The sequence below is a fragment of the Petaurus breviceps genome, unplaced genomic scaffold (genome assembly GCF_028583685.1).
Source record: "Petaurus breviceps papuanus isolate PSGF00001 unplaced genomic scaffold, PetGlider_PUasm1.0 90977, whole genome shotgun sequence".
Classification (NCBI taxonomy): Eukaryota; Metazoa; Chordata; class Mammalia; order Diprotodontia; family Petauridae; genus Petaurus; species Petaurus breviceps.
In genome coordinates this window covers 8,025,618-8,097,706 of record NW_027187391.1, presented here as the reverse complement: position 1 = coordinate 8,097,706, position 72,089 = coordinate 8,025,618, and the positions used below count along the sequence as shown (strand labels likewise).

The 72,089-nt window shown below is 37.9% G+C and overlaps 1 protein-coding gene across 1 annotated transcript; it reads right to left on the bottom strand.

The window, feature by feature from the left end:
- Positions 1-48,124: 48,124 nt before the first annotated feature.
- Positions 48,125-66,965, bottom strand: IL22RA2 (interleukin 22 receptor subunit alpha 2). The gene is made up of 6 exons (XM_069077279.1): positions 66,844-66,965; positions 63,892-64,027; positions 53,393-53,571; positions 50,485-50,654; positions 49,677-49,827; positions 48,125-49,036 (listed from the first exon to the last, which is right to left on the bottom strand). The coding sequence occupies exons 1-6, from the start codon at positions 66,902-66,904 to the stop codon at positions 48,996-48,998; spliced, it is 738 nt and encodes a 245-aa protein (XP_068933380.1). The 5' UTR covers positions 66,905-66,965; the 3' UTR covers positions 48,125-48,995.
- Between the last annotated feature and the right edge of the window lie 5,124 nt (positions 66,966-72,089).

Sequence of the window (72,089 nt, the reverse complement as noted above, 5' to 3'; positions counted from 1 at the left end):
CTAAAGGTCTTTCAGGATGCTGTGGAAATGTTCCCCTTCCCCCCTAGAATTAGTTCCTGTTTTTATTCCCATCTAGCTGAGGGGGAGTCAGTCCTTTTTCCTGCATCAATCTCCCACTTCCCTGAAAGTCATCTCCAGTCATCCTGATGAATATATGGCCACTGGACTCAGATGACTCTGGAGGAGAAAGTGAGGTTGTGACCTTGCACAGCCCTCCCTCACTCAAATCAAAGTCAACTGCAAGTCATATCATCATTTCCCTGATGCCATGGTTCTCTTCTAAAACAAAGGGCAAACATGTTTCCTACCAACATCAGCTCCCCCTGTTTAGCCCTGTGGTTTGGAGGGCCCCCTACCATATCCATTTTTGTCTTTCTGTTCTCTCAGTTCCTTCTGGAGCAGGTGGGCCATGCTATTTAAATTATCCCAAGGGATGCTTCATTATAATTTTCGAAAGAGAAGAGGGGAAGGGCAGAACCATTGGCTTCCTGGCATGGGCAGACCTGTTCCAGTGAAATCCATAGATACAAACAGGTACCAACAGGAAGAGAGCCTTTGTAATTGGATGCAGCATGTATCATGTTCACACCTATGGATAATGTAAATTAGGAAAGAAGTGCTTATTATCATATTGTGCACTCTGGTAAGTGTTAAAAACTTACAATAACATTTTCTCTGAAATTTTTTTCACTTGGAGTTGTCTTTATCATTTTGATCTTCCTTTTTGCAGAAGTGTAGATTGACTTAAATGTTTAGTACATTTTTGGTCTTATTCTATTTGATTCTCTACATATTTCCCACCCAAACATTTTAAAATTAATCATGAGTATACTGGTAAGTACTTATTGCTAGCCCCTATCCTCAGATTGTCCCCTATCATAAATAAAACTGCACAAACCTTTTATAATAGACAATTTTACCTGATTTTGCTTAATTTGATTTTTAAAAATAAGTTTAATTTGGGCAATGTCTTATTAAACAAACATATGGCACCAAAATTTTTGAGTTTCAAAGTCCATGAAATGAAGGATCTCCTAGGATGAAATATTAAGGTATTATCTAAGAGTATGAGGAGGTAGTTTGTTTTTTCCAAAATTTTGCTTTGAATTCAGAACTTAAATTCTTTTTTTATTATTAGACTTTTCACCTAATATTTATAGCTGGCATTTATATGGTACATTAAGGTTTAAAAAGTGTTTCATATTGATTATCTCATTCAAACCATGTGAAATAGGTACTATAGACATCCCCATTTTATAAAGAAGGAAAATGAGACTCAGAGGTTAAGTGATTTATCTAAGGTCACACAGTTAGTAAGCTTCTGAGGAAGGATTCAAGGTGAACTGACTTCAAGTTCAGGACTCAAAGTAGAGTTGGGACCCAAAATAGAACACTCTAATAATAATTGCTGACATTTATGTAGTACTTCAAGATTTATTGATCATTTCTTATATATTGTTTATATTTATATGTGTAAATTTATACACATTCATAAATAAATATTTAATCCTCAAAGCAATCCTTTCAGATTGCAGATATTGTTTTTTATTGTTTATTGATTTTACAGATCAGGAAAAGAAGGCACATTAAGTACCTGATATATTTTTGAATGATTGACTTTAAACAAATATGTATTTTTTTCCTAATGCAAATAAAAACAGGACCATATTAAAGAGTTTACTTATTTTTCTTCCCTAGTGAAATTATAATTTTTTTTTTCATTTTCAAAATTTCAAAGTATCTGTGAATTCTTCAAGGGGAGTACTCTCTATAGTAAGTAGCATTTATATAGTGTTTTAAGTTTTGCAAAATGCTTTACCAATATTATCTTATTTTATCCTCACGACAACCCTGGGAGATAGGTGCTATTATCATCCCCATTTTACAGTAGAGGAAACTAAGGCAAACAGAGGTTTAAGTGATTTGCCCAAGGTCACCTAGGAAGTAGATGTCTAACTAGATTTGAACTCAGGTCTTTCTGACTCTAGGCTCAGCACTCTATGCACTGTACAAACTAACTGGTTTAGACACATTCCTTTTCATCCTGTGCAACTTTTATCCATGTTGACTCTTACATTATCCAGACTGAATCCATCCAGTGTTATGGGGGCATTCCTCTAGTTCTTTTAATGTTGTGTGAGACCCAAGGAAGCACATAGTTTGTCTATCTATCATGCTTCCCTCCTGCTACTTGACTAAATTCCCTTCTTTTCCAGTCACATATCTCTTTTATGACATCTTTTATTTAATTCAGTTCAACAAGCATTTATTAAAATCCTACTGTATGCTAGGCACATTTCTAAGCACTAAGAATACTGGCACTCTGTCCTCCACAAGCTTGCATTCTACCTGGAGGAAACAAGTATATGGATGAGTACAGACAAAATATGTACAAAATAGAAAGTAATTGGGGCAAGTTGAGAGCATTAATTAACGGCTGAGGGAATTGGGAACGTCCTCTTGTAGAAGGTGATACTTGAACAGAGCCTTGAAGGGAGGTAGGGGGTTGTAAGAAATGAAGGTGATACTTGTATGTGTGTATTACCTTTGCTGATTATACTTTGAACCTTCTTATATTTATTATGGAGCATTCCATTGCCCATTGGGGAATCCAGAATTTTGATTTTTTGGAGACTCTGGTATGCCATGATTTCTAGTCATCATAGGAAGAATATTGATGTTAAAAAAAAGATGGGTTTCTGTTTAAAGGAGAAGCTTGGGGTGGTTGAATGGGACAACCAAAACAACCAACTTTTCCTGATCTGTAAAATCCCCATAGTGCACAGAGTATTAGACCTAGATTCAGAGAGACCTGAGTTAAAACTTGGCCTCAGACATCATAATGTTAATGGCATGTAAGATCTTCCCTGATCATTAATGGGTCTCACAAGGATCCCATTAAGGGAAGCCTGCTTAAGGGAGGCTCACTCCTAGGAAGGCTTTCACACCTGTTGTTCATTTCTAATTAGGCCTGAATCAAGAGTAATGCCCTCTGGCTCTAAAAAGGGTATATATACTCTGATTTTGCTTTGAGGTTCACTCATTGAAGAGTGTGATTTGACCAGATGAGACTCTGGGTAGCCATTAAGGAGCCCCAGGGCTTTGAAAAACCCAGATGTTGGTGCTTCTCTCTCTGGTAACTATGTATGTATTGCTTTGGTCAGATAGTTGAATCTGTCTGTTGATCTGTACTAATTTCTCAGACAGTTAGAAGCGCTGTCTATTGGTCTTTATTTCTCTGCTTGTATTTTCTCTATTTTCTTTATTTGGATTTTCTCTGAAGTTCAGGGTGCTGATTTTTCCCCTGAACTAATGAACATAATTTTAAAATATTGTTGACCCCATGAATAGCTATCTTTCCTAGTATAGCAGATCTAAGAACTTATTCTAGCAGCCATTCTGGGTATGCCAATGTGGCTGCTGCTACAGACATTTACTAGCTGTGTGACCCTGGGCAAGTCACTTAACTGCTGTTTGCCTCAGTTTCCTCATTTGTAAAATGGAGATAATAATATCTACTTCCCAGGGTTGCTGTGAGGATCAAATGAGATAATAATTATAAGTGCTAAGCACAGTGCCTAACATGTAACAAACACCATATAAATGTCAGCTGATTATTATTATTATTATTATTATTATTATTTTCAATGTCATCCAGTCCTCTTTTCTCTTCCCCTTCATTTCTAACTCTAGTTTATTATGTAGCTGAAATGTTTGTCTAAGATAAATGTATAGATGGACTTGTTCAGGGGGGCTGTCCATGTAACTATACAATACAACTGAATAATAGACCTTTGTCTGTTGGGTTTTTCCTGTGTGGATTGTTAAGCTTGACATATTTGATGTAAATATTTAAACATTTCTTTTTTTCAGTTGCACAGTATTCATAGGTCAATTTCCAATTATCTGTTTGTCCTCCACATGTTCATCCACATTCATGGGTTTGGCATTATAAACACACATACAGTGTCTTTGTCAATCAGTACAGATCCCATTTCCATATACTATACAAATAGGTGAGCATCTTTGTAGTTCAATCAGTATAGATCCCATTTCCATGTGCTATTCAAAAAGGCATTTAATAAACCTTTGTGAATAATATTAAAGTATTGAATAATAATATATGAATAGGTTTTTGAGGATGTTTTTAATTCCTTTTCCTGGAAAGTTCTTTTTAATTTTAATAAAGTTAGAAGTTCACGAACCTTAATCTCCTGTTTCAACGATATGACAGCAAATTAAGCAAAGCCCTTTTAAGAAAGGCCCATTACTTTTTCAGATTTCTTCTGATCCTTCGTTGGCTGCTATCTGGGACACAGTTCAACACACAAAAGTGAAAGTGGGTAGATTATGGGCCAGGACTGCAAGAATGGGCCTATACTGGCTGTTAAACTATTCTTACATATTTAACTAAATGACAAGACCAAGTATAAGACAAGGTACAATGGAAAGGCAGTATGGCTATTCTATAGAGAACAGAAATTCAATCTGGAATCCAGGAGAAAGTAGATTCAAATCCCACCTCTGACACATATTGGCTGTCTTATCTTGGGCAAGTTACTGGACCCCTCAGTTTGCAGAGATGATACTGATCTTGCATCAGGAGAGGAAGTTCCTTCCTGAGAACTCCCTAGACCAATAAAATCACAGATTTAGTCCCATTTCTTTACCAAGAAAGCAATGACAGTATAATCATATACCCCATGCACCAATGAAGAAAATAGCTTCATTGACTTTTGATGTGTAATAATAAATTAAGAATAATCCTCCTTATAACAATGTCTGACAAATAGGAAGCACTTTAAGAAATGCTTGTTGATGATGCTGTGAAGTGAGCAGAACCGAGTACATTGTTCACAGAAACAGCCACAGTGTGTGATGACTGATTTTGATAGACTTAGCCTTCTCAGCAATACAAGGACCTAAAACAATTCCAAAAAACTCGTGATGGAAAATGCCATCCACATCCAGAGAAAGAACTGTGGAATCTGAATGCAGAGCAAAGCAGATTGTTTTCTTTTTCATTTTATTTTGTTTTGTGTTTTCTTTCTAATGGTTTCTCCACTTCATTATAATTCTTTTATGCAATATGACTAATGTGAAAATGTGTTTAATAGGAATGTATGTGTAGATCCCATACCAGATTGCATGCCATCTTGAGAAGAGAGGGGGCAGGGAGGGGAAGAAAATTTAAAATTTATGGAAGTGAATGTTGAAAACTAAAAATAAGTAAATTGGAAAAAAAAGAAAAAAATGCCTGTTGATTGATCAAAGGCTCTTGCTCCTTTACAGTAATACTTCATAGGTCCTAGAATAATGCCTGGGCTATACATAGGCAAGAAGCAGCTTGCATGGTAAATAGAAGATTAGGTATGGGGTCAGGAAGACCTCATGTCAGACCTCGCCTCTGACATGTACTAGTTATAATGTCATAGACTAATTATTTAATCTCTTAATGCCTCTAGGACTTTAAGTTGCCAGATAAATTTCCAAACCAGGTGTTTCCTTTATCAATAAAATCACAGAGCCAGATCAAGATAAAGCAATAAATGCACAAAGAGACATTGTTACAATTTACATAGGAGATAGTGATAAGGAGGTAGACATAAGGCTGGATAACACTTGAGAAATTCCACAGTGCTTTAAACAATCTTAAATTGTCATTTTAATAATCCCTCTCTTTAATACCAGTATTCTTCCGGGGATCCCATGAGACTGTGAATCAATGAGTGACATGATCTTACTTAAATCATAAATAACTAAAAGGATAATAGATAAATGAGATGGGTGTAAATAATTTGTAGATTGCTATGAAAGATTATTTACATGCAAAAAATAATTACTTAAAAATGTGTTTGAGGCAATATATGATGAGAAAAAGAGGTAGACCTATCACCTAGAGAGAGTGAGAAACAAAAGATGGTTGGTACAATGGTATTCCCAAGACACCAAAAGAATGGGAGGAACTACATCCTATTAAGTGGAATGTCTTTTTAAGAGATTTATGGAGGAAAACAAGATGTGACTTGGAGAAGTTTCAGCTTGTGTTGAGGAATGTATAGGTGCCACGCATCAGTTCACACAAACACTAAAGCTTCATTGACTTTACTGTGTAATAATAGAAAAATTATGAAGTAATACATCATTCAGTGTAACTTATAAAAGATACATGTTTACATTTTGTACAAGGTATCTCTGATAATACTTGCCATCCATGGTAAGTGTACAATGACTTTTGACCAACATGGTGCAATGGAAAGAACCTTAGATTTGGAGGAAGACCTAGATTCCAATACCACTTTTCATGCTTAATACCTGTTACTTAGTGACCTTGGGGAAGTTGCTTAATCTCTCCAGGTTTCATTCTGGACCTTCAGTGGAGGAGGTTGGATTATATGGTCTCTTTGATCCTATGATGCTAAATTTTGGTGAGCTTCAGTCTGGAAGCATCAAGATCCAATTGTTTACTTTTTTTTAAGGTAGAAAACTGTACATGCAGAAAAAGATCATAGTAGTCCTTGGATTTTCCAGGTAAGAAAGAAGTGATAGCCTAATTACCATGTACAATTGATTCACTTTAGTCAATAATAGCATTTTGGCCTCCTTTCCAAGGTAATTTTAAAAATTAATTTATTAATTGATTTTAAAAAATTAATTAATTGATTTTTTTTTAAGCAATTGGGGTTAAGTAACTTGCTGGGTGCTAAGTGTCTGAGCCCGGATTCAATCCCCAGGTCATCCCTACACTGGAGCCAGTGCTCTTACTCGCTGTGCTACCTGGCTGCCCCAATTAATTGATCTTTAAAATTAATTAATTTTTAGTTTTCAACATTCATTTCCACAAGATTTTGAGTTCCAAATTTTGTCCCCATCTCTCCCCTCCCCTCACCCCAAGGCAGCATGCATTCTGATTACCCCTTCTGCCAGTCTTCCCTCTATCACCTCTCCCCTCTTATATCCTTCATCCTTACTTTCTTGTAGGGCAAGATAGATTTCTATACCCCATTCCAAGGCAACTTTCTTGCTGGCATTAGCGTAACATTACTAACTACTTTTCTAACCATCATTAGTGTATCATTAGTTACACTAAATCTATGTGTAGTGAATAACACAATAATATATTCTTATTTATAATGATAATAATAAAATAACATACAGATTAGTTTCCTCTTTTGTAAAATGAACTGGAGAAGGAAATGGCAAACCATTCCAATATTTTTGCCAAGAAAACCCTAAATGGGGTCATGTAGAGTCAGACATGACTAAAATGATTGGATGACAACAACAACAAAAGAGAATAACAACACTAATAAGGTTAAAGAGCCACTGAAGTAGTGAAATATGCATATGGATTTTAGATTATTTGGACATCTCTAGTCATCTCACTCTAGCAACCTCTACTGGTGAAAGTTGATTGGGAAAGGAAGTGAAACTCAGAGTGATCTTGTTTCTACATAGGTTTGTATGTTTTCTCTCCCATTCGAATATGAACTCCTTGAGGGTAAGGACTGTATTTTTGCTTTTCTTCATCCTTATAACAATGTCTGACAAATAGTAAACACTTAAAGAATGCTTGTTGATCAGGGGCGGAGTCAAGATAGCAGAGTAGAAACAGGACTTCCTCAGGGCTCCAGAGTCGACCTCCCCCAATTCATGTAAAAGGGGACTCTGAACAAATTTTGGAGCTAAAGAACCCACAAAATGACATAGAGAAGCTAACCTCCCACTGAGGACAGCCCGGCAGGCCAGCAGCAAGCAGTCAGCACAGCGCTCTGGGAGCCCAGCCCAGACCTGCGAGCAGGATGTTTTAACCCCAGAGCAGACCTGACCAACCACGGGCTGGAGGGACTTCAGATCAGCAGCAGCTGTGGCAGTTTCCAGAATTATCAATACATAGATGCTAAGGACAAAGTGAGAGGTCAGTGCAGCACAAGCCGCATGGCAGCTTCAGCTCTTGGCCTGCACAGTGTAGGGCGACCAAGCACCAGCCTAAGGGGTAATCGCTCTTGCTTTAACCTACTTGGATGTGGATTGCAGTCTGGGTTGGAGGTCCTGGGGTGTGTGTCCAGCTTGCCAGAGTGTGTGAAGGCTTCAGAGAGGGCACCCAACTAATGCCTTCTGCAGCAGAGAAAACCACAGCATTTGGGAAGAAGCTCCCCTGTCTGACAGGGTCTTAGTGTGGCAAAAAGCCCAGGGGTCAAGTGACTGAGGGGCGACATGACCAGGCAAAGGAAACAAAGCAGACAGAAGATTCCAACATTACACTCCTATTTTGGTGACAAAAAGGATCAAAGCATGGAACAGGAGGAAGACAGTGAAGTTAGAACTCCTGCACCAAAAGCTTCCAATAAAAATAGGAGCTGGTTACAGGCCATAGAGGACCTTAAGAAGCAGATAAGAGAAGTGGAGGAAAAATTGGGAAGAGAAATGAGAACGATGCAAGAAAATTATGAAATGAGAGTCAACAGCATGACTGAGGAAAATAACACCTTAAAAAATAGACTGACTCAAATGGCAAAGGAGGCTCAAAAAGGCAATGAGGAGAAGAATGCCTTAAAAAGCCGAATTTGCCAGATGGAAAAAGAATCTCAAAAGCTCACTGAGGAGAATCATTCCTTCAGAATTATATTGGAGCAAATGGAAGCTAATGACTTTATGAGAAATCAAGATGCTGTTAAACAGATCCAAACAAATGAAAGAATAGAAGGCAATGTGAAATATCTCAATGGAAAAGCCACTAACCTGGAAAATAAATCCAGGAGAGATCATTTAAAAATTATTGGACTACCTGAAAGCCATGATCAAAGTAAGAGCCTGGAAATCATCCTCCAGGAAGTTCTCAAAGAAAACTGCCCTGATGTTTTAGAACCAGAGGGCAAAATAGATGTTGAAAGAATCCACTGATCACCTCCTGAAAAAGATCCCCAAAAGAAAATTCCTAGGAATATTACAGCCAGGTTCCGGAATTCCCAGATTAAGGAGAGAATATTACAAGCAGCCAGGAAGAAACAATTTGAATATTGTGGAAACACAATCAAGATAACCCAGGATCTGGCAGCTTCTACACTGAGGGATCGAAGGGCTTGGAATATGATATTCCTGAGATCCAAGGAGCTGGGATTAAAACCAAGAATCACCTACCCAGCAAAACTGAGTATCATGTTTCAGGGGAAATTATGGTCATTCAGTGGAATATAGGACTTTCAAGCATTCTTGCTAAAAAAAAAAAACAGAGTTGAATAGAAAACTTGACATTCAGATACAAGAAGCAAGAGAAGCAGGAGAAGACAAACAGGGAAAAGAAATGAGAAGCCACTTATCAAAGTTGAACTATTAACATTCCTTCATGGAAAAATGATCATTGTAACTGATGAGACTTTTCTCAGTATGAAAATAGTTGAAGAGAATAGAAACATATATATATACATATATATGAGGGTATATGGGCATATGAATACATATGTGAATGTGTGCATATATGTTTACAGGTATACATAGATAGAGGACACAGGACCAATTTAATAGGAAAGGATGATACTTAAAAGGTGAAATTAAGAGGTGAGAGAGGAATATAATGAGAGGATATGGGGAGAGACAGAATGGGGTAAACTATCTCATATAGAAGAGGCAAGGGAAAATGGTTACAATGGAGGGGAAGAATAGGAAGGCAAAAGGGAATGGGTCAACTTTATTCTCATTGAATTTGCCTCAGGGAGGGAATCACACACACACTAAATATGGTATCTTACCCTACAGGAGAGTAGGGGGGAAGGGGATGAGAGGGGGGATGATGGAAGGGAGGGCAAGCTGGGGGGGAGGGAAGTTGGAAGCACCCACTTTTGAAAAGGGACAGGATCAAAGTAGATAATATAACAAGAGGGAGGTAGGATAGGAGGGAAGGAAATATAGTCAGTCTTTTACAATATATCTATTATGATAATGTTTTGCGTAGCTACACATGTACAACCTATACTGAATTGCTTATCTTCTCAGTAAGGTTGGGTGACAAGGGAGGAAGGGAATGAATCTGGAATTCAAAGTTTTAAAATCAAATGTTTAAAATATATATATATATACTATTATTAATAGTATTTTACATGTAATTGGGAAATAAGATATACAGGCACTGGGGCATAGAGATCCACCATGCCCTACTGGAAAAGTCAAAGGGGTAATGGGAGAACATATGGGAGAGAATAGATTGGAGGAGGGGATATCCTATGGGACCGCTATTTTGGGGTGGTGGGTAGGGGCAAAAAGGGGAGAAAATTTGTAACTAAAAATCTGGTGGAAATGAATTATGTAAACCAGAAGTTAATAAAGCATTTGAAAAAAAAAATCAACCAAAGGCCTTCCTCTTGCTCTTCTACAGTAATACTTCATGGGTCCCAGAATAATGCCTGAGCCATACCTCTGTTATCCCTAACTCTCACTATATGAACAGCCTACCTCTTCCAGTTATACAGTAAATCCAGAGCATGGGATCTTGAAGATGGAGTGGACCTCAAAGGTCACCCAGTCCAACCTCTTCATTTTGTAGTTGACAAAATCAACACCCACCCAAAAAAAAATGACTTGACAAATATTGGATTTGAATCCAGATCTTGACTCCAAATCCAGCATGCTTTCCATTGCACTATTAATCCTAGAATAATTTGTTGACTGATCAATAACTAGAAACATAGGGTGATCTTTTGTGGTTGAAAACCCACGGCAATTGCTCTTCTGTACCAGTAGTAAATATTGCCTTAATGACTAATTTAGAGAGTTAATGTAGAACTCAGAGAATGTTATAAATAGAAGGGATCTTAGATATTGTTTAATTCAACCCTTTCATTTTACAGATGAAAAAACTGAAGCCCAGGGAAGTGCTCAGCTGCATAGAGTGTGGCAGAGCCAAAAGAGAATGTTCATCTTATCTAATGTGCTTCCTACTGCACCACTCTGAAAGGAAACTGGTTCAGATCTCCCTTTGTTATTACAAGTCCTCTCCCAGCAATTCTGTTTTGAAATTCTTGAGACAGAGTGGAACCTGACACCCTGCTGAAAAGAGAGAGAGAAAAAAAAAAGAGGGATACGCCCCCTTCCTCTCATGCTTAGCTGTCAAAATGGGGTGAATTACTGGTTCCCAAACTTTAAAAGAAGCTGTCATAGAGTTTCACAAAAAGGTTACATTAGAGGAAATCTTATTGAATGAGGCCTAAACTATTCATTGGAAACCAAGTTCAGATGACATATTTTTTAATTCTGGCATATAAAAATAATTTAGTAAGCTAAAATTTTCAGTAAATATTTTAGTAGCACTTGCCTAATTTTTTTTCCTTCTGTATTATATACATTTTACCAAAAGGCAGTGAGTATATCCTTATTATAAGATAGACTATATATTTGCTTAAATAGATTATTATATTGTAAGCCTTCATTCTTTAAATAATTCTAAAGGTCTTTGTGGGGATACCTTCTCAGATTTCTCACAAAGGTTCCAGGAATCCATGCAGTTGAAATAATAATAGAAATGCTTTGGAGAATTAGGTTGAGTCAGAAAAATGATCAATTCCCTGGCACTCCCTGCATTTTAACCTTCCTAATCTTGAATAGAGTCTCCCCACTCTGAAACTGTCTGGCAACCATGCTATTCAGGCACACCCTGGTACAAACCTGCCCTTTTCCCTTAAGCTTGTTCTCCTTTCCATCAAGATCCTGCCTTCTTGGCCCCATATAGAGGTTGCCCTCCCACCCAAGCATTGTATCTTATTACTAGCACATATCAGCCTGACCTTGGGTGGAACATGAGGTTATCTTTGGTGCCATTGAATCAACCACCTCATTATACAGGCATGAAAACTGGGGGGGGGGGGGAAGAGAGCTACTTGAGGTCATACAGCTAGTCAGTCTTGTTATTATCATAGATTTGAATTAGATGGCTCAATCTGTTAAGGGTGTGTAGGATGGGTGAATGGGCATGTTATGTCTGTGACTGGAATTAGAGTAGTCATGCTTGCTGTGAAACACTGTGAGGTGGTGAAAGGGAATTGTAGGATGTAGGTAATGGTGTTATCAGGTGAGGGCTAGTCTGGTTCCTGATTATTGGTAGAGTTCAAATAATAGAGACAGTCATTATCAGGCATGCCTTATTGATGTGATATCAGGCCAGAAAGCAGGAGACAGCGGTCCTTGTTGGGGAATGGGCAGTCTTGGAATTCAGAAGGTAAAGCAGACTTTTACTAGTAAAGCAAGTAGAAAGCCCTCATCAGAGGTTAGCATCATGGATGAAGTTGACAGAATTCTAGACTTAAGAACCACAGGAGAAGACAGATCAACATTTGGGAAAAGACAGGATTTCCCACAGCTCTCTGAAATCACTGATTACTCCTAGACTATTAAAAAACAAACAAACAAATCTTGATCTCTTCTTGACCACTTGTAGGATACTAGACCTTAGGTGTTTGTGAAGGAGAGTGATTAATAGTGTAGAGTAATAATTGAGTGAGAGAGGGGAAAAATGGGAATGTGTGTGAGAAAAAGGATAGGGCAGAGAACTGTTAGTAAGTTCCTGGGGTCAATATAAGTGAATGTGAGGGAGGAATGGTATCTAGGAGGTGTTATTTCTATAGTCAGAGAGAAAGAATAGAGGGCTAGGGTGAGCTTGAGGCAACCATCCCTTTGCCCAGTGCCTAGACTGCTAGTCCTGGAGTCAGGATGATGAGTTCAAATCTAGCATCAGATTTTTAAAAGCTGACCTTGGGTAAGTCACTTAACCTCTGTTTGCCTCAGTTTCTTCTTCTGTAAAATGAAGATAATTATAGCACCTATCCCCAGGGTTTTTGTGAGGATCAAATAAGATAATATTTGTAAAGTGCTTAGCACAGAGCTGGGTACCTAGGAAGCACTACATAAATGTTAATTAGCATTATTATTATTGGATGGCTGGCTGATAGGGTTATTTGGGCAGGGTCATAGTATCTTTTATAGCAGTATCAATATTTTAGAATATGTGGTGACAAGTCCTGGTATACATAAGGTCAAACTCTTTTTCTTATTGTTTTGTACACATGACATTCCTGCCTAAAGTACCCTTGAGTGGTCCTTCAGATAATCCAGTAAATAGTTCAAGAGTGATACGGTTCTCATGAGTCCAGGTCAGGAGTGGTTTTGTGGAATGGTACTCTTGCACTGATAGTAGAGGGTCAGCAAGGGGGAAGGAGGGGATTTCTCTTTCTTCCACAACTTCATGAGATGTGGCATCTAGCATCAGAACTACCTGCCCAGTGGAGGACCCTATCCAGTAGTTTGAACATCTATCAGTCTGAAAAAGCTAGGGGACATTGGTTCTAATTCTTCTTTACAACATGACTGATGTGTAATACGTTTACTATGAATGTATATATGTGGAGCCTATATCAGACTGCACTTTGTCTTGGGGAAGGGGGAGGGGAAGGAAGGGAGGAAAATTTAGAACTCAAAATATTATGGAAATTAATGTTGACAATTAAAAAAATAAATTAATTTTTAAAAAGAAAGAAAGAAAAAGTTGGGGGAGTGGAGATACATACTCTCCAATCAGACATGGACACAGAGAAGCAGTAACATCAGGAATAAACACTTTCAAGGAGCAAGACCCCCTGATATCATATAAGAGAGTCAATTATCGATGAAAAACTGACCTGAGGAGAGGAATAGACCCAGGGAGTTCATCCACTTAGCAAAGATACAGCACCAGAAGGGAATATTATGAGCAATGCATGAGAAAAGAAAGGATACCAGAACCCTGTAGTACTAGAGGCATGAATTGTCTTGGCCACCTGTGTTCTCTGTGTGCGTGCCTCATTTCCATTGTAATCCTAGTTTGTGTCTACTTTTCCCACAGATGTTGTGTGTATTTGTAGCTGAGTGTGCCCTAGATTTGGAGGCTAGGGAGGCAGAAATATTTTATGCCCTGCTCTCTTAGTAAATATTTTTTGGTCTGAGTTAATTGTTTCTATTAGTTACTAATGAGAGACACACTGATGGGGGCTCATGAACTATAGTTTTAGGAGTAGCCACTCATAGAGTGCCCTAGAACTTTTAAGTTGTAGTCATTGAACTCCCTTAGTCCCAGGGCACAACTGCAAACCTGTGAATGTCAAATTGAAGAGGGAGCCAAAAAGGTTGCTACATACGACATGCTGTCTTCCCCAAAAGATTATATCTTCCTTGAGGGCTGGGGCAGTTTCATTCTTGTCTTTGTATTGTCATTGCTGAGCACAATCCCTATAAAGGCTTACTAGGCTTTTAATAAATGCTTTATTGCTTGACTGTTATTTTAATGGCACATAAGAAAAAAAATGAATACTAATTGATTTAGAGCTTATGCTTGTGAACATATATGAAATGCTTCCATAAGACAGAGACATTTTCCTCATTAAATTAGGGTGAATGAACCTCTTTTAACTAGAGGCAAGGATAGGTAGCTTAGTGGATAGAGCACTGAGTCTGCAATCAGGAAGATCTGAGTTTAAATGTGACCACACTAGCTGTATGACCGTGAACAAACCATTTAACCTCTGTTTGCCTTAATCTACTGGAGAAGAAAATGACAAATGACTCTAGTGTCTTCGCCAAGAAAACCTCATGGATAGCATTGATGTACTATGGTTCATGAGGTCACAAAAACCTCTTGCTGATCCTCTGATAAAAGAGTTGGACATGACTGAACTGGTGAAGAACCACAGCGTGGGAGGAAGGCACAGTAGAGGAGGGTACCTGGATAAATCTTCCCTTGAGGTAGAGCCTGAATGGTCTTAAATAACTTCAGATGATCTCTTACTTCTAGTCATGCTGTCCAAAGACAAAGCATTGTCATTCTCTACCCAAGGCCTTTGTCTATCAGGGTCACTGCTAGTACATCAGCTTCTGTTCAAATTTGTGGTTAACACAAATCAAGCCTTCTCTTGGCTCAATTTGGTCAACTTTGCTGGGGCCTTCCTCTGAGAGGCTGGTTCTCCTGGATCTAGGATCAGGGTAATAGAAGGTGAACAGAGGGTGAGGAAGAGGTAAGGACACCATCCATGGAAACTATTGCAATAGTCTAGGTGTTGATGGTGAGAATTGGGGATTAAGGGGCAGATGCAGGAAACTCTTCAGAGGGAGAATTCATAGGGCATGGTGACTGATTTAATGGGGGGGGGGGAGAAACAGGAGGTAAAGGCAAAAATGAAATCCATGACAACTTAGGTCCCAAATGACGCTAAAGCCCATGGGGAGCTCCTAATGGGAACTGAACTAAATGTATGTAGAACCAAGTATACTATAACCCCTTGAAGTAAGGCAACATAATAGTCCAGGGAAAAAAGGTACTGGATTCCGAGTTGGAGAACTTAAGTGTGAATCCTACATGTATTACTTCTTCGTAACTTTGACCAAATTATCTCATCTCTACAGGTCTCAATCTGTTAGTCAACAAATAGTTATTAAATTCTTACTGTGTAAGGATACAAAATAAGGCAAATATACCTCTCAGTTTACTTCCTTAGTCTCCTCATCTGTAAAATGAGGGTGTGGGCTCCATAAAATGACCTCTGATGTCCCTTTTAGCTGTAAATCTGTAATCTCCAAGGTCCCTTCCTGCTCTAAACCCTCTATTTTTCTTACCTGAGAGCTCTTCTATTCTGAAGCTGCACTTGCCTAATCTGGCCACAAGGGGTCAGCAGTATCATACAGGTGCCTGCCCAACACTAAACTGTACCCAATGCCTCAGAGGCCACACCTGAGAAAACTTCAAACCAGAAATTCCTTAAAATAAAACTAGAAATATGGAGACATATGGAATCCTGGCCAATGTCATGAGACTAGTCAGTGTGCTTCCTACCTAACTTCAGCCCTTCGGGGATCTGTGATTATGTCTATGTTGACCCTTTCTCTGCCAGTGTCCCTTTTTTGGTCAACAGTCCATTAGTTCCTGTAGCAAGCAAACAGAAACACCCCAAACCACCCCCCCCCCCCCAAAAAAAAATCCTTGGTGGTGGAGTCTTAAGTAAGGAGTTTCCACGGCAACACATATTGTCTGTCTCAATGCCCATACTTGAAGCCTTTCTGGTTTGGTAGGATCCACCCAAACTTAGACACTACTGGCAAATCCTTTGAGAACACTCCAGGTCACAAAGAGGCCTCAAGAGAAGACTTTGAAACATGGTTTTAGAGCTGGAAAGTGTAATAAAAATCATATTGTATTTTAAATCAGAGGACCTGGGTTCAAATCCTAGTTCTGCCTCTGTGCCACCTATGTGACAGTAGGCAAGTCACTTTCTGGGCCTCAGTATTCTCATTTGTAAAATGAGGGGACTGAATCAGAGGGCCTCTAAGGTGATCTCCAGCACTATAATTTAGCCTAACCTCATCAGTTTACATACAACTAAGTGTCATAGCAGATAGAATACTGGGCCTAGAGTCAGGAAAATTCATCATTCTGAGTTCAAATCTGGCATAGACACTTATGAGCTATGTGACCCTGGGCAAGCCACTTAACCCTGTTGACCTCAGTTTCCTTATCTGACAAATAAGCTGGAGAAGAAAATGGCAAACCACTCTAGTACCTTTGCCAAGAAAATCTCAAATGGGGTCATGAAGGGTTGGACTCTACTCAACAATAATATTTTACAGATGCTCATGGTCACAAAGCATAGCCAGAATTTGAACCCATATCTCTTCTGATCCTAGAGCTACCATTTTTTTTTCTACTATACCAAGCTCAGTAGAGGATTTCATTTCATTCTTTCATATAAATTAACATGTTTACTTGTAGAAAAGAAGTTTATAGCTTAGAGAACAGAATATGGCATATTTGAATATGCCTCCCTCCCTTCCTTGCTTCTTTCCTTCCTTCATTCTTCCCTTCCCTCCTCCCCTCCCTCCTTCCTTCCTTCCTTCTTTCCTCTTCCTTCCTTCCTTCCTTCCTTCCTTTCTTCCTTTCTCTCTCTCTCTCTCTCTCTCTCTCTCTCTCTCTCTCTCTCTCTCTTTCTCTCTCTGTCTTTCTTTCTTTCCCAACCATTTTGGAAAACAAGCCAAAATCCAGTAGTAACCAAACCTCTCCTAAAGATCTACATAAATCCTTAATAACTTTGATGTATGAATATTTATGGTGGTTTTTAAAAATTTGTTTTGTTTTTTTCCAATGAGTTCCCAGCAGATGGTAGATGGTTTGGGGTCCTGCTCTCAGCAGTCCGTACTGCATCCAACAGGTATAAACAAGCATTGCTCTCTGTCCTTGTTCTTCCAGGTATTTTCCCTGTGACTCCCAGCTGGGAATTCCCCAGGTGTGTCTCTGTCTCTCACTCAGCTGCCAAGCAAAGCCTAAACAAAGAGAAAACCCTGTCCATATCTATATTGTCACAAGTGAGGTCTTTACCACCAAAGGGTTTATGGTCAAGAGTTCTGCTGTTTGGCGGGAGAAGCAGTTCTCCTGTGTTTGGTACTCTCCAGATTCTGGGATGCTGTATTTGCCCAGGGACTTCCTCTTACTAAAATTATTACCCTTGGTTTTCTCCTCAAACTCTACACATGTAACTGTTGACCCAAGAGCAGGGCCTACCAGCGTTAGCCAGCTTTAGGAGAGTCCCATCAGACAAAGGGACAACACCACTGTATGAGACCACAAACCTAGGTGCCCTTTGTCCTCTTGACTCCCCAGCTGACTGACTTTCACCCAAGAGAATGCTTTCTTTTTGTTCAACAGCTGACAATTGCTTCCTAAGTAACTCTTTTAAACACAGAATTATTTAAAGCATCCAAGTCTCTTAAACATCTTGAATGAATAAAGTCAGTTAATTTACATTTATTAAGTGCCTACTATGTGCCAGACCCTGTATTAAGCTCTGGGGATACAAAAAGGGGCAGAAAGATAGTACTTGCCCTGGTGGACCTCATAATCTAATAGGGAAGACTAGTAAACAAATATTGAATAACAAATTATAGCCACAATAAATTAGAAATAATGAAGAGAGGGAAAGGCATTAGAATTTTTTTTTTTTTTTGCAGGGGGAAAGGCCAGGCAAATGGGGTTGAGTTGCCCAAGGTCACTCGGCTAGTAAGTGTTGAGTGTCTGAGATCACATTTGAACTCAGATCCTCCTGACTCCAGAGCCAGTGCTCTATTCACTTCACCACCTAGCCACCCCAAGGCATTAGAATTAAGAGGAGTCTGGGGAAGGCTTCTCATAGAAGAGGGAATTTTAGTTGGGCCTTAAAGGAAGCAAGTAGGCTGAGAGGAGGAGGGAGGCCATTCCAGGTGTGGGGGACAGCCAGAGAAAATGACCAGAGCCAAGAGATGGAGTGTCTGGTTCATGGATCAGCCAGGAGACCAGTGCCACTGGAAGGAAAAGCATGTAACAGGAAGTATGGAAAGGTAGGAGGGAGTTAGGTTATGAAGGGTTTTGAGGATTTTGTTGGTGAGCAGTTATGCTGATCTAAAATGTTGGCTGTGCTTTTAGCAGCTCTCGGACATGCCTGCCCTCAGGAGAGACACTAATCAGGGGTAGGATTCATTCTGTGAAGTTTGGATTCAGTCAAAGGATTGCACTTGAGGGCCTAGAGGGCCACATGTGGCCTCCAGGCCGAAGGCTTTTCCCCCACCCCTGCACTAAGTTATCTCCAAGAGAAGAAAGGAAGGAAGAAGGGGCAAGTTGTGATCTTAACCCATCTACTGAAGAGCCATCACTCAATCTACAAGCATTACTATGCACTCATTACATTCCAGGTATCGTCAGACAATCTGTGCCCTCAAGGAACTTACAATCTATTAGGGGAGGAGAAGAAGACACACACAAATGTATATATGTGTGTGTATGTATAACATATATCTACATAACATATCTCTCTATATAAAACATCTACATGGAATAGATACTAGGAGATTTGGGGAGGACGTTAGGAAAGGTTGCATGTTGAATATGAAGCTTATGCTGAACTTTGCAGAAAACTAGGATTTCCAAGATGTGGAAATAAGGAGGGAACGCAGTCCAGGTGCAGGGACAGTCAATGCAAAGACATATAGGGAAGGAACAGACTGCCATTTATGAGAAAGAATAAGTTGGCCAGTTTAAGGCAGCTAGGTGGTTCAGTGGATAGAAATCTAGAGTCAGTGTCAGACACTTACTAATTGTGTAACCTTGGGCAAGTCACTTAACCTTTGTCTGCCTTAGTTTTCTCATCTGTAAAATAGGAATAATAATAATGCCATCCTCCTAAAATGATTGTGATGATCAAATGAGTTAATATTTGTTAAGCACTCTGTGAACCTCAAAGTACTACTATATACATGCTAGCTATTATTATTTGAGCAAACCAAAATTTAAAATGAGCAATTAGCAATAACATCTATGTAATAATGCTGGAAAGGGAGGATGGGGTCAGGTTATGGGAGTCTTTGAAGGCCAAAGAGAAGAGGTTATTTTTGATCATAGAGGTAATAGATACCATATGGGCTATAACTATTAGCAAGTTGTGTTAAAATTGTGTCTTGGTCTGGTCCCCCTGATCATCCCCTCCCCTTCTAGTCAGTATAATGAGTTTATGACTAGTCAATATAAAGTGGCAATATGAGGAAGTGAAATTGCAAAGGGGAACCTAGAAGTCACAAACTGAACATTTCAAAGATCACAGGAGCACAATTTGCAAATGGTATCGTACGTTAACTAAAAATCATATCCTGGTAAGATGTTTTGAAACAAGGGAAGCCACCTAAGCTTTGAGGTTGGGGCTTTTCAGTCCTATGATACGTAAATCTCATATGAGTTCCACACATCTGCAGTTAAGACCAGTCAAACAACATCACATGCTACCAATAACTTTGAGATGATGTTGTTGTTTAGTTGTTTTAGTCCCCTTGTAACCCCATTTGGAGTTTTCTTGGCCAAGATATTGGAGTGGTTTGCCATTTCCTTCCCCAGTTCATTTTATAGATGAGGAAACTGAGGCAAACAGGGTTAAGTGACTTGCCCAAGGTCACACAGTAAGTGTCTGAGGCCAGATTTAAACTCCAGTCTTCCCAGCTCCAGGTTTAGCTCTGTATCCAATGCTTTCCCTAGCCGCCCTATTAAAATGATGAAGATATGTTAATGAGCTAACTCCAAGGTGGTACAGATAAGAGTTAATCTGTTCCCTACCAAAACTCTCCAAAAATTGCCTCCCCACCAGCCTGTCAACACTCTTCCCTCTCCACCAGATCCATGCTCCTGTGCTTCCAACTTCAATCCAGGTTACCTGAGAGATTCTCTGTGCCTCTCTCCATCCCCCTCCTCTTCACCATGTTACCACCTTCCTCAACTGTCCCATCCCCCATGCCCATACATTTTTTTTACCACCTCTGGATCCCTTCCATCTTTTCTCTGCTTATTCTCTGTACTTTCTGTGCTGTTTGCCCCTATACCCTCCATGCCTTATTAAAGTGTCATTACAGTTTCATTTCTCTCTGCTATGGTGATCTTTTCCAGTGAGTACCCAAAGAATGGGGCATGTCTGCCCCATCTCATCATTTCATAAATTAATTAGCAATTTTCAAGTGTTAGTGGAGAATATTGACTTTGCCAATGATGCCTGAGATCACTGACAATTTCATTTATAAAGGCAAAAGTCACCTTTTAATAAAAGACTTTTGTGGGCTTTAAAGCTTATTGCCTTACAAAAAAGAAAAAAAGATTCTCAGGGGGTGGCTGGGTGGTGCAGTGAATGGAGCACTGACCCTGGAGTCAGGGGAACCTGAGTTCAAATCTGGCCTCAGACATTTCACACTTACTAGCGCCGTGTGACCTCAGGCAAGTCATTTAACTCCAGTTTCCCTGCCCTCCCCCCTCCAAAAAGAAAAAAAAAAAGAGCCTCATCAATTTGTCAAAAACAAACCTGATGATGCTTGACATCCTATTCCCAGGTACTGTAATTTAATTTTGGGGAAAACTATTTTCTCAGGGGAGAGATTAGTCTACATATTTCTGTGTGTTACCCTTAAAAGATTCATTCTGTGACAAGAGCATGGGCCCTGCAGTAGCAAATCCTGGGTTCAAATCCTACCTCTACGAGTTGCTATCTGTGTGGGCTATTCACTTAATGTCCATGGGTCTCAGTTTCCTGACTGGTAAAATGAGAGTGTTTGACTGAATGGCTTCTGAGGCCTGCTTTAGATCTGTGATAGTACTGTGTTGAAATTGGCATGAGCATGGCAGGCCATGTTTTGCTTAGCTCAAGGGTCCTTAGATTTCTTTCAGTCAGATCCCTGGCTCTTGTTATACTATAATTTTAGAAGACAGCTTTGCCAACTGCTTGGATGTTAAAAATTTCTACCTCTATTATTTGCTTTGTAGAACTCATGTGACTAGATGCTGAATGTTGGGTCTTTGTGATTCCTTAGTGAACTTGAATTGGACATTTTATGATTTAAGAGATTTGGGGCCCCAGCTTGGTGATGGGGAAAAGCCTTATAAAACTGTTCATCTATGCTAAGGTTCAATTGCTTGTTATATGGACTAAGTAGTTTTTCCTGGATCAGTGGTGAAGATTCTGATGGTGGATTTCAGTGCAGGTAAAATGGGAAGCACCTCTCACCTCAACAGTGTCCATTTACAGACTTTAAAAAGCATGCAGGGGGAAAAAAGAAGTTCATTTTTCTTGCACCATTGATATTTAAAAGTCTCTTGGTAAGGCAGCTTGGGATATTTATATTGTCTATCACACAAAGGAAACAGCTGTGGTCACATTTATAGAATTCTGTTGAAGGACGTGCTTCAGATTCATGGCATGGAATTTCACATTTTTTACTTTTATTGGCAGGTTTGGTCCCAAAGTACCTGGAAAAAAATCAAGATAGATTAAAATTGTGCAAAAAAAAAGTCTTACTCTATTCTACTCATATGGATCTTTTAAATCCTTTCTACTATTGGAACCCTGCTTTACCAGTAAAATACTATATGCTTTCTCTGTCTTCTGCTTTATTTTTTTTATTATTCATTAAAGTTCTAAATCCTGTTTTACCATACTAATCAATTGATTTTAGCTGATATTTTTTAAAGTACCTACTTTGTGCCAAAAGTACATACTATATGCTGTGCTAAACATTGGTGATACAAGAATAAAACCAGAATCAAACATTCTATTCTTGGAGACAACATGCACATGTCTAACTCCTAGGGGAAGAGAAGGGTTGGCTGCTGAAGGTAATCAATCTTTTCTGCTCCCCCCTCCCTTCTGGAAGAGCTGGAATTGACTCTAAACTAGGGCTCACCTGTTTCCACCACCTCCCTCCCTTTCCTTCCTCACATCTGAAGCCTGCAAATATCATTAGCCACACATTGTTAACAGCATCCAGCTCACTTTTACAATTTAATGGCCTTCAGGTCCTTGTGGCCCCTTTCTCTGCCATTTTATGAAGTCTATATCAGACAAAGTATTATTAGTATAATCACAATAACTTGGAACTCTCAATAAGCAAAATTCCTACCATTCAGACAGGTTTGGCTCTCTGCCCTAATGAAAAGTTTTGTGTATTCTCAAGTGTTTATAACAGTACTTTTTGTGATAATGATGTAATGGAAACAAAGTTTATCCCCATGACTAAATGAGAATGACAATGACAAAACAAATGGTGGTATATAAATGTAATAGAATATCACCACGGTGTAAGAAATGACAATTGTGATAAATACAGAGATGTATGGAAAGCTGTATATGAAGCAAGAGAGTAGGACAAACAATATAAACAATGATCACAGCCATATAAAAGAAAGAACAGTCACAAAAAAAAAGTTAATGCTACAAAATTCCAAGGAACGAGTGTGACTCAAAAAAAGAAGACGTCCCCATACTAACCCTTTGCAGAGATGGGAGCTCTATAGAGAGTGTGGTACATTGCACATAGTTTCAAAATTTGGTGATCAGTTTTGCCGATTTTTCTTTTTTTCTCTCTTGTCTTAACAATATTATTTATTATATGGAATGGTTCTCTGGGAGGGAAAAAAGTATACTCTGGAGAATTATGGTGATGTAAAAAAAGGATATCAATTAAAATGTATTTTTAAAAAAAGTTTGATGTATCTTTAGCTAAATGTGATTTCGTTATGGTTGAGGCAAAGATCAGGATTCAGGAAACTTGTTGATAAAAGAAATGAGCAAAGTGTATTACAGCCTTAACCCAAATCACTCTGACTCTCATTGATTGGCCAATAATAGGTCCCAGTCTAAGTCCTACTTGGTCATTTTTTGAGTTCTGATTGGCTCAGAATGAATGAAAATAGCAATTGTGCCTGCTTTGGCCAGAAACCCTGGGGTCTTCCCCTCGCAGATATACATGTATATGTATTTTTAAATTTTATTTATTTATCTTTAATTTTTGACTAAGTAAAGAGGCCATTCTCTGCCTTAATTTTTAGTAAGGCTTAGTGACTGAATGGACATTGCCTCAGTCAGAATCAGACCTATTAAAGACAGCTTGAAAAGGCCAAGATCTCCCATTGCATCCAGGGCCATCTCCAGTTGTCCTGATCTATATCTTGCCACTGGACCCAGATGACCCTGGAGGAGAAAGTGAGGCTGGTGACTTTGCACAGCACTCCCTCACTTAAATCCAATTGACTTTCCTTCTTGGCATCCTCTCCCTGATGTCATGGCTTTCTTCAAGAATAAAGGAAAAACAGGCAGCTAGGTGGTGCAATGAATAGAGCACCGGCCCTGGAGTCAGGAGGACCTGAGTTCAAATGCGGCCTCAGACACTTAACACTAGCCGTGTGACCTTGGGCAAGTCACTTAACCCCAATTGCCCTCCAAAAAGCAAAAAAAAGAATAAAGGACAAACAACAACAACGACAGCTATTACTGGAAGGACATGGAAAATGAAAAGACCTTTTTTTTTTTTTTTAAATTTCCCTCAAATATTTTTCATTTTTTTTTTCCTAGAGTGGAGAAGGCAGGGCAATTGGGGTTAAGTGACTTGCCCAAGGCCACACAGCTAGTAAGTCTTAAGTGTTTGAGGCTGGTTTTAAACTCAGGTCCTCCTGACTCCAGGGATGGTGTTCTATTCACTGCACCACCTAGCTGTCCCACTTCCCTCAAATCTTAAAGAAATGAGCACAATCAATTTTGTTTTCAGTCATGTCTGACTCTTCGTGACCCCATTTGGGGTTTATGTTTATCTTGGCAAAGATAATGAAGTGGTTTACCATTTCCTTCTCTAGCTTATTTTACAGATGAGGAAACTGAAGCAAACAGGATTAAGTGACTTGTTCAGGATCGCATAGCTAGTAAGTGTCTTAGGTTAGATTTGAACTCAGATCTTCCTGACTCCAGGCCCAGCGCTCTATCCGCTGTGCCATCTACCTGCCTGAGTAGAACCAAAAGCTTCTATGTTAGTCCTCTCTACTGAGAGGCTTGCAGGGTCCAAGGAGCCACCTCAAGCTTTCCCTTCTTTACTATAGGTCAACCCTCCTTTCAATGTTGGTTGTTATTCTTGTGCTGATAATTCTCTCTAGCCCATTAAGTTCTGGGTAAAATTAGAAATCTTGTACCCCCAGGGCTGATGCTAACTCATCTGACTTGTGTTTGGTTCTTATGGTATGTATGTATGTCCCTTAAAGATCTCCCAGTGGTGATTCAAACTTATTTCTGGCTCAAAGTTGTCATAGTCTTAAATTATTCTCAGATATGAGAGGGAATGCTGAATGACAAATCTCGAAATGCCAATTGGTTCTCAAACCCTTATTACATAAATATGTACAGAACACATTATTAGATACCTATCAGTAGTTAGGGAGTACAAGAGGGCTCTCGAACTTGAGGAAATTAGGAAAGGTTTCATGTACTAACTGTCAAAATACCTCTCAGTTTTCTTTCCATACCTAACAAAAAAGTTTCTACTTAAGTAGGATGTGGTAAAAAGTTTCTGTCTTTCTAAATGAAACAAACAGGTAAATATGGCTAAAGATGGAAGTGTTAAAGGTTGGAGGACTGTGGAAAGTCAGGAACATAAAATACTCTTGGTAGAGCTGTGAATTAATTCAATCACTCTGAAAAGCAATTTGGAATTTATGCTAAAAAAAAGTGACTAAAATGTCTATATTTTTCAATTCGGAGATCCCACTGCTAAGCATATGCTTCAAAGAGGTCAAAGAAAAAAAAGACACCCATATACATCAAAATGTTCTAGGCTGCAGTGTGTGTGTGTGTGTGTGTGTGTGTGTTAGAAAAGATCTAGACACAAAGCAGATGCACATTAGCTGGGAAATGGCTAAACAAATTTTGGTGCACGAATATAGTGGAATATTGCAGCACGAGAATTTATGAACATGTAGAATAAAGAGAGGCATATGAACTCATTCAGAGTGAAGTAAGCAAAATCAGGAGAACTTACACAATGAATGCAACATAGTAAACAAAAAGAATTTTTAATAAGAAACTGAATATATAACAATATATAATAACCAGTGGTCCTAGAGAAGAACTGAGAAAATGTACCTCCCTTCTTTGCAGAAGTTAGGGTCTATGGGTACGAAATATTGCATACACTGTCAGACATAGCTGATGCATTCATTGGCTAGTTTTTGCTTAACTACTTTTATCGTTCATATTCTTTGTTTCAAGGAATGTGTTGGGGTGGAGAGCAATAAAGTTGGGAATAAAGGAGAATTAAAATAAAAATATCAAAAATTTTTAAATAAATTAAAAAGTAAGGCAAAAAAGGGAGTCAAGTGCCATTTTGACACCTAAATCTCTAGTCATAAAAAATGTCATTTGGCAACCTCTTAATCATCTTGATTGTCTTTTTATTCAAATATTCAATCTCTTTACCTGTTTAAGCACAGCCATAGGTCCTCAACCTCTCACTTTTCTTGTTTTGATGACATATTCAAACCAGTAACTATATGATATGCTTGGAGCTTTTGGATATTTTAAAGATTGATTTGAATAACAGTTTGGTCAGTCTAAGGCAGAGCTAATAAAGGGCTGGCCTTTGAGTGAGAAAGATCTGAGTTCAAGTCCAGTCTGACTCATATGAGCTATGTGACCCTGGCAAGTCACTTAAGTTACCCAGGGAACTCTCTGACATTATAAATTAAAGATAGCAATTCCTTTTATGGATGAAATCTAATGTCCTTATTGGAAAAAAAATGGCAATCTAAACTATTTTTGTGTGAAATCATCTTTTATACTGAGCAATAGAACACAGACCTGAACACCCAGTAGTAGATGAACTGTACCATAATCAATTGTATCCTAACATATAGAGCATCAGAGCATTGGTCATGTCAGGGACCAACCAGATAAGACAGAAAGTTTAAATGATAATCAAAAGTCAGGAGTAATTCTACTTTGTCACTTGGACATAGTTCTAGGCATGACCTAAAATTCAATTCCAATGTCTGGAAATCTTGAATGGCACCTTTTTTGGATCTAGTCTACAAGTGTTTTCTATAACTGCCTTTTTTGTAAACTCAGAAGCCAGTTAGAATTCCAGTCTTACCCTTTCTAATCCGTTCTACATCCAGCTGTTCAAGTGATATTCCTAAAGTTTCCTTACCACGTCTTTGTTCAAGAAGTTATATCTTGCCATTGGACACAGATGGTTCCAGAGGAGAAAGTGAGGCTGGTGACTTTGCACAGTCCTCCTTCACTTAAATCCAATTCACTTGCAAGCCATGGCATCGCCTTCCTGAAGCTGTGGTCCTCTTCGAGAACGAAGGACAAGCAATAATGGCTCCCAATTGCCTTGAGAATAAAATATACACTCTCTGTTTGGCATTTCAATCCCTTCACAATCTTACTGTGTTATATCATTACGCACTTTTTCTTTGAACTGCCTGGGTTCTATGGCTGCTTTGTCAAAGTAGATAAAGCAGTGGGAGTTCAATAGTTATGGGTTGAAATGCACGTGGACCCACAAAGTATCTGGAGCCTGCGCTAGTTTTTGAGGACAGCCATGCATGAGGGGGTGTCCAGCTGTTCTATGTGAAATGAATTAATCAGAGCAAATGATTTTTAAGGTCCTTTTCTACTCTAAATTCAATCTGCTTTGGTTGTGGTAGCAATATCCATAACGATAACATTACAGAACATTTGAGGTATTGGAAATATCCCTGGGTAGCTGCAGGCCTCCACTTTTATATTCCATTGCAAAGATACCTCTAATATTCTACCATAGAAAAAGACCCAAGTCAAACCATCCATGCATGAGCAAAACCCCCAAAGCCATGCCGTGATTTCCCTAATAGGACATTCTCATTATCTTGCAACAAAGAAAGGGAAGTGAGAAAAACCTCAGGTTATGTCCAGAGTTGGTAACTGCTTTTGAAAAAAAACTTCTGAAAAAGAGTTCTTTAACTCTTTTATTTTTATTTCTGTCTTACGCATAGAAAATAGAGACAGCTAGTCATGCACTGGATAGAACACTAGGCCTGGATTCAGGAGGTTTAATTTGAGTTTAAATTTGGCTTCAGACACTTTCTAGTTGTATGACCCTGGGAAAGTCACTTCACTTCTGTTTGCTTCAGTTTCTTCAACTGTTAAAATGGGGAAAATTATAGCGCCTACTCCCCAGGTTGTTGTGAAGATCAAATGAGATAATATCTGGATTTTTTTAAAGCACCTAGCATGGTGCTCAGCACATAGTAGGTCCTATAAAATGCTTGTTTCTTCCTTCTCTCCTCCCTCCTCCTTTGTTCTGATTTGTCTTTCTGTAATAATATCAGTTCTGTTAGTATTACCATCAGACAGTAATAACCCAATGAAAGATTCATAATAAAGACAAGATTTCCCCTACCTATTCTATCCATTCTGATTTCCACCTACTCTCCACCCAACATTTATTTAAACTCAATGATTTCTCGACTAGTAAAAAAAATTGATGCCAATGACGCACAAAGGGATCTTTTGGCTATCACCTGACAAAGATAAGATAAGACCACGGGAAGAGTTAGTTTCTGGTTGTGACTGGAGCACACCCACATAAAGAGCCCCCCCCCCCCGATCTATGTTTGATTAAAATATATATGTGGGAGTTGGGGACAGGACCAAACCAGATGCTGGACCATATGACAAACACAGAGGATCATGGTATGGTATAAAAACTGGGCATTTATATGGTACAGCTGGCTATGCATAATCTTCTCCTAATTTATAAGGCTGAAGCATCTGGTCTGCTGTTGTCATTCTTTCCAATTTTCCAACAGCCTTATCCTTGAATCTCCTGTTTAATTATGCAGTCCCACTGTGCCAAGGAGACAAGGGAGGGTCACTACCAGTGAAATAGACAGTGGTTAAAAGAAGGCCGTGTTTCACATGAGACAAGGAAAATGTTTTCTCCAGCTTTAGTTCCATTTCCATTTCACCTGAGGGTTGTTCACTGAAGGACTGGTTCTCAAATATATGCTTTAAAATGTATGTGTATATATGCATATATAATATGAGTGTAAACATATTATATATGCATATATACATACACATACATACTATATAAGGACTTTTAACTTTATAAGGACCTTTCCTTTCCTTCTTAAATCTCCATCATGTCCCACCAATTGGAGTCCCCTTTCCAGTGACAAAGTATATAGTTCAGTAAAGCAAATAAACAAATTGGCTATGTCTGACAGTGTAAGCATCATTCTGTATCCATAGTCCCTAACCTCTCTGCTGAAAGAAGGAAGGTATATTTTGCTATGAGAAATAGACAAGTTGAGATTGATCACCAGATCAAATGTACTGTTTTAACAGGAACCACCCATTCTGCCACCCATTTGACTCGATCTCAGTGATAAGGGTTTCCTCTCTGTACTTTTGTTAATCTATGGAAGGGACCTGAGACCTGCTAATTAGGCAAATTATCTCTCAGTTTAACTGTCTCTTGGCCCCATGGTCTCTCACTGTTTAATGCACCAAGCATTTATAGAATCATCCCAGGGCCAATCCTGAACAAACCTAGAAAGTCGGTCATCTTTGGTCTTTTCCTGCCCCCCCTTTCAATCTCTTTCCCTCCCCTTAGTACCTCTACGTGGTTCCTTCTTTTCCTTTATCCTCTCCTTTCCTCAGAGTGCCTGTCCTATGTCTTGGGGTGTAGGGTCTTATTTTCTCTTATTTTCCCACATAAGCATCAGAGAACTGACTAATAATGGATTATAGTGTTAATTCTCTGTGACATTTGAACGTTAACCCGGGATTCTTCAGGATTAAAGGTCTTAAATATCCAAAGCAATGGCTCTCTAATAGCAAAATTTTTGTCACTGATGACAAGGTAGGGGAAATAGTTTAGTGAGGAGGGAAAGAAAATTTGCTGAAGCCCATTAAATCATATCATACCAAAATTTAGTCCAACATTTATTAAATGTGTACTATGTGAAGGTACTATGGTAGTCACTGTGGGGGAGGGGGCATTTATGAAGACAAATATAAGACAATCCTGACTCTCAAAGACCTTACATGTTACAGGGTCCTGGCCAATGAGAACTCCATCTCCAAAGCATGTTCTCAGTATTTGGCTTGCTGCCAGCCCAAATGGAAGGGACTGGGGAATCTGTTTCAAGAAAGCTGTGATAACTTGTAATGGATGGCTCCTGTTCCCCATTTTGGAACTTCTGAAGGCATTCCATAACTGATTATGTCTCTTTATCACATGGTTAGCAGACCAGATGGAGCTCTCATTGGCTAGGCCCTTGTTATACAATATCATAAGAGAATTTTTCATTTTTCTGTATTGGCTTCAGGAACACCCTTTAATTAGCTCAAACCTTTTGAATTTAGCTGAGACCTCAAAAGTTTAGCTGTGGTTAATGACAGAAAAATTTCTAGCTCAGCCTTATTACCTCTTGTTTACTTTAGCTGAGCTATCTTTTAGAACTGATGCTCTGGTTAATTCGGGCTCTGTCTATTTGCAAATTTCAGCTAAAATCCCCTTATATTCGCTAATCCAATTAATATTTTTACTTGATATAGATCTTTCCTTTTTCCTCTTGGTTCTTTGAGGTGTAAATATTATTCTTCCCCTTTGCCCTCAGTAAAATTCTAGCTGAATCCTTCTTGCTGACAACTAAAGATTAACATTTTTGGAAATGCAAGTTGGGGCCTGTTGTTTTTTGTGTACCATGGGACTGTGCTCAGAGCATATAATAAACCATTCATTAAAATGTCTCTGCATATTGGTAAGTATGATTGGCAGAGTACTTATCAACAAGTCCTTGGGGGCTGGCACAGAGGCCCGGAAGATGACCGGGGCCAGTGTAGAAGCCCTGAAGAGGCCTGATCAACGCAGTGGCAAGTTGACCCACCAGCCCCAAGGGCCATTGCCAGGCTTATCACTGCAGGGCTGGGACTAGATGGAGCTGGGTAAGAGTCAAATGCAGGGCCCCTGGCAGTGGCAGCAGCTACTCCTGGGACTACCAACCCACAGCTTGGAAATTTAAAAAGCCCTGATCTGTACTTCCAGGGACCAGGATGGCACAGTGAACCCTGGCTGCTCTAATCCCCCCTCTGACCCTGAAAACATAGTAATTATTGCCCCAAAGCAAAACTTTAAACAGTAAAGGCTTGGGAACCCTAGAGGAAGGACGTGGCTAGGGCCCTACCTCAAAATGGGTAAAAAGCAGATTGAAAAGACAAAGACTCTGGAGTCCTATTGTGAGTGGGAGGAACCAAATTCAGAGGGAGACAGTGTTGACTTCACACCCACAGCTGAAGCCTCAACAGGGAACTGCTCCCAAGCACAGAAAGCATTCTTAGGTGAACTCAAAAAGAACTTTGAAAACCAAATTAGAGAGATAGAAGATGAAATGAATAATTCTTATAAAACCAAAATTGCAAAATTAGAAAAACATTACAATGAAGAAAGCAGCTCCTTAAAAAGAAAAATGTGTGATATGGAAAAGGAGCTTCAAAAACTAACCGAGGAAAATAATTCACTAAAAACTAGAATCAACCAAATTGAAGTAAATAACTCTATGAGGAACCAAGAATCAGTCAAACAAAACATCCAGAATGAAAAATTAGAAAAAGAGGTAAAATATCTCAATGGAAAAATAACTGACCTGGAAAACAGATCCAGGAGAAATAATCTGAGAATCATAGGCCTACTGGAAAATCATGATGAAAAAATAAGCCTGGACAACATGTTTCAAGAGCTCATCAAGGAAAACTGCCCTGAGGTATTAGAACCAGAAGGTAAAATAGAAATCGAGAGAATCTACTGGTCACCTCCTGAAAGAGATCCCAAATTGAAAAGTCCGAGAAATGTTGTGGCCAAACTCCAGAACTATCAGGTAAAGTATAAAATACTACAAACAGCCAGAAGGAAACGATTCAAATATCTCAGAACCACAGTGAGAATCACACAGGATCTGGCAGCTTCTACACTGAAAGATCGGAGGAACTGGAATATGATTTTTCACAAAGCAAAAGGACTCGGGTTACAACCAAGGATCACCTATCCAGCGAAACTGAACATATTCTTCCAGGCAAGGAGATGTTCATTCAACAATATGACAGATTTCCAGACCTTCCTGATGAAAAATCCAGAGCTCAATGGAAAATTCAACCTCAAATTACTAGATGCAAGAGAGACACAGAAAGAAACAAGGAGCAGATGGACTTCATATTTACATGGAGAGGCTTATATGAACTGATGCTGAGTGAGAAGAGCAGAACCAGGAGAAATTTTTATACAATTACAGACACAACATATGTGTGACAGCCAGCTTTGATAGACTGGACTTTTCTCAGCAATGCAGGACTATAAGTGAACTCCAAAAGACTCATGATGCAGAGAGATGTCTACATTCAGAGAAAGAATTAGAAAGAACAGAGTTTGAATCCATATTGAAGCAAACTACCTGCTCTTTTTCTTTATCTTGTTTGGGTTTGTTTCCTCTTTCCCATTGTTCGTTCCATCTGATACAATCCTTCTTTATAACCTGACTAATGTCTAATGTGAAAGTATTTGCAGATCCTATACTTGATTGTATGTCACCATGGAGGGGGGGAGGGGAGACGGGGAGGGAGGGGGAGAAAATTTGAAACTCAAGGAACTGTGGAACTGAATCTTATAAACTAAAAGTAAACAAAAGAATTAATAAAGACCCCCCCAAAAAAAGAGCAGCCTTGATTAGAAGGATATGGGTATGATATTAATCTTTTATGTTTTATTAATATTTTATTTATTAATTTATTAATATTAATGTTTCTACATGCAGGTGTGAGATTGCAGAATGACAAAGAACATCTGCAACCACAGAAAGGAAGCTATTTCTTTTAAATTAAAAATGAAATTGTAAAAACAAATGGTCACCAAACAAGAGATAAGAAAATATACCTCATTCCTTTTTTTGGAGAGGTGAGACACTTAAAGGTATAGAACATTGTAGTCAAACACGGTTGCTATGATGGTTGGTTTTCCTTAAATATTTTTGCCCAATATGTTGCAAACTGGCTGTGATTTATTTCTATGAAAGGTATCAATTAAATAAAAAAATATTTGAATATTTTTATATCACAATCCATTAAAAAAGATAAGACATGTTCTGGGTCGACTAGGTGGTGCAGTGAATAGAGCACTGGCCCTGGAGTTGGGAGTACCTGAGTTCAAATCGGCCTCAGACACTTAACATTTACTAGCCGTGTGACCTTGGGCAAGTCATTTAACCCCAATTGCCTGGCCTTCCCCCCTCCAAAAAGCAAAAAAAGAAGAAAGAAAGAAAGATAAGGCATATTCAAAAATAACATATCCAAAGTAGAATATAATTAGTAGGTAAGAGAGACACACGGGAGATGAAATGAGAGTTCATTTTATGGAAGGACCAAGCAGTCCTTCATTTCCCTTTCTATTTTTCTGGACTTCAAAACCATGCCTTTTCTACTAATGACTCATCCTGGAACTTCCCTCATTACCTGAGGTCTCCTTTTCCTAGAATAACCTAACATCTCTGTGGCTTGCTCACTTTGGAGTATTTCTTTTTGATACCTGTCCCTCCTCCCCCTTCTCCCTTTGATGAGTTTTTCCTGGAGTCTCCATTTTGTAGAAGGGTCCACACTAGCCTGCCTTCATTCTTCTCCCTGTCCTGTCTGCTGACTCTCTAGATTTTAAAACCATGCCCCTACCCTGGATATCTTCTTCTTCCTCTCCCCACTTATTAGTTCCTTGAGGACAGGGATTATATTTTTGCTTACATTTGTGTTACTAATGTTTAGGATACTGCCTAGCACATCATGCTTAATAAATGTTTGTTTTCTTCCTTTCTTCCTTTAGGCAATGATTACTCTTGGCAGGGAATATGGGGGGTGTAGTGGAATCAAGACAGTTTCAGGATGGAAGTTATATTTGATATGGACCTTAATGAATGGGTAGAATTTCTGTCGGCAGAGAGGCAGGATGGGGTGGGGACAGAATGGGAAATTTAAGAATAACCTTACTCTGCTTACTAGTGCCTAATCTATTGATTGGTGCAGTATTGATATCCTGTTTAGATAGATAGCACTGTGCTAGACAATGTAAGGAAAATACCAAAGAAATAAAAGGTCTGTTTCTGAGAAACTTACGGTCTGTTTGAGAAGTCTAAATAAGCCAACATGAAATAAGAGCTTTTACAGGTAACATATGGACTGGAGTAAAATAGAATTCCGTCTGCAAAACGTAATTTGTTAGAACCATAGCTTATATTTTTGTAGGGTCTTATTCACCATTTCCATCTGTTTTCCTCCCTTGCCCTTGTTCTCACTTCCTTCTTCCAGTACAACAAAAGAGATTTTCAATTCAATTTAACAAAATTTATTAAGTGCCTATTGTGTATGGAATACTTGGCTAAGTGTTGGGGATGAGGTTATGAAAAATGGCAGAATCCCAAGAGCTTACTATTGTGCGTGCATGCCTGTGTGCTTGTGTGTGTGAGTGTGAGAGAGAGATAGAGAGACAGAAGCAGAGAGAGAGAAACACACAGAGACAGAGGGAAGGAGGAAAGAAAGAAAGATAGCCAAAGGGATAAAAGGAAGGAAAGAAAAAATAAGGAAAGGTGGAGGGGAGGAATTTTTAGATAGTGAAAGAGAATGTCTGCTTTTTTAAAGAGCTCTGATTGTTCCCTCAGCTTGGAACCCTCCAAACCGGTACCTGGCTTTCACTCTGGCTTAATGTTATGTTATTTGATTTTAACTATGGTTCTCATTTTGGTTTTTCTGTTCCCTCCCCCCAGGATGAGACTATCCGTGAAACACTGAAGAACCAGGATGAATCATTTGCCCCAAGTAGTTGTAGTTATTACTGTAGCTGTTCATTAATCCTTGATTTTTTTCCCAAGAAGTAGGATGCAACAACAAAGTGCAAATTGTGAAATATATGGAATTTGTAGCCACCTAATTTTAAAGGGTATAATTGTGGGATAGGAAAAATATCCGGAACTTGTCATGGACTCCGGTGAACCATATTCAAATCTGAGTTCTGTCAGTGACTAATTATGAAATCTGAATAGGTCATTTTACCACTCTATGCCTCAGTTTCCCTGAGGTAAAATGTGAATAATAATGCTTCATTTTAACCTTCCAATTTAATTATTTAGTGTTCTGAATGGATTTGTTTATTGGAATGGACTGGATAAATAAATTCATACCATGCTAATCCCTGATGCTGATCAGTATTAGTGTTAGTATTAGAATTAGCTGGAGCATTATTTGTATTTAAATATTTAAAGGACAAATGGCTCTCTAATGGTGAATTGTAAGTTTCAGTGATAAGGTAGTACTCTCCAAACCTTGTTTGGCACTAAACCCATTTACATGTAAACAGTATAGAGTGTAAACAATTTACATGTAAGCAGTAAAAAGTTGTTAAAGTCTGTCTGACTAGCTTTCTATAACCCTGGTCTTTTCCTTCTAGGAAAGTTTTAAAAGTTTAATCGATGCCATTTCAAGAAATACCAGTCATTTCCTCACGTACACACTAATTATACAATTCTCCCTCATAACAACAATAAGAAGTTAAGCAAAAGTAAACAAGTAACTGCATCTGACAGCACAATCAGCATTCTATATCTGTATTCTCCCTTCTTCTCTACTATGTGTTAGACACTGTGCTAAGTGCCTTACGAATATTATCTCCCTATATCCTCACAATAACCCTGTGAAGTAGGATCTAATGTTATTCCCATTTTATATATGAAAAAAACTGAGGCAAATGGAGATTAAGTGACTTGGCCAGGATCACTTGGCGAGTCAGTATCTGAGGCCATAGTTGAACTCAGGTCTCTGACTCCAAGCTACATAGCTGCCTCAAGAATGAATGAAATAAGTAAGTACTTTAAAGATTAACATTCTCCAGTGTTCATTCATAAGACTGGCTGGAGTTTTCTCTTGTTCTGGATTCAATTACAATTGCTCTACACTTGGAACATATTTTCTACTTTAAGGATTTTTTTTTCTCTTGGACTTAGTAGGGACTGGAGAAAAACTCTAGTCTGATGCTTAGTTGGTTATGTGACCCTAAAGTCTCTGCATATGGCGAGTGTGCTAGAATTAGTTCTGGACTACTAATTGTTAAATTGTCAGAAATTGGCAACCACTAGCAATTAGGGCTTGATTTTATTCTGTTGAATGTTTAGACTTAAGAAAATGACAGGATTGGGAGGGTTTGGGGAGGAGGGGAAATGATGCTGATTCAACTTTAAAGGGTAGGGGTGGGAATGTTGGAGCCAAGGTGATAAATTAGGGGCAGCCAGCCAGCTGAACTCTCCCAGCATTCCCCTCCAAATAACTTTAAAATAATGTCTCAGCAGAGCCAACAAAAGGTTGGAGTGATATTTTTCTGGACTAAGAGAACTTCAGAGGTCAGTAGGAAAAGTTTGTATCACAGAGATAAAGGGCTGTCCAGAGCCCACACATGCAGCCATGGCAACAAGCCACAACAGCAGCAACTTTCACAGCTCCCAGCCCAGAGACAGTATGGAGGTCAGACAACTGGTCAGAAAGAGATTGCAGGGAATAATTTGCTGGCACTGGGTATATCTGGCACTGATTGGCAAACTCTATTGCCCATACTCACTTCCAGAGAGGAGAGCACTGGTGGTTGAGCACAAGGGAGCAGGGGCTCTGGTCCCAGTTGAAAGCAAAGAGAACTTTTTCTTTTGACTGCAGGGGACCAGGGACCCATCTTTGAGTCTTGAGAGGGAAGACCAAGACAGCAGTGGCCACACTTTTCCCAAGATCACAACCAAGCACCAAAAACTTGCAGATCCTTAGAACTAGGTCTGAAAACAGCGTGAAAAAGTCTAAAGCTTGAGAGAATGTCTTTCTATCCCTAGGTAAACAGAGCCCAACTTTAACAAAAAATTCAAAGTCAAGAAATAGGCTGGAAAATGAGCAAACAATAACAACAACAAAAACAATTTAACCATAAAAAGCTACTATGGTAGCAGGGAAGACCAAAACATAAACTCAGAAGAAAAAAAAATGTGAAAACTGCAACAAAAAATAACCCTCAAAGAAAAATACCAATTGGACACAAACTCAATAAAAATTCATGGAGGATTCAAAGAAAGAAATGAATGGTAGAGGAAAAATTGGAAAAAGAAATGAGAGTGATGTAAGAAAATTATGAAAAGAGAATTACCAGGTTGGTAAAAGAGGCTTAAAAAATACAGAAGAAAGTAACATCTAAAAAAGCAGAGTTGGCCAAATAGTAAAAGAGCACTGAAGAGAACTCCTTAGAAAAAATAGGTCAAACAGAAAAGGAGGTACAAAAATTCACCAATGAGAAGAACTTAAAAAGTAGAATTAGCCAAATGGAAAAAGAAGTACAAAATCTCACTAAAGAAAACAGTTCCTTAAGAATTAGAATTTGGCAAGTATTCCCCAATTGATAAATGGTCAAAGGATATGAACAGGCAGTTTTCAGAGAAAGAAATTAAAGATATCTATAAGTACATGAAGAAATGCTCTAATTCACTATTGATTAGAGAAATGCAAATCAGAACAACTCTGAGGTACCACATCTCACCAGTCAGATTGGCTAAGATGACAAAACAGGAAAATGACAAATGCTGGAGAGGATATGGGCAAATTGGAACACTAATGCATTGCTGGTGGAGTTGTAAACTGATCCAGCCTTTCTGGAGAGAAATCGGGAATTATGCCCAAAGGGCTATAAATACTTTCATACCCTTTGATCCAGCAATACCACTCCTAGGGTTATATCCCAAAGAGATCATAGAAATGGGAGAAAGACCCATATGTACAAAAATGTTTATAGCAGCCCTTTTTGTGGTAGCAAAGAATTGGAAATTAAGGGGGTGCCCATCAATTGGGGAATGGCTGAACAAGTTGTGGTATATGCATGTTATGGAATACTATTGTGCTATAAGAAATGAGGAGCAGATGGTCTTCATATTCACCTGGAGAGGCTTATACAAACTGATGCTGAGTGAGAAGAGTAGAACAAGGAGAAATTTGTACACAATTACGGACACGACGTATGTGTGATGACCAACTTTGATAGACTGGACTCTTCTCAGCAATGCAGTGATATAAGTCAATCCCAAAAGACTCATGATAGAGAGAAATATGTGCATCCAGAGAAAGAACTAAAAAGAACTAAGTTTATATCCAGGTGGAAGCAAAATACCTGATTTTTTTCCTTCTCTTATTTGGTTTTATGTCCTTTTTACCATTTTTCATTTTAGCCGGTACAATTCGTCCTTACAACTTGACTAATGTATAATGTGAAAGTATTTACAGATCCTATACTTGACTATATGGGGAGGGGAGGGAGGGGAACAAAATGGGAAACTCAAGGAATTGTGGAATTGAATCCTGTAAACTAAAAGGAAACAAACAAATTAACTAAAAATAAAAAAAGAATTTGGCAAGTAGAAGCTAATGACTCTATGAGACATCAAGAAACTAAAAAGGAGTCAAAAGAATGAAAAAAAAGAAGAAAGTATGAAATATTTCATCAGAAAAAAACTGACCTGAAAAAGAGATCGAAGAAAGGTAATTTAAGAATTATTGGACAAAAGCCAGGATCAAAGAAAGGGCCCAGACATCATTTTTCAAGAAATTGTCAAGGAAAACTGCCCTATCATAGATCCAAAGGGTAAAATAGAAATGGAAAGAATTCACTTACATGTGAACTTGTTTCACCTAATACAGAACTGTACGACTTGTAAACTTCTTTGAGCTGGAGATAGGTTAGACTAGAGACAGAATGATGATGCTCATGTGACAAACAAGAGGGTACACAGTGGTAATCCTACATTTTTATTGGCCACCTGAAATCCTTTGGCAGGCTTTATGTTGTGCAGGTCTGACCTAACAGAATGCAAATTCCTTGAAAACAGAAATTGTCTTTTTTTTTTGTCTTTATATCACTAGTGCTTAACATAGCACATGTACCTGGTAGAGGTAGTGCCTATTAAATGCTCTTTTGTTAGTTGATTACTTTCATTTTACTGAGGAATAAACTGAGGCTCAGAGAATTTAACTGAATTGTCCAAGGTCACACAGCTTGGAACATGAAAACAGGTATCTGTGAAATGATCAAGATTGATTCCATATCATTTTTTAAATGATCCTATTTATAATTCATTGATTTTGTCCTATTACTGCTTAAGCCATGGTTCTCTGTCTCTTAGTTAAAAAATTCAGCTGGCCTTCAATGAGTTAAGTTTAGAAAACCAGTTCTCCTGCTAATCTCCATTCATTCTTGTTTCAAGGAAATCTTCTATCCTTGAGAGATGCAAGTGCACATCAAGGATGTTTGGTCCACTAGCTCTAACATTGCAGGTGAATTCGAACAATGGACATTTCTTAGTCACAGGAGGGAAGGAGGGAATTGTTGCTAGACTCTTTTCCCCAATTTCCAATCAATCATACTGTCACCTACACCTCAGTTCTGTAACCAATCATATTGATTTCACCATTCATAATATTGAGCTCTTGTAACCAATCATAACTTGTTCTCTGCCAATGAAATCCTGTTCTTTGTTCTGTAATCCCCAAAGAAAACTCTCTTGCTTATTCGGGGTCTTCGCTTTGCTGAGGAAACTGAGATACTGTTTATTGGTAAACTCATGCTTTACAAATAAAGTGATCATCCTAGGAACTTTGTCCCTCAGTTTACCTCATTTTAACTGTTACATCTGGACTTCAAACCCAGTCCTCTTTTCATTCTACTGCATTATGCCATTCACCACCCCGAAAAAAAGAGGTCAGTGCAATTTGTAAACCTGGAATTTTCACAATGTAATCCTTCCTTCATATTATTCATAACGATTTTAAATAAAGCACATTTCACATAACTGCTATAATCTCTCCTTTCTGGGGAGAATGTCTGTGTAGCTTGGTCTTTCATTCCATGTAGCAGCTAACTAATCCAGGTTCTTGTTGACAAGGAAGTTGTACCACCCATCCTGCTTGGGAATCATGTCCAAGACTATTTGAAAACTTGGCTCTAGCACAGGCACTGGTTCTTTATCCCCCCAAGTCCACAGAGAGCTCTAATAGATTGATCAGACAGAATTCCCCTTATGGAGACCTTTAGTCCACTGATAATGTAATCCTCTGCACAGTCCTGGATACTGACATACATTCTTAGAATTAAAGACCCGTGTGATGCTTCCATTGCTTCTGGCTGAGACTTGAAAGAAAGCCACTGTAGCTACATGAGGTATTCTAAACACTACTGACTTCCTGAGCTGCTCATTTCTGAAAATCCATTTCATTGTGCTCTTCTAAATGAAAATATGTGCCTATGAAAATAAAAATTTACTCTTCAAGTTATAAACAGTTTCATTCTCCTCAGTTAGGAAGTAGTTATTTTATGGTACAGTGGTGCCCTAAGACGTTCTTTTAGCCCATATCTAATGGATTATAGATTCAAAAGATTGCCTGGTTGAATCTCCCCATGGCGTGTTGTCTGAGAACCTCTAGTGGCATTCCAGATCATAGGCCTATCATACTGGAAGGGACCTCAGAGGCCATCTAATCCAAACCTTCAATTTACAGATGACCAGCAATTAAGTTAGGAAGACTAAGCCAAGGTCATATAGCCAATGCCAGAGACAAGATTTGAATCTAAGTCCTCTGACTCTTCATCTTTTTTTTTCTGTTTTGTATTATCTATTTATATTAACTAGGCTGTCTTCTGCATGGTAGCTCATACAGTTTCCTTTTAGATAGTGCTTTAACATTTACAAAGACATTTCCTCCCAACATCCTTATGAAGTACGTAGTGCAAATACAATTATGCCTACTCTACAGATGAGGAAACAGGCTCATAGAGTTTAAGTTATTTGACTAGGGTTACACAGTGAGTAAAGATTGGAACCTGGATTCAAACACAGGTTTGTGGACTCCAAATCCAGATGGATGAATGGCTTAACAAAATGATCCAGAACCACAACAAAAATAGATTTGTCAAGGCTGCCAAAACCAATGCTTACATCTGGGAATGACATAGTGGAAAGAGAATTAGACAATGAGTCAGGAGGCCTGAGTTCTTTGCCTAGTTCGGACATTAACTTAATGTTATACCCTTGGAAAATTCCTTAACCCCTCTGAGATTCAGTTTCCTCATTGTTAAAATTAAGAAGACTAATAATTGCACTGCCTACATTGCAAAGTTTGTGAGTGTTCAATTCAATTCAACTAGATGAGTAATTCACAAGCTTGTTATGTTGCAAGCACTGAATTGGGCTCTGGAGTTAAAAAAAAAAGTAATTTATCCTTGTTATGAGAGAAAGATCTCTTCTTTAAGTTCATGTAGCTAGGTGGAGTGGTGGATAAGAACATCAGGCTTGGAGTCAGGAAGACTCATCTCCTTGAGTTCAAATCTAGCCTCAGACACTAGCTGTGTGACTCTGGGCAAGTCATTTAATTTTGCTTCAGTTTCCTCTTCTGTAAAATGAGTTTGAGAAGGAAATAGCAAACCCCTCCAGTATTTCTGCCAGGAAAACCCTAAAAGGGGTCACAAAGAGTCGGACATGGAAATGACTAAGTAACAAAAGTAGGTTACTACTGATTTTATAAATCAACTACTAAAAAAATGAACTAATAAATAAAATTAGGAGCTGGTTTTATGAAAAAAAATCAAATTAGATAAACCATTGGTTAATTTGATATAAAAAAGAAGACAGCCAAATTACCATTATAAAAAATAAAAAGGGTGAATGTACCACTAATGAAGATGAAAGTAAAGCTTTAGTAGCTATTTTATGCCAACAAATCTGATGATCTAAGTGAAATGAATATTTACCAAAATATAAATTGCTCAGATTGACAGAAGAAAAATTAGAATACTTAAATAACGCTCTCTTAGAAAAAAAAATCAAGCCATAAATGAATTCCCTAAGAAAAAATCCCCAGAACCAAATGGATTCACAAATGAATTCTACCAAATATTCAAATTTAAATTAAAAAAATTAATTTCCAATACTATATAAATTATTTGGAAAAATAGACAAAACAGGAGTGAGTCCTACCAGATTCCTTTTATGACACAAATATGGTGCTGATATCTAAACCACATAGAACCTAAACAGATAATGAAAACTACAAAATGATTTAATTAATACAAAGAATTTAAATAAAATACTAGCAAAGAAATTACAGAAATATATCACTAAGATCATATATTATGACCAAGGGGGATTTATATCAGAAATATAGGGCTGGTTCAATATTAGGAAAACTATCAGCACATATGACCATGTCAATAGCAAAAACAACAAAAATTATATAATTACCTCAATCAATGCAGAAAAAGCTTTTGACAAAATACAATACTCATTCCTATTAAAAACAGTAGAAAGCATAGGAATAAATAGAACCTTCCTAAAGATGATAAGTGATATCTATCTAAACAACTAGCAAGCATTATCTACAATGGGGATAAGCCAGAAGCTTTTCCCATAAGATCAGGGATCAAGCAAGGTTGACCATTATCAAGACTATTATTTATTTTGCTAGATATGATAGTTATAGCAATAAAAGAAGAAAAAGAAGTTGAAAGAATTAGAATAGACAGTGAGGAAATAAAAGTATCACGTTTTGCAGATAATATGTTGGTATACTTAGAGAATTCTAGAAAAGCAACTAAAAAACTAGTTGAAACAATGAACAACTTTAGCAAATTTATAGGATGTAAAATAAAGCCACATAAATTATCAGCATTTCTACATATTACCAACAAAGTCCAACACGAAGAGATAGAAAAATTCCATTTCAAATAACAGCAGAGATATAAAACACTTGGAAGTCTACCTGCCAAGGCAAACCTGAGAACTTATATGATCACAATTTCAAGACACTTTTCACATGAATAAAGACAGATCTACACAATTGGATAAATATTAATTACTTGTGGATAGGTTGGGCTAATATAGTTAAAATGACAATTCTACCTAAATTAATTTACTTATTCAGTGCCATGCCAAACTACCAAGAATTATTTTATATTATTTATAGAAAAAAATAATACAATTCATCTAGAAGAATAAAGAAAAAGTCAAGAATATAAAGGGAATTGTTGGGGGAAAAATGTGAAAGAAGGTGGCCTACCAGTACCAGATCTCAAACTGTATTACAAAATGGTAATCATTAAAACAATCTTGCATTGACTAAGAAATAGAGTGGTGGATCAGAATACACATTAACCAATACACAATAATAAATTACCCTAGAAATCTCTTGGGGTTTTAGGCAATTCAAACTTGAAGACAAGCTTTGGCAACTGAAGGAATTATATTACTCCCCTTCCCTCAAGGAAGAAGACTGGATGGGATGACCTTTCTCCTCTTCCTAGAAGGGAGGTTGCTGTTGTTTGTCCTTTATTCTCCAAGAGGACCATGACATCAGGGAAGTGCTACCACGATATACAAATGATTTGGATTTAAGTGAGGGAGGGCTGTGCAAAGTCACCACCCTCGTTTTTAACTCCAGAGCCATCTGGGTCTAGTGGCCAGATACAGATCAGGGCAACTGGAGATGATTCAGGATGCAGTGGGGAAACTTGGCCTTTTCAAACTTTTCAGACTTTAATAGGTAGTACCCTATGAAATGATGTTTTTCCTCTTCTAAAGTAAGGCAGACAACTAGGCAGGCAACCTGGTTTGATCAAATGGCATTTCTTGACTTGCACCAAAGGCAGAAGACTAGTTAGTGTCAGTAGAATGACATTTCTTCTCTTCCTAATGGAGGTTAATATAAATTTTCTCATATGTTAAGTGTAGAGTACAGATCCAGCTAAGTATCGAATTCTTGATATCTACTTAAAAGGACCAAAAAATTATTATATAATTTATGTATCCATATATTTTAGGCTTTTAAAAACTGTGGGGGCAACTAGGTGGCTCAGTGAATAGAGCACCAGCCCTGGAGTCAGGAGGACCTGAGCTCAATCAGGCACAAAAACTAGCCATGTGACCTTGGGCAAGTCATTTAACCCCAATTGCCCCTCAAAAAAAAGCTGTGGATATATGTAAAATATGCATTTTTGTACTCTCTTCCACCACTTTTAGAGGTATGTGCATGTGTGTGTATGTGTGTGTATGCGTGAATGCATGCATTCATGTCTATGTCTCCATTTTTGCGATCCTTTTTGTAATGGTACCTAGATGGAGGAATATCAAAGGGCATATTGTCATTAAAGCTAAAGCAGGAATAGGTCCAGTTCTCTCTGCTCTTCATCAGCACCCTCTTCTGGACATTCTTCTATTTATCAAATGTCTTTCCTAAAATATGGCACCCGGATTTGAACTCCAGATGTGGTCTGACCCCAGCAGAGTAGAATAGATGTATGGCATAGACCCTTTTTATCTTTGACATTAGGGTAATAAGAAAGTTTAATTTCTTCTATTGCTTTGAAATGATTTGCAAAAATTTGCAAGAATTGTTATAATTTGATTGTTGGTTTTGGCACTAATCATAGGAAAAAAACCTTAAAACATCAATCCTTCTCCAACATTAGCTATTTCCATGGTCTAGGATACCTAGAATCCAAAAGAAGGCTAAAGAGAAAGCCACAAAAAATACATGAACAGACTCTGATTGACTTTGAGCTCACTCAGCACTCCTAGCCTACCTCCCATGCTACCCCTATCAAGCTGTACTAGCTGACTCAAGGCCCCTGACATCTCAAGGCTCCTGTAAGTAAATTGAAAATTTAGAATTTCCTCCTTTCTTTCCCCCACCACTCCCACCATGCCACCTCATAACCTATGCACAATACTAGTATGTGGGCTATCAGCTCTTACTTCATATTCCATGCCCTAGTCTTTCATAGTTGATCAGTTGGGAAAGGTTATGAGAAACTGTACTGAATAAACTCTGGCTTCCTGTTATGATGAAATGGGAATGAACTTTTGTCTTTAAAAAAAAAGTTATTTTAAACTACCTTTAAAGGTTTGGAAAGTGGTTTTGGACACTGAATTTGACCCAGATGCTCTTATTTTCATTCTTTTTGTTTTGCCAAATACATAGGTCCCTTCAAACTCCAAGTTATTAGTATTTTCTTTATCTTTTTTTATTAAAGACCCACACATTACCCGACTTCACCCTTATTTGAAATACAGATTGTTCTCATTCGTCTTACTGACGGTTGATATTAAAATATTTCTAACTCCAAAAATGAAGTTGGTTCTACAGAGACTATGTGAGTGTGTGTGTTATGTGCATGTCTGGGCAGTGGTGATATCAGTGGCTAGGGGTTGCTTCATTTCAGAGTTAACTAAAAAAAAATGCTAGACTTTGTGGTTCCTTTGCAGGTGTGAAGGAAGCATTATATCATGTAAAAAAAAAAAATATATATATATATATATATATATATATATATATATATATATTTGGCCTTTTGGAGGACAATTGGAGTTAAGTAACTTGCCCAAGGTTACACGGCTAGTTTTTTGTGTGGGTGTTAAATGTCTGAGGCTGGAAACGAACTTGGGTCCTCCTGACTCCAGGGCTGGCACTTTACTCACTGTGCCACCTAGCTGTCCCCATGTGAAATATTTTAAGGAAATGGCTAAGATGTTACCCCACTGATGCAGGTCATTGATTCAGAACTTACGCATGTATGGTGTCACAATTTCATATGCAAGCACGCAAGTTTATTCTTAAGTTACCAAAAGTGGTCCAGTTCTTGGAAGATAGCTCTTTTGAAGTAACTAGAAACTACAAGAGGTAACCTCATCCTATATCAGATATAGGATGAAACTTTAAGTCAGAGAGACTTGGATTTTAGCTGTCTGACCATGGGCTAGTAACTCAACCAGGCTACTCTCCTGGAGTTCATTTCATGGTTGAAATCCCAAGTTATAACAGATATACACATAAACAAATCTTAAAAATCTGACATATACACAAAAATAATTGAACTCACAAGAGATAGGATTTTTGATTTGTTTGGGTTTTTTTTACGAGCAAAATAATCAATATCAATATGAGTTTATTTCTGGGTCACATGAGCAACAAGATGGAGGACTAGACATATTCTCTTATGTCCATGACCTCCCCAACATCTTCAAAACAGAAATTACATACCAAAGATTGTCAGTTGTCTCCATGGTTTAGGACACCAAGAATCCAAAATAAGGTTAAAAAAATCAACAAGACATGAACTGACTCCCATTGTCTTTAAGCTCACTCAAAACCCTTCATCCATTCCTCATGCTACTAACAGTGCTGCACTAGCTGACCCAAGAACCTGGTACAAACTTGAGACTTAACAATAAAATCCAACCCACACAATCTAGTACCCCCTCCCTCTTTCCAGTTCCATAGAGAGTCAAGCTCCAGGCTGTGGAAACTTACCTAAGGAGTGACAGGCAGTCAGTATAGCAGCAGGCAGCCCTTTTGGAGCATAAACTTGCTGGGAGTCACAACTCCACAGCACCCGTTTAACAGTTCTGCCTTTGCTATGCTGGGACAGACAACTCCATAGCACCAGTGCTGCAGAGCTGTAAACTTGAGGTTCAGGAACAGATAGCCCCATAGCCTGAACTCAGAGGAGGCAGGATGGGATACCAGGATCAGGACACTTGAATGTGTGTGTGTGTGTGTGTGTGTGTATAAGGGAATTATATGTAAAATGAGCACAACATCCAATTGGGGCTAGTTCTAACCATCCAAAAGTCAGTTGAAGCAGAGACCTATGCTGGTGAACCATGAATTGCTCAATATGGGAGGGGACTGAAATGTTTTGAGATCTAGCCTCCAAGGGAACCACCTTTAGAGAGGACAGAGTCAGAAAGTGAATAAGAGAAAATCAGAGGAAAAAAGGACTGGAATTACCAAAGATCTCAGGAAGAAGAAAATGCAAAGACCTTGATTTTAAGCAGATAAATCAAGAGGGAAAATATTTACAACAGAAGGAAATATGACTGCAAAACAAAGGAAAGTGATACAACTTTAGCGAGTCAGAGGAACTGTGAAATGTAAGGAGAACATATTATTCTTGATTTGGCAATAGAGAGATTTTTTTTCTTTCAGCCCTTTTGTATCTTACCCTCTTTCTGATAACTTATCAATCAATCCTTCAATCCATCCTAATTATGTCATTTCTAGCATGGATCTCCTTTATTTACACTGGATTAGCTGGTATAATCCAGCTTTTTTTCCCTTGTTTTTTGTTTTCTCTGATATCATTTATATGTCCCTTATAAGCACATGTATGACTATGATATTATACTTCAAGTACAAAGTTTCCATTGTCCTTGATGGTGAAGACAGTTGTATATAAAAATAATTGCAGATCTTTTCCATTTTTCTCAAAGAAAATATTCATGTTGTGTAAGTATGAGACTTCTGTGAAATGCACAGATATGAGGGAAGTGCACAATAAGCAGCAGGGAAAAAATGTCTTCCTAGTCATTCATCATGATTGTGACTACGACTTTCATCTATCTCCCCAGGAATCAATGGTGCAAGTGTTACCCGAGCATGCTCACGGGGAAAATAGGATTCTAAAGAGGCTTCATTAGCAAATATGTCTTGTTGATTCTACATCCATGTCATTTTAGGCATCTGGCCTCTTCTCTCTTTCTACCAAGCTACCCATTCTAATTCAAACCTCTGTCACTGGTCTATTACAATATCCTACTTTCTGATCATCTTGCATCTACCCCTTTTCAATTCATCCATCCAAACATGCTCCTAAGGCACATATCTTGATGGAATCCTAATAAAGCTGCCTTCAGCTCCAATATTCTAACTTCATTATAGGCCTGACCCTACTGAACAGCAGGCCCACTATACCTACCTAAATCTCCCGCACCCCCTCCCCTCCCCCCCCCAATATCCTAACTTCTTCATTTTTGCCTCACTGCTCACTGGAACAACAGGTGTGTTTCTGAACTCTTAGTTCCCCCAGAAACAGCAGGTGTGGCCATGTGATGGGAACCTAGCTACTGCCTCTACCTGGTCACTGCCCCCAGACCCATTCCCACAGAAATAGGTGTGTTCTTGTATTCAAGCACAATCACATCATCCATCTAGCCCAAGATAGGACCACAATACCTAACTATCTGTCTTAACCAGATGGGACCACAATAGCTAGCCAGTTGGAGGGTAGAATGACCAGAATGTTTAACCACCCAACCATAGACGGGACCCCTCCTCCATTACCTAATCCCTTAACAAACTCCTCCTGCCTTTATTAATATTAATGATATTCCTCTATTCTATGTAAATTTTTGCTATGTAATTGCATCTTTACTCTATAAAAATCCATCTTGCTCTCTCTCTAAAGTTGCTGATTCCTCCTAGAACTTAGCCTGCTTCATGAGAGGAGTCAATCTCAATAAATGCCTATACTTGGATTAGAGGTGGTCTGCCTCTGAATTCTTTGAGATGGTTCCACTACAACACATCATGAAACTGCGACAGCTTTTTGGCATCCCTGAGTTTAAATCTCAATGGCTTGATCCTCACAACAATGTGGGGAGGTAGGTGCAATTATTCCAATTTTATAGTTGAAGAAATGGAGACCAAAGGTAAGTGACTTGCCTTAGGTCAAATGGCCAATAAGCATTTGAGGATTTGAACTCAGTTCTTCGTAAGTCCAGGTCTAGTACTCGGAATTAGGGTTCTGGTCACCTAGGTCCAGTCACAAAACAAAAATGAAACTAAAAGGTTCTAAGTGGATTTTGGACCACATGACAATGTTTTATTTTTAATATAAAATATTTTATTTTTCCACAATTACATGTTAAAACAATTTAAAAACTTTTTTTGAAAGTTTTAAGATCCAAATTCTGTCTCTCCTTCCTTTCCTCCCCCTGTCCTGAAACAGTAAGCAATCAGACAAAGGTTATATATACATACATATATATATATACAATTATGTAAAACATTTCCATATTAGTCATTTTGTACAAGAAGACTCAAATAAAGAAAAAGAATAAAAGAAAGTGAAAAATAGCATGCTTCAGTTTGTAGTTGAACAATATCAATTCTTCCTCTGGAGGTGGATAGTTTGCTTTATCATTAGTCCTTTGGGATTATTTTCGATTATTGTATTACTGAGAATATTTGTTATTCATAATTCTTCATTGTACAATATTGCTGTTACTGTGTACAACCTTCTTTGATTCTGCTCACTTCCCTTTGCATCAGTTCATATAATTCTTTCCAGGTTTTTCTGAAATCATCCTGCTTGTCATTTCTCATAGCACAATTATATTCTATCACAATCATATTATACAGCTTGATTTCCAGTTCTTAACCATAACAAAAGGAGCAGCTGTAAGCAATTTTATGCAAATAAGTCCTTTCCCCCTTTAAATTTTTTTTAAAAAATAAGACCTATTAAAAGATTCTATTAAAAAGATAAATATTTCACTAAAAAGATTTCTCAGGATAACGACAAAATTAACTTTTTTCATATTTTCACTTCTATATTTTTAGTAATTAGAGTAAGCATTTATAAAGACAGACAGATAGCAATCTTGAATTTTGCTTGATCGTTTCTACCAGGATTTTGTAACTACCTTCTTCAAGTCAGAGCAAGCTTCTGAAATACCAGATTCCATCAGTTTATATGCTGTTGGCATTCCTGAGAGGGCTGTCTTCTGTATCTTTGGAAAAGTAAAAGAAATATTTATTAATCTTCTATATGCAGATTCTTAGTACCTTATCCAGAAGACACAAGAAAATTGCTTCTATTTTATACTCTTTGAGATGCTGGGTGAGATGGCTACATTTCTATTCATTTGAAAGAAATATCTTGTGATAGAGAAGAGAGTATTTTTAAGTGTAGTCACTAGTGTAGAAGTAACTTTATTATCGTATCTATCTTTTCCAGTGAGCCAAGTTTAATAAAAAGCCTAGGTGGGTGACTTCAGAGTAATCTACAGGGCTGTGTGTATTAATTCATTCATTCATTCATCCATACTTTCATTTGCTGATCATTTATTAAATCCTTACTATTTCTTCGTCATTCATAACTAACCTTACCTTCCTGGAAGGGTATTCTTAGTGGTGACAAGGTTTACAATTATATATACAAGGTTTAAATTATAAAAAAGAATTCACAAGGGGACCTGTTTCTCATCTCCCTTTCAATTACAAAGCTTTTCTCCCTGGTACTGGTATCCCAAATGAAATTTTGCATGTAAAAGATATGTAAAATAAAGAAGACTTGAATATTAAATTTTTTTAAATATGGGATATTGTACTTAGAACCCAGATCCTCACAGTCTTATCAAGTATGCATACCATTTCCCGGAGTCATGAAGGGACAGATTTCAGTGCTCATACTGCTTTGTTCTAGTTCAGGCAAATATATTTCTGCAACTACACAGTTGCTGGAGTCAGGTATCAGATCCATTTCAACCTTGTCATCGCTTCCTTCATATACCTTTTGTTTCTTCATGCAAGGGGGACAAAATAGACACTAATGTGGATTTTACAAAGATATTGTTTACTATGGTTCCAATATAATCAGATTAATTATACATGGAGATTAAAAGGACACATGAAATTCACAGTTATACAAGAATTAAAAAAAAAACGCAGGAGAGAGGAAATAATAATTGGGTGAAGTCATTGATGGGAGATTGGAAAAATCCTAGGGAAAATGCCTTTTTGTGCCAAACTCTCAATGTTGAGATATGGCAGCTGCCCAAGGATTTGATGTGTAAATGGCCCCGTGAGTAAAATATCACAAAAGTAAATATAATTATGCATCTATCAAGATCAGAAAAAATATCCAGGAAATTTACACTGAAATCTAGCAGTCTTTGGAATTTGCTTGGTTTAAGATAATAAGTTTTAGAACTAGAGGGAATTTAGAAATTATCTGATTCCAACCAGAACCTACTCCCTCCCCCCATGTCATACATATGAAGAAAATGAAGAAATTCACAAAGAAATATTTATTACTGTGTCATGCACTAAATTAGGTCTTTTTCTTGGTAATCCTGATGATGGTGAATTGGAGGAAGAAGAAAAGGAATCCATTTGAATGCTTTATTTTTTTTATCTGAAGAGATAGGTCAAAACTTAACATATACATTCAACTTACCATGTCTAGGGCATTATTGACTATAAATACTCGGTATACTAGTTCATAATAATTTTGTATTGATATGTTACTTCCTTTTTTTCTTTTATAGGGTGAATTTGGAGCATGAAGTGTCAACTGTATTGATCCATTGATTTGCATCACACTGATAGAAGGAGGTCCTATTTTTGCTAGAGAATAAAAAGGAAAATTAGAATATTAGGAAAAACAATGTATTCACTTAGACCTAATTACTTCACTTTGCCAAGTTATAAGCAATGGTCAATTATTACCAAATTCTTGAGAATGGAATGCACAGGTAGCAGAGGCTTTGATAGTTCTTGTTTCAAAATTACTCAAAAAGTATTTTCAGCTCATCATAGACTTGTTATTTACAAAATGTGACTTTCAAAACAAAACAAAACAAAACAAAATAAATAAGATCTCAGTGTAAATACTTTTTTAAAAGTCAAGATGAGAGAAATCTGGACCTGTTCCAAAAGTTGCAAAATTGCAAAGCAAACTCCTCTACTATCATTCCCCTCCCCCAAAGACTCCAGAATATCCTTCAAATTGTCCTTTAGAAGGACAATTCTGTGTGCTTTGTGACACTGTGGGAAGAAAGAGAATGTTAAAACCTTTGGCTTTAGCATTTTAAAAAGTTTCTAAATTAAGGACTGGTATGTGCTGGGCACTGTACTAAACACTAGTGATAAAAAAGATAATGATGGAAACATTGCCTGCCCTCAAAGAGGTTACCGTATGTGAAGGGGGAAAGAAAAAAAATATATATATACACATACATATGTATATGCATGAAAAACAAAATATATGCAAAGTATATACAGTCTAATGGTAATTGGTGCTAGGAATGAGGAGAACAAGAAAGGTCTCATGTATGTATGTCTTATGTATGTAGGAGATTGCACTTAAACTGAACTTTGAAAGGATTCCAAGGCATGGAGATGAAGCACCAGAAGTATATTTGTGTCATGGGATAACTACCTGTGCAAAAGAATGGAAATGAGAGATGAAGTTTTATGTATGAGGAAGTTAAAAAGGGATAGTTTGTCTGTACCACAGAGCTCACGGGCATCTGGGTGAAGTAGTGGACAGAGTGATGGGCCTGGAGTCAGGAAGACCTGAATTCAAATCTTGCCTCAGACACTTGCTAACTGTGTGACCCTGGGCAAATCACTTAATGCTATTTGACTCCGTTTCTTGAGCTGGAGAAGGAAATGGTAAACCACTCCAGGATCTTTGCCAAGAAAATCCCAAATAGGGTCATGAAAAGTCAGATACAATTGAAACGAACAACAAAACAAGAACAGAGTTCATAGGAAGAATTAATGTATAATTAGACTGAAAAGGGTGGTTGGATCTAGATTGTGAAAGGCTTTAAATACCAAGCAAAACAGCTTATATTTCATCCTAGAAATAATAGGGAGTCATTGGAGCTTGCTAAATTCCAATGTGACTTGATCAGATGTGTTTCAGGAGTATCACCACACCAGCCGCCTAGAGGATGAGCTGAAGAGGGCAGAGATTTGAGAGAAAGAATTTCATATGGGGGTTCTTGCAGAACTCTGGGAGAGAGGCCAAGTTCAGAAGTGAAACCAGGCTGGTGGCCAGGTGAGGGGAGCTACAGAGGGAGAAATGGACAAGACTGGGTAACAGATAATATGTGAGGTGAGAGAAAGTGAGGGAGCTGAGGATTTTATAGTTTCACACTTGACTCACATCCTCAGACCACTGAGGCATAAAAATCCATAATAATCATATTATTAGATAGGATTCAGTATGGTTGATGACTCAGCCATTCACGAGAGTGGGCTCTTGATCCCAGGACGTTGATTAAACTTCTTGCCTACCATGGAATTATAAATTAAGAACTAAAAGGGACCTGAGAGGTCATTTAATCTAATCCCCACATTTTCTTGTTCTTATTTTATCACTTTTCAGTCCTGTCCAACTCTCTGTAACCCCACTTGGGGTTTTCTTGGCAAAGATACTAGAGTGGTTTGTGATTTCCTTCTCTGGCTCATTTTTACAGATGAGGAAACTGAGGCAATCAGGATTAAGTGAATTACCTAGGGTAACATAGCTAGAAAGTGTTTGAGACCAGATTTGAACTCAAGAAGATGAATCTCCCTAATCCTGAGCCCAGATTCTTGAGAAAATAACAAATTTTTGACATTCACTTGTCAGTGTACTTGCTGTATACTCCCAGGAAAATATAACATTCTCCAATCCCTTTGGCAAGCTTCTTGTACCTCAGAGAAAAACATGTATCCCAGATTGGGAATCCTGTTCTATTTCTGTCCTCCAATGAAAGGATTCTTTTTTTTCTAGTGGTCTATCATTTTGTTTATATTTTCCTCTTCCATTTCCAAACTTTTGAGTTTTCATCATTTTATTCTAAGATGTCATAGCCATATTCTGTTCCTTTTGATTTCATCTATTTATAGTTTTGCCAATTTCATTTGCTCCTTTAATTCCTTCAGTGTATTTACTGTCCATTTAGTATGTTTCAAAAATTCTATTTTTTTTTTCTTTAAAATTTTGAGTCCATTTTTCTTTTGGTGCTTTTATGATTAGGTGGTATGGTGGATAGAGTAGTGGGCCTGGAATCAGAAAGACCTGAGTTCAAATCCAGCTTCAGACACTTACTAGCTGTGTGATTCTAAGTATGCATGTCACTTAAACTCTGCCTGCTCAGTTTCCTTGACTGTAAAATGGAGATATTAATAGTACCAACCTCTCAGCACTGTTGTGATATTTGTAATAAGAGATAATATTTACATATTCTATATGTATATATAAAATATATGATATTTATACATCTCCTTGTACAGTGCCTGTCACATGGTAGACATTTAACCAACACTTTCAGAAATAACAACAGGCAGAGAATATCCAATATACTTACTTTCCCACCAGGGGATATATCTCTTTGTCATCTTCCAGTTACTATGCATGCCAGCAGAAGCAGCTTTCACCCTTCCATAATAAGGTTCTTGTACATCTGAGGTTTCATTTGTCAGGTCACAAAAGAACTCACCAATGCCCCAGCAGTCCTCTTTGTTTGTCCACTCTTTCTGCCCATAACTATAGAAGAGAGAGGGAAATCAACGACGATGACCCTGAAGACCCAGATTTTTTTTCTTTTCTAGATGACTGCTGTTTTTCCCCAGCTAGTTGAAGTCATTTAGCAAAATTTTTTCAAATATTAGCACTGCAACAATAGCCCTAGATGATTCTGAAGGATTCCACCTGTTCTTCAGTCTTTCAACCCTGGTCCACTGAGAGGTCATCAGACTTCTGCCTTTTGAGGGTTGGGGGCCCCTGAGATGCAATGAAAGAAATGCTGGATTTGGAGCCAGAGGATCTGGGTTCAAATTTCTGGCACTGTTATTTGTGATCTTGGGCAAGGTGTTTAATCCTTCTCAGTCTCTGTTTCCTTCTCTGCAAAATGAACATTTTAGAACAAATGAACCTTTAACTCCCTTCCAACTCAAAATCTATGATACTGTTTTCTTTTCTAAACTATCAGCTGCAAGAAATAATTTACTAGCTCTTTATCTAGGTGCAAGGAGAAGGATAGGGAAGGGAAGGGAAGGGGGAAAGTGTGTCTACTCTGTGCCAAGCACTGTGTTAAATACTTTACAACATTATATCATTGAATCTCCACAACAACCCTGGGAAGTAGGTGAAGTTATTCTCATTTTATAGGTGAGGTTAAATGAAATACTGAGGGTCACATAGCTAGTAAATATCTGAGGCCAGATTTGAACTCAGGTCTTCCAGGCTCCAGGCCCAACTCTCTATTCACTGTGTCACCTTTTGTTGTTCAGTTGTTTAGTCATGACTCGATTTGAGGTTTTCTTGGCAGAGATACTGGACTGGTTTGTCATTTATTTCTCCAGCTCATTTTACCGGTGAGGAAACTGAGGCAAACAGGGTTAAGTGACTTACCCAAGGTCACATAGATGGTATGTGTCTGAGGTCAGATATGAACTCTGGAGGATGACACTTCCTGACTTCAGGCCTGGTATTCTACCCACTGCACCACCTAGCTGCCTCATTTAGGTAGGAATATGATAAGTGGAGAGAACAGAGAAAGGTAAATGCCTTTTCTCCAATGTATTAATACTTCAAGGATCCACTGTTTTATTACTATTCACACTTGGTCTTCTGATGAAGATAACAAGCCATCTGGATCTATTAGGTGGTCTTCAAAAAATGTTGTAACCAAATATTGTCCTGTAGCTAGCCTAGAAATTAGCCTCTCCTCCAAAGTTAGCTAGGTTGGTCCTTGGACAGCAGATATACTCTCTCTCACAGGGTTGACAGGAAAGTTAAATTTCCTGTCATTATAAATGTCAAATCCTAAAATAAATCAACCTCATAAGTGGAAGAAAAGTAATCTTTAATTGAGAAAAAAAGGGTCTCAAACCTGGAACACTGCCATGCATCTGAGAACGTGGGTGCCCAGCAAGAAAACTTTGAGAAAGGTTTTTATGTGTTCAGGAGGATAAAACAGGGAGAGGGGGATGAGAAGGAGGGTCATATGAGAAGCAAGGCCTGGTTGTGATCTTCCAACTACCTTTGGCAATGTGAGAGAGAAAACCCACTTCATTTTGGTTGTCTTTACCTTTCATGGTCCTATTTGCCCCAGAGGAAGAAGCAAGGACATTCAGGAACAGCCAAGCTTGTGTTGGTTCTGTTTAAACAGAATCCCAAGGTGAGTCCCCAGGGTGGAGCCTACTCCAAATTTAATTGAGTATAAAGTTCCTTAAAAGCAGAAATGGAATGACATTCCTAGGATCTTCAGAGGGCTTTTAACTATGTTATCTATGTTTAACTATATTATCTATGGCTTTTTAACTATATTAAAATTAATTTTCCTGTCAGGGTCCATATATACCCCATTGGGTAGCTTGGTGTATAACCCTGGACAAGTCATTTACTCCTGTCTGCCTCAATTTCCTGTAAAAAATGAATTGGAGAAGGAAATGGCAAACCATTTGAGCATCTTTGCCAAGAAAACACCACATGGGGTGTTCCCACCCAGTAAAACGGGCACCTTCCTCTATGAGCCTTGAAATCACGGGGATAATAAGCTGTCCACCAGTTTTCCTTCATTCTCATTAAGTGACTATTTCTTTTTTTTTCATGGTCACATATCTGATGGCATAATTTATTCAGCTTTCTATGCAAATTTTCATTTGTTAACATGTCAGCCTCCTCATATCCACTCCATGTCTCTTTATTTGTCCCTGGGTGACTTTTTTTGATTTTTATCCTTTAGAGGCTGTAGTATTACTTTTTTATTGATAAATTTTGATTTGACACAACAGACAAACATAAATTTACTAAGCATTCTCCCTAAAAGCAGTTAAGCAAAATAGCAATAAAGAGTAATTACAACTAGAGGTATATGAAACTATTCATTAAGAGAAAGGAAAGGGGCAGGCAGAGCCAAGATGGCAGAGCAAAAGCAGAAACTTGTCTGAGCTCCCACCACAACCACTTCCAATACTTGTAAAATATGACTCTAAACAAATTTTAGAGCTACAGAACCCACAAAGTGACAGAGAGAAACACATCTCCCACTGAAGGCAGCCTAGCAGGCCAACAGAAAGGGTCTATTGCACCACACTGGGAGCTAAGCACAGTCCTGTGTGAGCCGCATAGTCCCAGGCCTGGGGCACCTTGACCAGCCACACAGACTGGCCAGAACTGACTTCAGGAGAGTGAATCACCAGCAACTGTGGTGGATTCAAGACTTCTCAACCCATAAATGCCAAAGAGAAAGTAAAAGGTCAGTGGGGAACTCTGTTGGAACTGAGTGATGGAAGAGTGCGGTCCAGCCCCTGCACCTGGGATGAGAGGTGGTGGAAGTGTGGTGGCTGCAATTGCTGCCACGTGGTTGCTTCCAGAGCTCCTGGCCTGCAGATTGTAGGGGAACCAAGTGACCATTCAGAGGTTAAGTGTTCATGCTTTGACCTGCTTGGATCTGGGTCCCTGTCTTGGGTGGTGGTTCTAGGGTGAGAAATGCCAGTGTGCCAGAGCTTATGGTTGTAGAAAGGGTGCCCTCCTCAGACCTCTGACAATTGCAAAACCCATAGCCATTTGGGACACAGCTATGTCCACTCTGGAAGCATAGTTCTACTGTGGTAAGGAGCTCAAAAGTCAAGTAATTGGTGGGCAAGATGAGCAAACAGAAGAAACACAATCAGAACATAGAAACGTTTTGGGGGAACAAAAAGGATCAAAACATGGAACTAGAAGAAGACAACAAAGTCAAAACTCCTGCACCAAAAGCTTCCAGGAGAAATGTGAACTGGTTACAGGATGTGGAGAAGCTCAAGAAGGATTTTGAAAATCAAGTAAGAGAAGTGGAAGAAAAATTGGGAAGAGAAATGAGAATGATGCAAGAAAATAATGAAAAGTGAGTCAATAGCCTGCTAAAGGAGACGCCAAAATACTGAAGAAAATAACACCTTAAAAATAGACTAACCCAAATGGCAAAAGAGGCCCAAAAAGCCAATGAGGAGAAGAATGCCTTGAAAAGGTCAAATTGGCCAGATGGAAAAGGAATTTCAAAAACTCACTGAAGAGAATAATTCCTTCAAAATTAGATTGGAGCAAATGGAAGCTAATGATTTTATGAGAAATCAAGATACTATAAAAAAAGATCTAAACAAATGAAAAAGCAATATGAAATATCTCACTGGAAAAACCACTGACCTGGAAAATAGATCCAGGAGAGATCATTTAAAAATTACTGGACTACCTGAAAGCCATGATCAAAAAAAGAGCCTAGACACCATCTTTCAAGAAATTATCAAGCAAAATTGTCCTGATATTCTAGAACTAGGCAAAATAGAAATTGAAAAATTCACTGATCATCTCTTGAAAAAGACTCCAAAAAGAAAACTCCTAGGAATATTATAGCCAAATTCCAGAGTTTCCAGGTCAAGGAGAAAATATCATAAGCTGTCAGGAAGAAACAATTTGAGTATTGTGAAAAACAATCAGGATAACACAAGATCTAGCAGCTTCTACACTAAGGGATCAAAGGGCTTGGAATATGATATTCTGGAGGTCAAAGGAGATAGGATTAAAACTAAGAATCACCTACCCAGCAAAACTGAGTATAATGCTTCAGGGGGAAATATGGTTATTCAATGAAATAGAGGACTTTCAAGTATTTTTGATGAAAAAACCAGAGCTGAACAGAAAATTTGACTTTCAAATACAAGAAGCAAGAGAAGCATGAGAAAGTAAATAGGAAAAAGCAATCATAAGGAACTTATTAAAGTTGAAATATTTATCTTCCTACATGGAAAAATGATAATTGTAACTCATGAGACTTTTCTCAGTATGAGGATAGTTGAAGGGAATATAAATGTACATATATATGTATGTATAAGAGGGTGTATGTGTGTATAAATACATATGTGAGTGTGTGTATATGTGTGTACATGTATACATAGACAGAGGGCACAGGATCACTTGAATAGGAAGGGATGATATCTAAAAATTAAATTAAGAAGTGAGAGAGGAATTGAGAGGAGAAAGGGAGAGTTAGAATAGGGTAAATAATCTCATATAAAAGAGGCAAGAGAAAACTGTTACAATGGAGGGGAAGAGCAGGAAGATGAAAGGGAATAGGTCAACCTTACTCTCATTGAATTTGGCTTAAGGAGGGAATAACATACACACGAATTTGGGTATCTTACCCCACAGGAAAGTAGAGGGGAAGGGGATAAGAGGGGGGATGATAGAAGGGAGGGCAGATTGGGGGAGAAGGTAGTTAGAAGCACACCCTTTTGAAAAGGGACAGGGTCAAAGTAGAAAATAGAATAAGTAGGGGGCAGGACAGGATGGAGGAAATAGTCTTTCACAATATAACTATTATGGAAATGTTTTGTGTAACTACACATGTGCAACCTATATTGAATTGCTTATCTTCCAGGGAGGTGGGGGGTGAGGAGGGAAGAAGGGAAAGAATCTGGAAATCAAGGTTTTAAAAGCAAATGTTAAAAAAAATTGTTTTTTACATGCAACTGGGAAATAAGATATACAGGCACTGGGGTATAGAAATCCATCTTGCCCTGCTACAAAGTTGGGAGGAGGATAGGGGAGGATGTAAAAGAGAACAGATTGGGGGAAGGGGGTATTCAGTACACTTGTTATCTTGGGGTATGTGGTAGTGGAAAGATGGGGAGAAAATTTGTAATGCAAAATCTTGTGGAAATGAATGTTGAAAACTAAAAATAAATTTAAAAAAGAAAGGAAAATTTCAGTACCATTGGGTTGTCTGTTCTGTTTGATCTGAATTTTGTTGCCATTTAATATTAGGGATTTTAAAATTAAAGTTTACTTTTTAAATTAACAGAAATCTATTTCTTCTCACTTCTACCCCCTACACTTTTAGAAAAAAAAAGAAGCAAATTTTGTGCAACAAATATATATAATCAAACAAAACAAATTTCATTGTCTGTGTTAAATATATGCATATATGTATTATATATATGTATATACACATATCTTGTTCTGAACCTTAATCATCTCTCTGTCAGGAGGTGAACAGCATCCTTTAATGGATGGTTACTTGCATTGGGCATGGTTTTTGCAATTGTATATCTTTACAATATTGTTATTATATAAAATATTCTCTGGTTTCTGCTCATTTCATTCTTCATTTTGTAAAAGTTTTCAAAATTATTTGTTTTTATAATATTTATATTGTGGTATGAATTTTTCTTCTGGTTTTATTTACTTTTTTTTTTTTTTACTATTTGTATATATTTTTCAATGCCTCTGAAATCACTGATTTCCGCCTTGTTTTTAGTACACTAGTACTCCATTACCTAGCTGCCCTAGCAGAGTGAAGCTAGGTGGCACAGTGGAGAGAGTGCCTGACCTGGAGTCAGGAAGAATCATCTTCCTGAGTTAAAATCTGACCTTAAACACTTATTATCTGTGTGATCTTGGGCAAGTCACTTAACCCTGTTTGCCTCAATTTCCTCATCTGTAAAATGAGTTGGACAAGGAAACCATAGCATTCCAATATCTTTACCAAGAAAACCCCATATGGGGTCACAAAGAGTTGGACTTGACTGAAAGCAACTGAACACTCAGCAACAATTCCATCATATTTATTTGCCATGGTTTGTTCAACCATTCTCCAATTGATGGGTATCTTTTTAGTTTCCTTTTTTTTTGACACAACAAAAAGAACTGCTATAAATATTTTTGTACACATAGACTATTTCTTCTTTCTTTCATCTCTTGTTTTTGTATAGGCAGGCCTAGTAGTTATATAGCTGGTCCTTCATTAGTTAGTAACTCTTTATGTATAATTCCAGATTGCTTTCCAGAATGACTGTATTGATTTACAAATCCACCAGAGGTGCATCAATGTACCTGTTTTCCCAGTCCCTGTCATCTGTATTATTTAATTATGCAGCCATTTGGCATTACAAAAAAAAAATACTGTTCTTAAAAAAGGGAGGTTTTTATGCAGTTAAAATTTAAAAGGGAAATGCATATCAGGGAAGAAAAAAATCTTTGCAGCAAATGTCTCTGATAACGGTCTCATTTCCAAGGAATAAAAAGAACTGATTCAAATGTATAAGAAAAAGAGTCATTTTCTAGTTGACAGATGACCAAAGTATATGTATGAACAGGCAGATTTCTAAGGAAGAAATCTAAGCTATCAATAGCTATATGAAAAAAATGCCTCAAATCACAAATAATTAGAGAAATGCAAATTAATCAAATTAGCAAAGTTGACAAAAAAAGGAAAATGACAAATATTGGAGATGATATGTTAAAAGAGACATATTAGTGTGTTGTTGGTAGAGCTGTGAACTGGTATGAACATTCTGGAAAGTAATTTGGAACTATGCTCCCCAAAATACCTAAACCATGGATACCCTTTGACCTATTAATGCCACCATTAGGCCCATATTCCAAATACATCACAGAAAGAGGAAAAGGACCCACATGCACAAAAATGTGTTTAGTAGCTTTTTTTTCTATTAATAATGAACTAGAATCAAAGGGAGTACACATAAATTGGGGAATAACTGAACAAATTTTGGTATGTAAATATAACAGAATACTATTGTGCCATAATAAAAGATTAACAGGATAGTTTTCCCTTGGACAACTTTGAAGAGTTGTATGAAACAATGAAGAATGAAGTGAGTAAAACATGTTCTACAGTAATGGTAATACTGTAAAAACACATTTGAAAGACTTATGGATTCTGACCATATCAGTGACTAACCATGATTCCAAAGGACACGTGATGAAATCTATCCACTTATTTACAAAGAAGTAGTGAACTGTGAACAATGCAAAAATTAATTTTATGTGACTGTACATAGCACTTACAAAGGTTTTGTTTTTGCTTCCAATGAAGAGGGTGTTGAAACTGATGTTTGTTCATTTTTTAAGAATTATTTTAAAAAGGTAGGTCTTTACATGAGTCATTCTATAGTAGTCAAAGGATGTGAACAAACAGTTCTCAAAAAATTGCAAACTATAAACAATCAAATGACAGAATACTCCAAATCACCAATAATAAGAGAAATATAAACCAAAACAACCATGAAGTTTCACCTCACACTCAGCAACTTTTCTATGATGATAAAAATGAGATGGCCAATGTCAAAGAGGTTGTTAAAAAATAGGCCCACTGGTATACTGCTGGTGATGCCATGATTAATCCACATGATTTTACATTATGCTAAGAAAATGACTGAACTGTCCATATCTTTTGACCCTAAGATCCTATTGCAAGTCATATATCCCAAGGATGACAAAGATGGAAAGGTCACCAAAATATTCATAGCAGCCCTTTTTGTAGTAACCAGGAACTGGGAACAAAATAGATACTCATCTACTGAGAAATGAATTGAACAAATTGTGATACATGAATATAAAGGAACATTAATATATCATAAGAAATGATTAATAGGAAGACTATAGAAAAGTTTGGGCAAACCTGTATGGACTGATGCAGAGTGAAGTCAGCAAAACCAGGAAAACTATATGCACGATGACTACAAAAATGCAAATGGGAAGAATAACATAAAAAAATGAAACTGAATGCTGTGTAATTATAATAATCAAGCTGAAAGAGGAGATGAGAAAACGTCCCCCTCTCCCTTCTTTGCAGAGGTGGGGATTGCAGCTCTAAAACATTGCATATACTGTTAGAATCAATTGATGTGATGCTTAGTTTGACTGAACTGCCTTTTTATTTTCTCTGTTTTATTCTGTTACAAAGGGTGGCTTTCTGGGGAGGTAAGAGAAAGAGAGGGAGAGAAGAATATATTTGGAAATGAACGTGATACAAAGACAAAAGATGTCAATAATTTCTAAAAAAAAGAGATGGGTGTTTGTGTCATTCCAAAGTATACATGGAAACCCATTGGGTATTTGCAATTCCTTCCCTGGTTTACTTAATTTTAAATGAAATTTTGCAACATTCTATCTCTTATTCCCCATCCCCTCAAAGAGATAAATATTCAGTTTACTTCCAGCTAAGGAGCATAACAGGATAGGTTTAAGAGGTTTAAAGAACCAGAAGAGACCAAAATAGCTGCACAGCTGTACCTCTGACAGGTATGTCAAAGGTGGAAGGCCACACTGGAAAAACCCTTGAATGTGTCTGGAACTGTCAGCAGCTTCCAGGTCCGTTACTATCTACTTTGGATCTGAATCAATGGGAAACAGGAAATCAGAGTCTGAGAGAAAAACACAGCTTGGCAGTCTCAAGATCACAAAAATAAAGACTATGGTTAAGCACACAGAAGCGAAAACAGCAAAGCTAGAAAGAGTCATACACGCCAACTCATTTAATTAACACCCCAATTACCTCCCTTCTCAGTGAATAAAAATATAGCCATCTTAAATAATTATATCCTTCATTAACTGCTGCCAGGTTGGATTGAACTTCTTTAGCCAAGGACCCCAAAGCACTAACATAGATGGTGTATTTAGAAAATTGAATCTGGTCAGACTATATAAAAGGCTTTTGTACCCCAAGAAACGAAAATTGGACATAGCTGAGTACATAGAGACTATGTTTGATTGAATGCAGTCTTATCTGGGCTACTCAAGGGTTCTTAACCTGGGGTCTATGACCTTGTTTTATTAACTTTTTGATAACCATATTTCAACATATTTTTGTTGTTTTTTTAGTGATCCTATGTGTTTTATTTTATTCATTTAAAAACATTATTCTGAGAAGGGATCCATAGGTTTTACCAGACAGCCAAAGATATTTATGACACAAATTTAGGTTATGAGTTCCTAAGTTACAGGAAATGATGATAAGCAATGAGGTTTTTTTTTAAAAAAATAGGTTTTTGCCATCTCTGAAACTAGATTGTTTTGCATTTATAGACCTGAAGGAAGAGGTAGGGTTAGGGGGTTTCTAAGTTTGAACTACTTTCATAAGGCAGGCTGGAAAAAGTCCATGATTCCATAATCTCTAGGGGAATATTCACACTACTGCTATTTCTCCTGTATAATTCCTCCACCCCTCCTACAGTGTAAAAAGTGAAGGTTAGCCAGGGGCATGCTGGTACATGTTTAACAACCAGCTCTCAGAAAAAGAAAAGTACTTTGAACATCTTTTAAGTTTAGTCTGTACCATTAAAATTTTTCTCCATCACTTTCTTACAACTAAATAATCAACAAAACACCAAACCAAGCCCTTATTTGTAATGTTTGCTGATTTCTGAGGCATAAGTGCTTACAATGACAATTTAACAATCAGATCTTGTGGGTCAATTTGAAGTTCTCACACACCTCTGGAACAGGCCATCAAGCTGAGTCCATTACCTTGTGAGGTACCAATAACTACTCATCTCTCTTATTTGACCCTTACGATATAACCCTGTGAAATAGTAGTACGAATGTTAATACTTGTATTTTGTAGGGGAGGAAAGTAAGGCTCAGAGTGTGCCTTGTCCAACATCAGAAGGCTAGGAAATCACAAAGTTGAAATTTGAAGCCAGTCTTCTTCCATATTCAGTGGTCTGTTGGATCACAGTCCCATGTGACTCAAAGAGTTTGCTGACTGACTGGATGGCAAGGACTATATCCTGTATCTCTCTCTGACTTCAGTTTCATTCTACCTGGACTGTCTTAGGGACCTTCGGATCAAGGATTCAGAGCTTCAAGGACCCAAGAGACCATCAGGTCCAACTCTCTCATTTTGCAGATAAGAAAACTAGGGCCCTGAGAGATTAAATGATTTACCCACAGTCACACAGGTAATAAATGATAAAGCTAAGATTTGTATTCACGCTATATCTCTCCAAATCCATCATTATTTCCTTGACACCAGAGGAAAAAGAGTTTCCAAGGCAGGAAATAGTTAAAAGGAATACTTACATTTTGTACTGCACAAAAAAGACTGTGTTGTTGGGGGTGAAATCACTTCCAGGATGCCAGTGTAAAATACTCTGGAGATTAAATGACTGAAATTCAACCCTCTGGGGACTCAGAGATTCCTGTGCTGGTCTGCTTCCTGGAACAAAAAAGGAAGGGAAAAAACAGTAGCAAGAGATAAGCCAGAAGTGGTTTGCCAGTATTTGCTTAAGGACCAGAACAGGTTATCTATTCTCTAGATATGGGCCAAGACAAATTTCCCTTCTCAAAGAACTTTGTCTTTAACCCCTTTCCAGATAATACGGTTTATGATATTACTAACAGGTATGTGGAAAACACAGGGAGTTACTACATTCCTCATATTCCCTGCTATTATAGGCTAAATTTGACTTCAGGGCCTGCCCGTTCTTCCTGACTGTCCTCACACTTCCTATTTGGAATCTTTCCCTCCCTGCACCCCTTATTTCCTCATTCACCTGGAGCGTCTTCTCCCTGAACCCACTATGATTTTTTCTGTCTACATGCTCATACACCACAAACATACAAACCCCTCTATCCCTCACATTTAGTGCCTTCTCATTGGCCTGCTTACATAGATCTAAAAGTTCTCTAACAGAGGAGCATTTCCTAACGGACACAGGGGTAGAATGAAAGGTGAGGTGATGGTAATTCATCAGGATTATTGTTGTAGCAGATCTTCAGAGCCTGAGGTAACTAAGTGTGCTCCAGTAACTTCTAGCAATCCAAGTGTTTCTGGCATTTTCTGCAAGATTGGTAGTCAACCTGCATCAACAACAGGCTTTTACTATAAAGATCTATTTTGTACCAGGCACTGTGCGAAGTTTTTGTTGTTTGTCCTTCGTTCTCTAGGAAGGACTATGATATCAGGAAAGTGATGCCAAGACTTGCACGTGAATTGCATTTAAGTGGGGAGAGCTATGCAAAGTCACCAGCCTCACTTTCTCCTCCGGAGTCTTCTGTGTCCAGAGGTAATAGATACGTTAGGACAACTGGAGATGGGCCGCACTATGCTAAGTGCTGAGGACACAAAGGAAGGCAAAAGACAGTCCCAGTTCTTGAGGAGTTCACAGTCTAAAGGAGGAGACAACATGCAAACAACATGCACAGATAAGATTTATGTTGTTGTTCAGTCATTTTCCAGTCATGTCCGACTCCTCTCAACCCAATTTGGGTTTGCCATTTTCTGCTCCATCTTATTTGACAGATGAGGAAACTGAGGCAAACAAGGTTAAGTGATTTGTCCAGGGTCATACAATTAGTAAGTGTCTGAGTTCAGATTTTAACTCAGATCTTCCTAACTCTAGGCCTGGCACTTTAAAGTGACTAGCATTAAGTAATAGTAATAGGTTAATGACAAATTGTTATTTTGGTCATAACTTTTTGATTGACAAGATGGAATGAAGCTTGTGGACTAGCCCTGCGTCTTTATGGAGACCTGGACAACCCCTCCATCCAAGTCTAGGCATCTATGTGGCATGAGATTTGAAGTTAAGAAGACTTTAATTCAAATCCTGTGCCAGACACTTTGCAGCTGTGTGATCCTGGTTAGTCATTTAACTTCTCTGTTTCTTCATCTGTAATCTAGGGATAACAATAGCACCTACCTCTCAGGGTGATTGTAAGGCTCAAATGAATTAATATATGTAAAGCATTTTGTGAATCTTAAATATATATGCATATATACACACATATACATATGCACATATACATGCATACATACACACACAAATATACATATATACATGACCCTGTCATGATTTATCTCTATATATCCAGTGCTTAATATGGTTCCTTACACACAATAGGGGCTTAATAAATTTATTTTTTTAAAACAAAGTAATTAAATCCTGATATCTGTCAACAAAACTTATATAAAGTTTTAACTTTTCAAGGATCAGATAGAATAAATGTGGAAGGCAAATCCTCTACATATAAACCCCTTGAGGATTACAAGGTTTTAGGCAACTTTATCCTTTGGTCTTAATTTTTCTACAATTCCTAACATATTGTTGTTATTGTTGTTCATTCGTTTCAGTCATATCTGATTCTTCACGCCCTGGTGTTTGATAAAAATGTTCCTTTTTTATTTTTTATCACTCCTTCCTTCCTATTAAAAGATAATGCAGCTCTTGGGAAATTATCTGTGACCAGAAACAAGGACTATTTTCTCATGTTGGTTCATCAAAGAATAAAAACTACTTAGGACACGAGGGCAGCTAGGTGGTGCAGTGAATAGAACACAGGCCCTGGAGTCAGGAGGACCTGAGTTCAAATGTGGCCTCAGACTCTTAACACAAAAACTAGCCATGTGACCTTAGGCAAGTCACTTAAACCCAATTGCCCTCCAAAAAGCAAAACAAAACAAAACAAAAAAAATCTACTTAGGACAGGTAATAAGTCAAAAGTTGCTCCAGGAACAACAGAAGTCATTTATCATGGACCCAGGGAGAACTGGGCCACTTAGAGGTAAAAAATGCCTCCTCTTTCATGACTTGAGCCCCTCTTCACTACACACACATGCACACAGAAATAAGACACTCCTTAGATCTAGAGCACCAGCAAAGACTCAACCTCAGCTTCCCCATATGTAAAAATGGGGTTACTAGTGTTACAAGTCTACTCTGTACTTATGGGGATACTGAGGTAAGGTAATAGGGGACAATGAGAGAAGAAAAAATTCATCTCAAAATACAAAAATGCATGACATCTAGATGTAATTTACTAATTAATTTATATAATAAGCATCTAGATGTAATTTCCTATTTTGATACCTCTCAATTTGCTGTCTACCCTGAAACACATTTAGATAAGGAATAGATCATATAGAGACACAAAGAAAAGAGCCAGTGCTGTTTCCAGAGTGTCTTGACCACTCAGTTTATGAAAAAAACAAAAGACTCCTAATAATGAATTTTAAAAAATTAGAACACTTACCTCCTTCATAAATCCAGAGGAAATTGATAAGGAAGCTCATAAAGCAGTGTTTAAGCATCATGGTTAAACTATGACTATAAGAGAAACAAATATTCTACTCCATAAAAAGACATCTCCAACCTATCCAGTTCCATCTATCTTTAAATAGGTTGAAAAAAGGAAGTGATACCTGGTTTTGGTCTTTTTTTTTTTCCTATTAGAACATTTCTTCATGGGCATCTTTCACTTCACTTCTTTCTTTCTTTTTTTTTTTTGTTTTGGAGGGGGGAAGGCAGGGCAATTGGGGTTAAGTAACTTGCCCAAGGTCACATGGCTAGTAAGTGTTAAGTATCTGGGGCTGGATTTGAACTCAGGTCCTCCTGACTCCAGGGTCGGTGCTTTTTTCATTGAGTTACCTAGCTGCCTCCAGGGACAGTCTCTTTCAAATACTACTCCTTCAAATGTCCTTTTTAAGTACTGCCATAAAGTACTGCTGAACAGAGCAGGAAAAGATACCCTTGTGTGAAGAAAAAAGTGAAATGAACTGGTAAAGGATATAAGTTTCATCTATATAAGATATAAGAACATAAGGTATATAAGATATAAGGATATAAGATTATCTATTTTTATAGATAAATAGTTTGAAGGCTAAAAGGAGCAGGAAAAGAATTTTGATTTAATAAAAATGACTAAAATATATGTGTAAAGAAACACAGTTTTCAGATTGAATTTGAGCAGTATAGAATAGAAAGTATAAAAACTTAAATCACCTTGACAAAGGTGATGCTTCATTTGTGTGTAAATATCTGATGGCTTAAAGGGACAAAGAACTTTTATTAACTGAAAACTGATGAAGTGTATGTATGAAGAAATGCCTTTTTCAAAGACATAGAATGTTGTATAGGATCATTTTGAGAAATGATTAATAGAGTTTAAGGGTATTATGGTCTCAAGCTCATTTCTGTGTAATCATTATAATACCGTAAGAGGGTCAAACAAAAAATTTATAAAAATCATATAACCGGAAATTAAGGCTGATGATATAAATACTGTTGTTTTCATAGGGGAAGGTAATACTGAGTGATAACAGATGATTCTGATTTAAGTCACTGAAATTTGCTGGAGGCTTAGGCTGTGCTGATATGATGAAGATACTGACTCAGCCCAGAGCACCTATCCACTGTGTCACCCATCTGCCCTTTGGAGTCAGAGGATCTGTGCCCAAACCACAACTCTGCTTTTTTTTTTTTTAAAGATAAGTCATCTATCCTTCCAGAGCTCCATTTGCCTGGTCTATAATATAAAATGAAGCAGAAGAACTAGATGGTATTTTAAATTCTTTCTAGCCCTGTATCTTAGAATCTTAGATGATCACTAAAGTTCCTTCCAATTCAAAATCTTATGATCTTTAAAAAGAACTGGAAATGTAACCCTACTTGTTGACCTGAAACTACTCTGAGCCTACATCTGAATTTAAACTTTTCTAGAAAGTAATTGCCATTTTACTAATTAAATTCAATCAAATGGATGTGACTTTTTTCTTCACATGTTGATCTTTGATGGCTTTGATCAAAGACTATATTCACTAGTCTTATGTCTTCACCTTATCTATACGGTAAACAACCTTCTAATCATGTAGTGGTTTGCCATTTCCTTCTCCTGCTTATTTTACAGATGAGGAACTGAGGCAAACAGGGTTAAGTGAATTGCCCAGAGTTACACAGCTAGTGTCCGAGGCCAGATTTGAATTCAGGAAGAGTCTTCATGACTTCAGGGCAGGCTCTCTATTCACTCTTTCACCGAGCTGTCCCACCCATCTACATAGACTCCTCCCCTCCCCTCAAACTGCCACCAAAAAGATCAGCCAGATTTTAGTCCAAAAGGCCTTCCCATTTGGCCCCTAGAGCAGATCACAGTTTCTGAGCAGGGGAATGTTTCAGGACAGCAAATTTCATTGTAATGTGGAGGATGAATGAAACTCTAGGCAGCCAGATAAGACATTATGAAGGATGAACTATAGGAATGTGTATGTAGGCTTAAACATTTATTGGTTTTTTTTTTTGTTTGTCTAGACTTGTGATTTCATTGTTGAAGGGAACTGCTGGTGAGGAAATTCTCTCTACCAATGAACATCTTCATCTGTGATTTATAGTCTTAGAGAGATGCCTAGGGATTCAGAAAAAATTAAGTAATTTGCCCACATAATCCAGTCAATATGTGTCAGACACAGAACTTGAAAGCAAGTAAGGGGGGCTCTCCATCCTCTATTCCGTGTTCCTTCTCAGACTTAAAAATAAGGAGAACAAAAAATGGTTGAGTGCCTGGGAGAATAATTGACAAAAATGGGAAAACCCCTGTTTCAGTGGTGGAAAATTCCCCTTCCTAAGTCACACAATCATATGATTGTAGATATTATACAGTAGACTATAACCATTGTGAAAAACAGTGACCAAAAAAAAGTTGTTAAATTAGAATTTAAAAAACCTTCATACTGTTAATCTGAGAGTTCTAAAGCTTTTTTTTTTTTATTAATGTTAGTGTTCACAAGAAAAAAAGGAAACAATGATGGGAACTGAAGTAACAGGCATATACCACTTTTTATTGAACTGTGTCTCATATTGCAGGATGAGAAGAAGAAATTTTAAAACCTACCCTTTTTTTTCTTTTTTGTCGATAATGAATTTGAATATTAATAGAATTAATCAACGTATTAGAGGTACATAGACAAAAATAAAAGTGCCTGACCTTAAGAAACTTAGTTATTTGGGGTGGTAATAGAGAACTTTTATGTGTATATGTGAAATATCAGTGTAATTCAGGTTCCCAGTTAATCCTGGGGAATTTTGCATGGTGCTGCATGTGCAGAAGGAATATTCTGTTTGGAGAGGGAATTTTGAATGTCATATGCTCATGTGAGGGGTGCAGTTGGTGTGAGAGCTTTGGAAAAGAGACATTCCTTCTCTGAGAAAGGACATATGTTGTGCCAAACTCTTTTAGAAATCAACTCCAGACATGTGGAAAGACTTTGGAATCTATGGATGTGTAAGGAAAGCTAGATCCTCAACATGTCCCTGATTTCCAATTTGTCTCCCTAGAGATGTTAGGGAATTTCCTGTTGGATAAACTTTTCTTCGTTGAGCTGAGATCCTATTTCATTTTAATCTAAAGAATTCATTTTACTCTATGTATTTTCTGGTATATCATAATCTGATTTCTGTTTTCTCTATACTAGGATAAATGGATTTATTATTATTATTATTATTATTATTATTTTTACAAATGAATTCTACCAAACATTTATTATTATTTTTTTAATATTGATTTATTTTTAGTTTTCAACATTCACTTCCATAAGATTTTGAGTTCCAAATTTTCTCCCCTTCCCATCCCTCTCTCCACCACCAAGATGGCATGCAATCTGATATATGCTATACATACACATTTGTATTCAACATATTTTCACATTTATACACTTTTATTATTAATAATAATAGTTGATATTTCTGTAATGCTTGAAGGTTTGTAAAGCAATTTATATGCTTTATCAATATAATTATAATATACTGTATTTTTATGTTGTAATAATAATGTATATAGGGGCAGCTAGGTGGTGCAATGAATAGAGCACCGGCCCTGGAGTCAGGAGGACCTGAGTTCAAATGCGGCCTCAGACACTTAACACAAAAACTGGCTGTGAGACCTTGGGCAAGTCACTTAATCCCAATTGCCCTCCAAAAAGCCAAAAAAAATGTATATAGCAGACTTTAAGGCTGTCAGTTATCATTATTATAATTTTCTTTATGTCCTCCACAGTCCCTTGATTTCATCCCTTTATTGCAAACTACTTGAGATCTGGGAGCTGTTTTTGTTTTTTAAAGCCAATTCTAACTTGGTGCTTTGCCCTTAATAGTGCTTGATAAATGTTTGTTGTTTTGATTATCACATAGGAGTATTCAGCAATACTAACTGATTAGTTAAAACAACTTAAGGGAATAATTCTGAATCCCACCTGTGACTAACTTATGCTACTATCAATCTTAAAAGTCCAGATCCAGCATTTACCTTCCTCCCTGTTCCTCAGTGGTTTTTTAGGGTCCATAATTTCTCACAATTTCAGGAAGCAATACGCAAATGTCTTCTCTTTCATTTCCTCCTTCCTCAATCCCTCCCCCCCCTTGTTTTATAAGTTTCACTGGCACCTAGCCCTTTACTTCCTCTCTAATCACTCTCTAGATTTTGATGAACCAAACCAATGTGCTGTGTTGAATGCATCTGATAGCATATGTAATATTCTACACCAAGGGTGGGGAACCTGTGGCCTCCAGGTCATATGTGGCCTCCTAGGCCCTTGGGTGCAGCCTTTTGATTGGGTCCAAGTTTTATAGAACAAATGCTTTTATTAAGGGGATTTGTTCTGTGAAGTTTGGATTCAATCAAAGGGCCTCACTTGAGGACCTAGAGGGTCCACCTGTGGTCTAAGGTTCACCACCCCTGCTCTCCACCCATAATCCTCCATAAAAGGGAAGAAGGTACAGTTCCTTATCTCTTCTCCAGTGGTGTGGAACTTTACAAAGAATAGATGATCTTCGTTCTAAATCTGACTTTCCACTTCCTAGCTGCTGACCTTGAACAAATCAGCTCTCTCTCTCAGAGGCACAGTTTTCCTATCTCTAGAGAGAGAAAAGTTTGCATCTTACAGTAAAATTGATTTCAACTTTGCCAAGGAAGGATTACTGTGGCTTTTAATTGTTAATAGCATTCTTCAACTCAGAAACAGAGACCTTATTGAAGCTATGAATCATAATAAATGCTGTGGTTTAAATCAAATAGAGTCTTGTTATAGTTCAGACTGTGTGCATGTGTGTGTGTGTGTGTGTGTGTGTGTGTGTGTGTGTGTGTGCTAGAGCTAGAAAATGCAGCTGCTTTTTTTTTTTTTTGCCTGGCTTTTCTAAGCTGTGTGACCATAAGCAAGTTTATTAATCTTACTGGGATTTTGTTACCAGGGCCAAGGCCTCCATTGTTCACCCTGGACACCTCTCTTCCAGTCTTTCTCCACTGGAAATATCAATTCTACCTCCTCCTAAGTATAAGGTGGGACTCTGGCACCTGAATCCCCTTGCTCTGATAGGTGAGCTTTTGCCTTACCGATAGCTGGGCCTGGTCCCAGGCCTTTAGACCACTTCCCAGATATCTCCACATATTACTGGACCACTCTTATTTCTGCCTTCCCTTTGTGTGTTTTTGTCTCCCATCCTTGTATTGTAAGC

Coding starts and splice junctions, on each gene's coding strand:
- IL22RA2 (XM_069077279.1), bottom strand. CDS start 66,904: ATGATGCTTAAACACTGCTTTATGAGCTTCCTTATCAATTTCCTCTGG. Junction 53,572..63,891: donor TTTTTTGTGCAGTACAAAAT/GTAAGTATTCCT, acceptor TCTCTTCTATAG/TTATGGGCAGAAAGAGTGGA. Junction 50,655..53,392: donor ATATATCCCCTGGTGGGAAA/GTAAGTATATTG, acceptor TTTATTCTCTAG/CAAAAATAGGACCTCCTTCT.